At 43.4% G+C, this 63694-nt stretch overlaps 1 protein-coding gene across 5 annotated transcripts; it reads left to right on the plus strand.

Annotated features, from left to right (window-relative positions):
• Window positions 1-13975: 13975 nt before the first annotated feature.
• POU6F1 (POU class 6 homeobox 1) lies at window positions 13976-60512 on the plus strand. 5 transcript variants are annotated; one of them, XM_069972239.1, is made up of 13 exons: window positions 13976-14325; window positions 37809-37919; window positions 40161-40252; window positions 41133-41220; window positions 42808-42988; window positions 43598-43707; window positions 44295-44520; window positions 45249-45499; window positions 49275-49403; window positions 51257-51475; window positions 55330-55471; window positions 56759-56927; window positions 58215-60512. In XM_069972239.1, exons 4-13 carry the CDS (start codon window positions 41167-41169, stop codon window positions 58558-58560), a joined length of 1827 nt encoding a protein of 608 aa, XP_069828340.1. In that variant the 5' UTR covers window positions 13976-14325; window positions 37809-37919; window positions 40161-40252; window positions 41133-41166; the 3' UTR covers window positions 58561-60512. The 5 variants fall into 5 exon arrangements, with proteins under 5 accessions (XP_069828340.1, XP_069828345.1, XP_069828342.1 ...); XM_069972244.1 differs by having other exon boundaries at window positions 45252-45499; XM_069972243.1 differs by lacking the exon at window positions 13976-14325 and adding an exon at window positions 31125-31145.
• Window positions 60513-63694: the final 3182 nt, after the last annotated feature.

Consider the following 63694-nt stretch of genomic DNA (forward strand, 5'->3'; position numbering starts at 1 on the left):
AGGGGGCTGCGGATGAGCGGGGGGCCAGGCTGCGGATGAGCGGGGGGCCAGGCTGCGGATGAGCAGGGGGCAGGGCTGCGGGCGGCCGGACTTTCGAGCGGCAACTGTTTACACGGAACGATCAGCGAATTTTTTGATCATTTGCTGCGTTTACACGTACGATTATCGTTCGAATTCTATCGTTATCATGCAAATTTGCACGATAATCGTTCCGTGTAAACGTAGCATTAGTCAACATGCATGATGTCGGCTGATTGTTGTCTTTACCCCTTAAGGATCGGGCCAATTGTCACTTTTGTGTTTTCGTTTTTTCCTCCTCACCTTCTAAGACCCATAACTCTTTCAATTTTCCACCTACAGGGCCATGTGAAAGCTTGTTTTTTAGGAGCAGGTGTATTTTTTAATGCCATATTTCAATCTGCCATTAAATGAATGATGGAACCCCCAAAATATCATTAATGGGGTGAATTTGGGTCAAAAAATGTGATTCTGCAAATTTTGGGGGGCTTCCATGTTTACGTAATGCGCTTAAGGGTAGCTTCACACGGGCGGGCTCGCAGCGAGATTCTCGCTGCGAGCCCGGCAGGTCCTGTCAGTTCCCATAAACTACATACTTGCTGCGGACCGCAGCGAGTATGTAATTGTACCGCGCTTAACCCCTTCTACTCCCGCCGGCTCCCCCGCTGTAAGCAGCATACATTACCTGTCCTTGCTGCACGGGTCCGGCGTCCTGCTCTCCCGTCCGGCCAATTAGTGGCTGCGGCTGGGCAACACACTAATTGGCCGGACGGGAGAGCAGGACGCCGGACCCGTGCAGCAAGGACAGGTAATGTATGCTGCTTACAGCGGGGGAGCCGGCGGGAGTAGAAGGGGTTAAGCGCGGTACAATTACATACTCGCTGCGGTCCGCAGCAAGTATGTAGTTTATGGAAACTGACAGGACCTGCCGGGCTCGCAGCGAGAATCTCGCTGCGAGCCCGCCCGTGTGAAGCTACCCTAACAGTAAAACTGACATTTTTTCTTTATTCTATAGGTCAGTCTGAACACAGCGATATGCATGTTTAGGCTAGGTTCAGACGCTGTAACTGTGCGGCTGTATTTTTTATGCGGCTGTAAATGTGCGGGTGAAACTACGGCCGTGGGAAAAAATAGACATGCGGCTGAAAACATACAGTCATTTACTTGGAAATCTGGTTCAACTAAAAATAACAAATAAAATCTTAAGAAAGTGATGCAAACACCTCTGGATGCATCTAGGAAAGCAGGGAACACAGTTTACATGAATCGCTATTACCGGGGTTTGCGATCCTCTGCACTATAGCCGATGTCTCTCATGGTTAATATATTGAATTAATAAAACACATTTTCTTTGTAATAAAGTCCCTTTCATTGTTCAATAATTAAATGTAAACGATTCCATCATTTTGCAATTAAATATACTGTTAAAATAAATAGATATATAAATAAAGGTATATTTATATATATATTTATTTTTTGACAGTATATTTAATTGCACAATGATGGATTCGTTAGAATTAAATTATTGAACAAAGAAACTGTATTTATTTCAACGAAAATGTGTTTTATTAATTAAATATTAATTAGTACAGGAAGCTCCATAAGCCGTTAATTCATATTCCCGGCAATAGAGCATTCTGTACTAATCATCACTTAACTTTAATTAAAACATCAAATGTTTCTTCTAATTATGTTATGACAATAGCATTATTAGAAGAAACATTTAGAATTATATGTGCGCTCAGCTGATTGGCTGATCGGCTGAGCGCACATATAAAGAGCCGGTCCGCAGTACAGTGACTTCATTGTGCTGCGGACCAGCGAAGAGGACACATCGGGGTGAGTATAGAGCTCTCCCCACCCCCTCCCCTGCACTGCACCCCTCCCAGCAAGGAAGAGCTGGGATGGGTGCAGTCTGACATCAGTCTGGCCCCAGGGGGTTAAGGGGGATGCAATACATCCTCCCTTAACCCCTTGGGGGCCAGACTGTAAGCAGCGATCTGTAAAGATGCTGCATACTGTAAGGAGCACAACACCGCTCACAATGATGGGTGTTGTGCTCCTGTTTGTGTTTTTTTTGTGTGTTTCTCCCTTTTTGTTTTTCAGATATCGGTATCCTGGGGATTACGTCGGATTCCATGGACTACGTCGATGACCAGCAGTTGTTGTTTTAATTTTTTTAATAAAATGGTCAATGAGGGGTGTGGGGGTGTTTTTATTTGAATAAAAAAATTTTTAAACTTGTGTCTTGTCTTTATTTCTTTACTTTATAGACTTAGTAGTGGAAGCCGTCTAATAGACGGAATCCATTACTAAGTTGGGGCCTAGTGTTAGCCGGTATAAAATGGCTAACACTAACCCCCTATTATTACCCCAGTACCCAATGCCACCAGGGGTACTGGGAAGAGCCGGGTGCCAGTTGTCCCGGAGCGTCAAAATTGGCGCTCCTGGACCGGGCGGCAGCAGGCTGGTAAGATTTAGGCTGGGGAGGGCCTAAACCAATGGCTCTTCCCACCCTGGTGTTACCAGGCTGCTGTAGTTTGGTTTTTAACCCGGCTGGTTATAAAAATAGGGGGGACCCTATGCGTTTTTTATTTATTATTTATTTATTTAAAAAAAACGCATAGGGTCCCCCCTATTTTTATAACCAGCCGGGTTAAAAACCAAACGACAGCAGCCTGGTAACACCAGGGTGGGAAGAGCCATTGGTTTAGGCCCTCCCCAGCCTAAATCTTACCAGCCTGCTGCCGCCCGGTCCAGGAGCGCCAATTTTGACGCTCCGGGACCACTGGCACCCGGCTCTTCCCAGTACCCCTGGTGGCATTGGGTACTGGGGTAATAATAGGGGGTTAGTGTTAGCCATTTTATACCGGCTAACACTAGGCCCCAACTTAGTAATGGATTCCGTCTATTAGACGGCTTCCACTACTAAGTCTATAAAGTAAAGAAATAAAGACAACACAAAAGTTTAAAAATTTTTTTATTCAAATAAAAACACCCCCACACCCCTCATTGACCATTTTATTAAAAAAATTAAAACAACAACTGCTGGTCATCGACGTAGTCCACGGAATCCGACGTAATCCCCAGGATACCGATATCTGAAAAACAAAAAGGGAGAAACACACAAAAAAAACACAAACAGGAGCACAACACCCATCATTGTGAGCGGTGTTGTGCTCCTTACAGTATGCAGCATCTTTACAGATTGCTGCTTACAGTCTGACCCCCAAGGGGTTAAGGGAGGATGTATTGCATCCCCCTTAACCCCCTGGGGGCCAGACTGATGTCAGACTGCACCCATCCCAGCAAGGAAGGGGTTAAGTGACCCCCCTTCCTTGCTGGGAGGGGTGCAGTGCAGGGGAGGGGGTGGGGAGAGCTCTATACTCACCCCGATGTGTCCTCTTCGCTGGTCCGCAGCACAATGAAGTGACTGTACTGCGGACCGGCTCATTATATGTGCGCTCAGCCGATCAGCCAATCAGCTGAGCGCACATATAATTCTAAATGTTTCTTCTAATAATGCTATTGTCATAACATAATTAGAAGAAACATTTGATGTTTTAATTAAAGTAAAGTGATGATTAGTACAGAATGCTCTATTGCCGGGAATATGAATTAATGGCTTATGGAGCTTCCTGTACTAATTAATATTTAATTAATAAAACACATTTTCGTGGAAATAAATTCAGTTTCGGTGTTCAATAATTTAATTCTAACGAATCCATCATTGTGCAATTAAATATACTGTCAAAAAATAAATATATAGATAAATATACATTTATTTATATATCTATTTATTTTAACAGTATATTTAATTGCAAAATGATGGATTCGTTAGAAATAAATTATTGAACAACGAAAGTGTCTTTATTACAAAGAAAATGTGTTTTAGTAATTTAATATATTAACTATTAGAGGCATCGGCATTCGGCATCATTGCCGGCTATTTTTGAAGTACTCCGTACGGACCGCCTGTCAATCCACGGCCACATGTCCAGCCGCAAACAATGGTCTTGTTCATTTTTTACGGGTCCGTTTACGATAGGGCCGTAGATTCAGATATAGTGTGCACTGTGCAGCCGCATATCCTATACTTCCAAGCATACACACGAACCACCAAAAATACCGCCGCACAATTACAGCCGCAAATACAGCCGCACAGTTACAGCGTCTGAACCTAGCCTTACTACGTTTTCTAACATTTTACTATTTTTATTAGCAGTAAAACATTTTATTTGCAAATAGGTATATTTAAAATGGCCCTATTGTAACTCCTATAGCGCATTTATTTTTTCACCTACGGGGTTGTATGGGATGTCATTTTTTGCGTCATGATCTCTAGTTTTTACTAGTAACATTTTTTTCTAGATCAAATGTATTGATCGCTTTTTATTAATTTTTTATACATAAAATGTCATTACCGCTTTTTCTTCATATAGTAATAATGTCTCCTGCTGTGCTTCCATGTAATAATTATGCCCCCTGCTGTGCCCCCATATAGTAATAATGTCTCCTGCTGTGCCTCCATACAGTAATAATGTCTCCTGCTGTGCTTTCAAATAGTATTATTGCCCCCTGATGTGCCCCCATATAGTAATAATGCCCCCTGCTGTGCTACCCAACATTGTAAAATGCCCCTACTGTGCCCACATATAGTAATAATGCCCTTTGCTGTGTCCTCCATAGTAAGAATGCTCCCACTGCTGTGCCCCCCAACATAGTAATAATGTGCCTGCTGTGCCCACCATAGTAATAAAGTTCACCCCTCTGCCTGCAATAAACCTGCCACACACACACACTACCCCACATGACCCCCCTACAGACACTATCCCACTACAGACACTATCCCACCTGAACCCCCCTACAGACAGTATGCCACCTTACCCCTCTACACAGATTATCCCACCTGACCCCTACACACAAACACACACTACACCACCTGACCCCCCCTTCAGACAGTATGCCACCATACCCCCTACACACACTACCCCACCTGACTACCCCTTCAGACAGTATGCCACCTGACCCCCCCTACACACACTGCCCCACCTGACTACCCCTTCAGACAGTATGCCACCTGACCCCCCCTACACACACTATCCCACCTAACACCCCCCCAAGCACATACACTCTACCCCACCTGACACCCCCACACACACTATCCCACCTGACACCCCCACATACACTGCCCCCATCTGACCCCCCCCTACTCACACTACCCCACCTGACACACACGCACACTCTGCGCCCATCTGACTCCCCATACATACACTATCTCACCTTACTCCCCCCCCCCCCCCCCCCCCTCCTACACACATTACCCCACACACTACCCCACCAAAAGATTTGGGGCAGTGACCTTCCTGTCCGGGGCACTGGCCCCAAATCTTAATGCCTAGCGACGCCACTGCCTCACCGATTAGCTGATTAAAGGGGTTTTCCAGATAAAATGGACTAATGAGCTACCCACAGGATAGCTTATCAGTCAGTGATTGGCGGGGTTCTGACACTCGACACAAACGTCTTACCAGCTGTACCTTCAATGCACAGTGAACAGACTTTATGTCCGTTTACTACATAGCAAATGCAGGTCAGCTCCTATTCACTTGGAAAAGAGGAGCTGCAGTTGCAGACCGCCACTGCTACGTAGTGAACAGAGACAAACTGCCACCAGACCCACCCACTGTTGTGTCATGTGTATGTGTCATGAATACCCCACCGCTCAGTGAGTGATGGGCTATCTTGTAAATAGCTCATCAGCTTGTTTTGGTGGAAACCCCCTTTAGGATCTTCTGTACCTGGTACTTCAGCTCTCTTTCAATGGAACAGGGGTCAGCTGCAGTACCAGGCACAGACACTATAAAAGGTACATCTCTGCACATAGGCCAATTTGATTGCTGGAGCTCTACAGACTTTTTAATCAGTTGATCAAAGGGGGGGGTGTAAGAGGAGTCGACCTCCATCTGATATCAATGGCATATCATCAATATAACCAAGATACCTAAAAAAAACTATAATAAAATAAACTAAGCCTATGACAATTAGCTCATGATAATAATCACCTACCACTGAAGTACCTTTATTTTCAGTTCTGTTGATATTGATATATTAATCAGTATTGTTAGCATTAATACAATACAAATTTGTTGTCGTTTTTTTATCATTTCAGTAGAAAAAATACATATATATTAAACATACTCTAGATTGTCAGTTTTATGTTAATACAAATAATGGTATTCTAATAGAATTTCTATATAAATACAGGAAACAGCTGCATCACTAACTGTTTATGTGCGTTGCTCATGAATTATGGATAATAGACTGATGAATATGCACACTGGCTATTATGCCTGCAAGGGCCTCATGTATAATGTATGAGTTTGCAATGTTCTTTACCTACTGTGTGTACAGTGAACAGAAATATATAATAAACTATATTTTAGTTGAATATATTGAAAATGTTGGTTTATGAAAAAAATTACCTTACTGTGTTCAATGCAAATGTACAATGAGTAAATGTGTATTCTATATTATACATAAGTGACCTATTCACAACTAAAATCCACCAACCCAATCCTAAAAATTCTTTTTGAGGACAAAGACAAAACTGTCAAAACTGCATTAAGGAAACCCATTTATATGTATGAGCAGAGATTTAGCCTAGATCGGTTGTGCTCACTCTGTCTTTTTGAATTTAGATGCCAAACATCAACGGACTTTACCCTGCAATGTAAAGTGCCAGTATGCCACTATGCTAGCCACAACAATGAGCAATGCTGGTTGCCTATACCTGCAAATACACATACATGAGCACACCAACATGCCCATGCCTGTTTGCACATTTACATGGGAATGCATACACGTGCCAGTATGCACAGGCATATTAAGGCCATGTTTACATATGGCAAGAACATCGGCCATTGTTTGTCTGAGATGTTCACCCAGCCAATACTGTATTATCGGCCAGATGAACATCACTTTATTTGAATTGGAATGCGGGCACATTCGGGTGTCACATTTACCATAGCCCACAATGTAAAGTACTGTACAGTAGAAACCACTGCACTCGTATTTAATGCAAGGATAGGTGTAAGTTTTATTTAACAGTGAGATAGAAGGTTTGAACTCCGACCATAGACAGAAAATGCATGAGATGAGACCAATGTAATATGCAACGTTTCGGTCCAACCAAGACCTTCCTCAGGCCATAGGGTCTCTCGTATGCCTCGTATGGAGAAAAGGGTCGGTGGAGAGAGGTAATGTATACAGCGGAGTGGGAGAGGGAGCCGGACGGGAGCTGAAGGGGTTAAGCGGCTGGCAGAATTACATACACGCAGCGGTCGTTCAGACTGCTGCGTGTATGTAGTGAAAGTGATCTGCCAGGACCTAGCCGACTCGCAGCATTATAAACGCTGTGAGTCGGTACGTGTGAAGCTACCCTTAACCTGACTTGGCCATTGGTATATTTGATCATTTAAGTAGAAATAATTTTCCATGTTGTGCTACAACATAGGCATCCGTCACACCAAGTGGGAAACTTGTTTGTTGCGGCGATCTTTAGTTCTAGTAAATTCTTGTGTTTTTTAAACAACGCAATCTATGCCTAGAAGCTTCTGATCTGTAAATCTTACGCAGATTATAATACAACCCTAATGACATAAGGCATTGTATAAAGCCAAAGTTGGCATAAATGGTAGGCATACAAAGATGTTCTCGGTCAGCCGATTGTTCAGCTTTATACTTGGTAACAGGGTGCCTGGAGAACATTTATCACCTCAGCAGACACAGGTAAATACACATTGCCATTATGCATACATTCATTTACTTGGCCTTAAAATGTAGCCACAAAAAAACCTTTGAGGAATCACAGTTTAAATGTGAACTGAATTAATTATTTGCCCCGTTTCTCAGTTAAATTATGGTAATGCTATTTAAAAGATTGCTATTAATATCATGATTGTATTCAAATCAAGCACAATTGAGGTCTTTTACTGAATTAAAAAACTAAGCTCATTTTGCTGCAGTAGAAACCAGATCATTGTTTCATCTATTTTTACTGTATAGCAAAGCTTTTTGATCAACTGTTGTTGTCATTAGCAATATCATTGCACCTGAAAGACACAGAAGACTGTCAGATGCTTTTATTCATATGGAATAAACTGCTAACCAACAAACATGAGGAATAAATAACAGTCTTACAGTCTACGGCCATCATTCCTGTAATTTACAACAAAGCCCACAGCACAAGTAGACTTTACATTCCAAATTTAGGTTATTTACCATTGTATGTTCTGTACACCACTGGGGATTCTAAGTTGAACCTACGCTTATGTATTTGGGGATTACATATATAGATTTCTTGATCAGCAGGAGCTATCTAACAAAAGAACACAACAACGATCGGGCATTCAATTTCCCACCAAGCCTCCCTGTCAGTAGACTAATGGTGTGTTTACACAGAGAGATTTACCTGACAGATTTTTGAAGCCGAAGCCAGGAACAGACTATAAACAGAGAACAGGTCATAAAGGAAAAACGGAGATTTCTCCTCTTTTCAAATCCATTCCTGGCTTTAGCTTCATAAATCCAGTGACCAGTGACCTCCTTCTGCGCTCCCCCCTTGTTGTACCTCACACAACCGCCTCTAAGCATCCCCCATACTCTCCCCCAACACATCTGGCTCTCATCCACCATCAAGTCCTTCAAAAGTAACCTGAAAACTCATCTCTTTACATTAGGCTACAACCTATAATAATTCTGCATCACACGTTGACTGGCTGCACTTTACCTCCTGTTTCTCTCCCAGTACCTTATAGATTGTAAGCCCTCGCGGGCAGGGTCCTCTTCCCCATGTGCCACTCTGCCATTTGCCTTCATGTAATGTGTTTTGATCTAGTATTGTTCCTGCTTGTTACCCTGTATAGCGCTCTGGAATTAAGGGTGCTTTATATATAAATAATAATAAAAATAATAAACAAACCATTAGGCTGGCTTCACACCGCCTTAAAATCTTGAAAAAGCGTTATTAAAACGCCAGATGTTAGTTGGAGGTCACTGGAAGTTTATGATATGCCTTACACACTGTGTTTTTTTTTTGTTTTTTTTTTGGTGTGGCCTTTTTCTCTCCTCTCTGGTGTTTTTGAGGCTATTTGGCAGCTTTTCCAAAACACAGTGTGCTGAAGGTTTGGTGTCTTTTTTTTTTTTTTTTTTTTTAACCATAGACTTCAATGGGATTGTTCTGGTTGTCTCAAACCAGCATTTTTATCATCCTTTTGTAGTCCAGCCACTAGGTCATGTGATGGCAGAGGAAAAAAGGTTTAGCACACAAAAAAGCCTGGTTCACACATAACATGCTGCGAGTTTGCAGCTAAATCTGCTGTGATTCCCATACTGTCAGTCTGAATAGGATTATATACTCGCAGCGAGTATGTAAATGTTGCCCCCTTAATGCCTTATGTTATTAGCTTGCAAAAGTAAACAGAAGGTCGTCATTGCATGTGACCTGTCCTATGGATAGTAAGTATGTTACAATGTAGCTATTTGGCGCACCGTTACTAGTTCATGTTAATTGATGTGTTTGTGACGGTTCTGTACTTATGGCTTTCCACATAAAAGGACTGTGTTCATAAACAGTATTTTTGCTCAGTATTTTTTTTTAACCAAAACCAGGAATGGATTGAAAACACAGAAAGGCTATGTTCACACCCTGTGAACATAGCCTTTCTGTGTTTTCAATGCACTGCTGGTTTTGGTTAAAAAATACTGACCAAAAATACTATATGTAAACATAGCCTTATAATGGAAAGATTTGCAGTTTCTGTGTTTTCAACCCACTCTGGAGTTTGGATGAAAAAATACCTACCAAAAGACTGCGTAAACATAGCCTTGTTAGTAGTTTACAGTGATTCTGAATAATCCCATACAAAGTTCAGCAGCTTTTTGTAGGATTTAGAAATACAATTCCCATCATTCCTGGACATCCAAAGCTTTAGCAATTCAGACATTATGGTAATTGTAGTTTTGCAACAGCTGGAGGGCTGCACTTTGACATCCATGGTTTAGATATTCCACAGAACACAGTAAAGACTGTGGTACAGTGGTACCTTGGTTTAAAAGTAACTTGGTTTAAGAGCGTTTTGGTTTAAGAGCTCACAGTTTTTTCAAATTGTGACTTGGTTTAAGAGCATTGCTTTGATTTAAGAGTTCCCTGTACTGGGTGGGAGCGCGGGTTGGGGAGGGGCATGGTCTGCATAGCGGGGTCTACAGCAATGTACTCTGACCCAGGAGATCTCTCTCACCTTCCAGGAGATCTCCCTCACCTGTGCCCACATCTGCCCTGCTCATTCCTCCATGCTCCCTGCAGTCTCTGTCGGCCCTTGTGTTTCCCATCCTTTCCATTACTGTACAGTAACTTATAATATCACATATTCTGCTGTTTCTGAATGTTTGTTTAATCTGTTTTACATGTTATTCAGAATAATAAATCATTATTTTTGGGGTTTGAAACCAATTGTCTGCATTTCTATGATTTCTTATGGGAAAATTTGCTTCGGTTTAAGGGTGGATTTGGATTACAAGCACGGTCCCGGAACGAATTATGCTCGTAATCCAAGGCATTACTATATATATATAATCAGTGGTGCCTTGGATTATGAGAATAATTTGTTCCAGGATCGTGCTTGTAATCCAAATCCACTCTTAAACCAAAGCAAATTTTCCCATAAGAAATCATAGAAATGCAGACAATTGGTTCCAAATCCCAAAAATAATGATTTATTATTCTGAATAACATGTAAAACAGATGAAAGAAAACATTCAGAAACAGCAGAATATGTGATATTATAAGTTACTGTACAGTAATGGAGAATGGGAAACACAAGGACTGACAGAGACTGCAGGGAGCATGAAGGAATGAGCAGGGCAATGACAGTATAGCAGCACTCTCTGTCTGGGGAGAGAGGGGTTAGAGCTATGGAGAGATTACCTCCACAGTCCTGTCCCCTGATGCAAGCCCCAGCCTGAAGTGGATCTGCTATAATTTGGAAGGTGAGGGAGTTTTCCTGGGTCAGAGTAAAGGGCTGTAGACCCCGCTATGCAGATCATGCCCCTCCCCCACTCACCCTCCCACCCAGTACAGGGAGCTCTTAAACCAAAGCAATGCTCTTAAACCAAGTCACAATTTTGAAAAACTGTGAGCTCTTAAAACAAAATGCTCTTAAACCAAATTACTCTTAAACCAAGGTACCATTATATACATATATATATATATATATATATATATATATATATATATATATATATATATATAGTATTTGGCAATGTTTACATTACTAAGAACTGTAAGTCCCTGGGTGTGGAAGAACAAACAGTCTGGTCCTCCGGGGGTAACGGACTGAACTTCCTTTGAGCCAGACTGTGCTAAATGGGGAAGGAAGGGATGACAGTCTAGTCCCCAGGGGATTAAATTAGCCAATCAGCAGCTGCAGCAGTGTACCGCCTCAGCCGCTGATGGCAGATTTTTTTTATTTTATGTGCACTGAACCTGGAAGCACTGCAATACCCCGTTCTAAAAATCCATTTAATATATAGTCATCAGATAGGGGACGTATCAGATGTTAGGCCTTGTTCACACTATGTATAACACCGGCCGTTCTGTGTTCCGGTCACAGAATGGCAGGTGTTACTGAAGATCATACCGGCAGGTACTGCAGTACCGGCTGGATGATCTTCACTTCTGCTGAATTCGGATGCGATGCAATGAATAGTGGCAACAGAAAACTGCCATGTCAGTTTTTTTGCGCGGCCGCTAGCGATCCCATGATTCCATAGACGGCAGCACAAGTTTCATATTAATCACGGTCGTTGTTGCAAATCTATACACACCTGTCAATGCTACCCGAAGTTCTTATAGCTTCTACCCGCTCACCACCGCTTGAACATCTAAGCCGGTCACTGAAGTGAAAGGCTGCTCAGCCAATCACTGGCCAAGATATGACAGTGCCACGGGCAGTGATTGAAGTGATAGTCCGCTTAGCCAAAGACCAGCTGAGAAGTTCCAGCAGCAGAGCAGGCAGAGGTCTAAAGGCCCTATTCCACGGAACAATTATCGGCCGTATTCGGATGATAATCGTCCCGTGGAATTGAAGGTAACGATCAGCCAACATTGTTCATGTGGGCTGATCGTTGCAGTCGTTTGTGTTTCAAACATGTTGAAAAACAAATGACTGTGATAGCAGCAATCTGCTGCCGCTGCTCCGTGGAGCAGGAGCGGCGGCAGCAGTCCGCCACTATCCTCTATGGGCTGCCTGGACGATCTAGCGATCACCGAGCAGCCCCCCCGCACTCACCTGCTTGCTGCCGCTGCGTGGAATAGCGCCGGCAGCGGACGGGGAACGAGGAGCATTTGCTTCTCACAGTCGGCCCGTGGAATAGGGGCTTAAGGCTACAAGAAAACCAGGGAACTTGGACAGATACGTAAAAAGTTTATTGTTTTTTTTTTAATCACATTGATCAGCCAACCATCAATCACACATCGCTATTACAGGTTGCATTTCCCAGTCAGCAGCCAATGAGTTTACATGTTGAATGACACAATGGATCCTTGGCAGATTGTTGTCTTTATTACACGGAGCAATAATCTGCTGAATAGGCCTGATTGGGCAGATTATCACTCCGTGTAATAGAGTGTTAACACACTGTCCAAAATGGTGGGCAGCACCATTCCATCCAGCAATTAAACTTATTTCCGAAAGTTATATAGGTTTGTACTTTACTTCTATTTAAAAATATCAAGTCTTCCCATACTTATCAGCTGCTGCATGTGCTGCAGGAAATGTTTTCTTTTCAGTCTGACACAGTGCTCTCTGCTGACATCTCTGTCCCAGACAGGAACTGTCCAGAGCAGGAGCAAATCCCCATAGAAAACCTCTCCTGCTCTGGACAGTTCCTGGCTCAGACAGAGGTGGCAGAAGAGAGCACTGTGTCAGAATGAAAAGAATACGCCACTTCCTGCAGGACATGTAGCAGCTGATAAGTATTGGGAGACTGGAGATTTTTAAATAGAAGTGACTTATAAACAGTAGTGGATTATAATAGGCCCGTTTGGGGCGGTAGCCCGGGGCCCATAGCCACCCAAACAGACGTAATACTTTCAGTGGTGCATTGTCTTCTGGTTATACTTCTGCCATGATTTGCAAACAACCGCTGCTTTTTTACCACAATTTTGCAGAAATTGGGGCATCATGACATTATCCTGTACTATGAACACCACGCTAGTGCTGCCAAAGTTATAGTGGATTGGTGAACAGCCCGGGGCCTATGGTAAAGTTAAAGAGGTTATCCAGCGCTATGAAAACATGGCCACTTTCCCCCTACTGTTGTCTCCAGATTGGGTGGGGTTTTGAAACTCAGTTCCATTGAAGTAAATGGAGCTTAATTGCAAACTGCACCGGAACTGGAGACAAGAGAGAGGGAAAAGTGGCCATGTTTTTGTAACGCAAGATAACCCCTTTAATTCGCCCCTGCTTACAAATCTATATAACTTTCTGAAATCAGTTGATTTGAAAGAAAAATATTGGATAACCCTTTTGAACATGTACCCTGATGGAAAAAAAAATTGTAGCTGGATACAAAAACGTAACTTTTTTTTGCCTCTGTTAAGCGACTGGAGTGTATGGATATGTTTGATGTTCTTGCGGTGTAAAATACACACAAAAATCATCAACTCAAACGCAAACAACGTCTCGACAGTAGAATTGCACGCTGGCGCGGTATACGGGTAGCGGTTTGTCCACACTGCATAGCCTATACCCTCACCACAGTGTCCGGGCGGATGGCTGCACACAGCAGGTAGGGTCTGTCAGTAAGTTGGTGCCTCAGAAAAGGTGCTGTGGCTCTTTAAGAGAAGCAGCACTCCCCCTAGCTCCTCACTCCATATTCAGCCTCAGTATGCAGCGCTCGTCCTGCATATATTATGTTCATGACGCAGCTGCAAAAAAATGTTCATGTAAAAACTGCATTGAACTTTATAAGAGGAGACGGCGGATTAGTGCGTTTCCTTGTGTAACATTTCCCCGCATGAGCGGCCGCCCGAGCCGGGGCCCCCAGATGATTACATATTAATAAGGGGGGGCCCTGCTCGCCACCGAGCCTCGTTATTCATGCAAATGCCCCATTGTGCGGAGCCCCGGCTACAAGTGCTTTGTGACGGGAATATATAATGAGCCGTCCCGGGTCACCGGAGCCGTGAGACCGCCGCCGAGACAGACGAGTGCCGATCCCGCCGCCGCCGGAGCCGCCTCACGGGTGAGTAGCAGCGCTTTTCTTATAGTACCGGGCTGACGAATCGTTAGCATTGACTGGAAAACATTGAGCGCGGAAATTTAGCTTTTTGTAGTTGTTTTTTTTTTATTATTATTAATATGCAATGTTGTTAATTAGCATAATTTATATATTTATGATAAGGGAGGGGGCGGGGAGCACAGGCCGCCGTTTTGCATGGGTCGTGTTGTGACTGCAGGACACGGGGGAAAAGAGGGGAGGGGGCGGGGGATGGAGCGCGATACAAGTCAGAGGGAAAAAAGAGCGCCGGCCAGCTGAGGCGCGGAGGGATACCGCTATCATGTGGCGGCGCTATTTTGTCTCCTATCTGAGCGCTAATGATGGGATTATCAATTATAATTCCTGCAGAGCAGTTATTCAGGGTGGAGCGCTCATTACAATGTGTTTTTTAACTGCTACCTCTCCACAACACCCATTGCATCGGCATTTGTATCTGGTGCATTTTTAGGCAATGGTTTTATCATATTAGGTGACCTCTTCTCATGCCTGTGGCTGTCCAAGCATGAGGGAAATTGTACTTTGGCAATAACTGGAGGGGTGAAGGTTCCCCATCATTGCCTTAGTCCATCATGGTAGTAAAAACGCAAGGCATAGTTATGTGTGTGACCAGTGCATCAGAAAGTGGCGCTCAACTACCAACTTATACTCCAGAAGATCCCCACCAGTATTGGGAGAACGTATTGTATCCATGCTGACATTGCCCTTGCTGGGTCTGAACCAGTGGCACCATTCCGGTGGTATCTACTGACACACCATTGATGTCTATGGCTGGTTTCATACAGGCTTATAAAAGATGACTATTTGTATTATGGCTGTAAGCGGCAGTCCAGCCGCAAGTCTGGTGACCTGAATGGACTCCTGTATGGGATGGGGAACCTTTGACCTTCCAGCTGTTGCAAAACTACAATTCCCATCATGCCTGGACAGCCGAAGCTTTAGCTTCGGCTGTCCAGACATGATGGGAATTGTAGTTTTGCAACAGCTGAAGGGCCAAAGGTTTCCCATCCCTGGGTTAGGTCATCAGATCTGTGACCAGGCTGGGGTTTGCAGCCATACTACAGACACATACTGTGGTTCTCAGAAAATAAGACAGGGTCAGGGTTGTTATTATTTTTTTTTCTACGAAAAAGGGTTCAGGCTTATTTTTGGGGAAACATGGTATATGTTATATCAAAGGGAATCTGTCAGCACCTTGGCTGGACCCGAAGTGCTGACAGTGTAGTGTAGGCGTGTGTCCCCTTTGTGTATGTTACCTGTCTTGAAGCCACCTGTGCAGTATATTTGCCACATTCTACAAACACACTGGAACCAAGTGTCAAAGAGGAGTAGTGGCTTAGCGTTTGTGCCTCATTTAGCACGCCTCACCACTACTTCCTCCTGCCTGTTTTTCCTACATATTTTCGGCGGCCCGGCCTCTTCCTCCCTGCTATCGTCATCTTGTTGCACGCATGCACCGTTGCTGGCAAGGGCTGTGTGCTGACTTGCCAGTTTGCGCCTGCGCTGCTGATCTGTGGGGCGTGCGCTCCTGGGGACCCAAATTGCACATGCGCCATAGGGCCCACAGCGAGATTCCCGCTACCATTTTTTTCCATGCATCACTAGGTCCAACAGCGACAGCCCTGGGATCTGTACTATGTGAGGTTTCACCACAGTGACTACTGTATCTTCTGCTACTGGAGGGGTCGGGGGTGTTGGGACTTCACGATAGGACACTGTGGATAATGCATCTTTCACCTCCATGGCCATATGACCTGATATATAGATAGTACAGTGCTCTTGAACCACATATGCGCTACGTTATATGTGAGCTGCCAATTGTTAAGGATGTCATATTTTTGCAAATTCCTTAGTCATTCTAAATAGGGTTGTCCCCCTTAACCCTCAGCGGCCCATGCATTCATTACCTGGTCCGCACCCTGGCTTGTTTCTGTGGCTCCCAGCATCCTGATGTCCTGCTCAGCCAACCAGTGCGCTGTCCCGCTGCAGCCACTGATTGGCTGAGCAGGACTTTAGAATTCCAGCAGCCACAGGAGGAGGCCAGAGCATGGACCAGATACTGTATGCATCGGCTGCCGTGGGTTAAGGGGGACAGCGTTTACATACTCGCCACGGAGTGAAAATTCCGCTACGAGTATGTAACCCAATTCAGAATGATAGTAAGGGATTCACATAGTTAAATCTGCTGCGTATTAGTTACATGTAAATCTAGCCCAAAGTTTCAGTAAGTAAAACTAGTGCTATTCAAGTAACTCTTTTTGTATCTCAGCCAATAAAACAATGACACAAGCTTTAGTAGAAGAATACACACCCCCAGGATATATACTGACTGCCAACTATGAACAGGATTTACATTGGCCCTTACAAGGTGTAAGTGTAATTCTTCTTGCACGTTAGATAATACTTTAGTTTGTAATTCGGAACAGACAGTCAATATGACCCAACTCTTGAGGTGCACTCCTATCACAGTGATGTCCCTGCAGCCAAGCGGGAGAGCGCTGGTACATCTCACTGGCTAGGGCACTGTACAGCCCTGGCTGTCATTTGTTTTAGATCAGCGCTGAATGTCCTGCAACTAGGGCTTCTTTTTGGAGTAGAGCTTATATTTCAAGCATACTCCAAAACCTTTGAAATATGAGGGTAAGAATTATTTTCGGAAAAACACGGTACATGCATCCATAGTATGCCCCGTATGAAACTGGCTTATTGCCAGAAGTAGACTTCGATGACTATTTTATACAGGGCTCTGGGCTAGTCCTTTTAGCCGTAGCTATGTGCACATATAGTTTTTGGGCAGTGATTTGTACCCAAACCAGGCGTGGAAGCAACACAGAGAAAAATGATATTAGAAATGTTCGCACCTTTTTTTATGTTTTAGACCCACTACTGGTTTGGATAAAAATACTGACCAAAATGAGGCCCAAAGTGCTGTGTGTGCGGATATATTATGTGTAATAAGACAGGTCTGCTTTTGGTAATTTCTTTTTTTGTCCCCTCAAATCCTGCAAAATAAACTGAACTTGCGATGGAGCTTCTCAAATGGAGTGTAAACCCAGATCTAGATAGCCAGAACATGGATTGGCACCATTTTATGCAAATTAAAATCTGCATTAAAATTAAGGGTATGCCTCACATTTTGGCTGTGGATTCTGTGGCAGATTTTTCTAATAGAAAAAAATCCCCTGGGCACTGGCTTTTTTAAAAAAAAATTCTTAATTTTATTAAATTTTCAAATTTTTAATTTTCAAATGGTCATACTGGCATTCTGTGGGAGGCTCGCACACCTCCTCTCTCCGCTCAGAAGAATTGACATGTCAATTCTTCTGCGCGGGGAGAGGAGGCACGCGAGCCTCCCATAGACTGCCAGTATAACACGGAGGCTGACCAGTTTACGCCAGTTTTACTACAGGTGAACTGGCCCTAATATGGAAAAAAAATCCTCCCAGAATTCTAAAGTGCTTCGGAATCTGTTGGCGCTATATAGATAAAAAAATATTATTATATTATTGTTAGTAAAAAATGTATAGTGTTTCTATACTTTTTTGTAGAATGGGTTAGATAGCTTACATATGCCTACACAGTGACGTATATCATAGGCTTTATGTATGGAATACAACTGTTGTATACCACCAATATAGCCAAAGCGAGTGTTCAGGACCGAGCCGAAGTGTGTGAGGGTGAGCACTGGTATTTGCCCTCTTACATGGATTTATATGCAGGGAAGCAGGAGTTAACACTGAGGGGGAGTGGTGGTGGAGGATGCGGGGAGCGGTCTACAAAGTGAGCTATAAATTATGTGCTCCTGGGCGGTTGGGAGGGTGAGAGGAGTCCACACTGCCATGTCTGAGGTCTGATTATGTATTCCTGAAGGGCTGAGCTATCATTAGCATGCTGCTTACAAGGCTCACACTGTAACCATGCTTGACAGACACCTCAGTCTGCTTCATAAAATGCTGATGTGCACTGGCTCTGTGCATGCCTATGCCCCGCACTTACCACTTGTTTGCACTGAAATCACAGCACATTTTTAATGTATGCTCTTGTCTACACAGATGATGGGTTTGTCTGAAGCGTTATTAAAAAGATGTTTACAAGCCTCATTTCAGTGAGTTAGTCCAGGCGTTTTGTATTCACTCAGAGCTGTGTATGTGCTGTGGACTATTTGCTGATTTTATAGAATGTAATAAAGAAATTTGGACTCTCTCCTATAATAATTAAAACCCTGAAGGTTCTTGGTTTGAAGTGAACAGCAAACCCCTTCTCTGTGTCAATGGGAGTACTAGACTATTATTGCACTGCAGTTAAATACACTAAAAAGTAACATGCTGTACCTGCGTGGTTGGTGACATGTAGCATCTGTATGACATGACATGTAGTACCTTTGTGATGGGTCACATGTAGTACCTTTGTGATGGGTGACATGTAGCACCTGCGTGCTTGATGACATGTAGTAACTGTTTGGTTGGTGGCATTTATTACCTGTGTGATTTCTCAATACCCGAGAGATCCCATTGACATCAGTGGGGTGCTTCAGGTTTCAGTCTAGTGTCTTCTTGCTGTATTTTTTTGTCCTCCAAATTCTGCAAAATAAACCCAGCTCTAGATAGCCAGAACATGGATTGGCACCATTTTATGTAAATTAAAATATGCATTAGGGTGGGTTCACACATAGCGGAAACTAAGTGGATTTCACGCTACGAGTTTGCTGTGAAATCTGCTGTGATTCTGAACACTTTCATTTTTAATAGCTTTACATACTCACAGAGGAATTTTCATCCCTCTGCGAATATGTAAACGCCGCCCCCTTAACCTGTCATGGCCTGGTGAGTACTTAACCAGTCCACGGTCTGGCCTGCTTCTGTGGCTCCCGGCTCCCTGACGTCCCGCTCAGCCAGTACACTGTCCTGCCACAGCCACTGATTAGCTGAGCGGTACATCAGGATGCTGGGACCCACAGAAGCAAGCTGGAACATGGACGGGTAAAGCATTCACCGGGCGGCAGCAGGTTAAGGGGGATGACATCTACATACACACAGCAAGAGGAAAATTTAGCTGCGAGTATGTAAACCTATTCAAACTGACAGTACGGGAATCTCAGCAGATTTCGCTGCAAAATTTGTGAACCCACCCTTGGAAATTAAGGGTATGCCTCACATTTCAGCTGTAGATTTTGTAGAATCATTATTTTTTGGCCATGTTGCATGTGCAGGGACTTTGCATGTACTTAGTCCTTTGTTTTGCACTTGCCACTTCATTTTTTCCATGTGTTAAATGTAAAATGCGAAGGCCAATACCCTTGGACCTTGGGTACATCCTGGCACTAGGGAGTCACATATTGTTTAGACTCCCTACTCTAATCATTTTTATACAGCTGTGTTTTTAAATTTGTGAGTTCAATAAAGATTTTTGTTACATTTCTTTACAATTGTGGATGTGCGTTTTTGTTTGCAGGTCTCAGGCTTTTACTTGTTCTGGATCTACACCCTTAGGCCTTATTTATAGTCTCCTGGATAATCTATTTCATACCTTGCAAATTATGTAAAGATATATTGAGCTGAGCCAGAGAGACAGCATTGGAAGCCGTCTTTATCCTGCAAGATAATAGACTTGTAATGCTGCCGTGGAATGAAATGAAATAGACTATAAATACACATATTTATTATGCAAAAAACAGCACATCCCTGTAGGTTGCAGAAAAAACGCTATGGAGACCATAACCGTAACACAGAGCCCTGTGTGATGCAAAGAGACCAATTAGAGGAAAAGTCTGTCTGACAAGCATTTCCGATTGCCATGCAATAAAATAATATATTGCTCCAAGGTTTGGCTTGGGAGTCAACTTTGCAGACTTCATTTGATCTCACATTTGTTTCCAAATCTGCATTTAACATTGCTTGCACTATTCATTTAATATCAATGTTCTGCTTCTAGGAAAAGCTGAATACAGACTAGTGGGTGCATCTACTAAATCCATGTTTGAGTGAAAAGAAAGGATGTCAATTGTTAGACGTGTAAAAACAAGTAAACTCTATATAACGGTTTTGTGCATTGTCACTTCTCAGTCCCCTGAGCTTGGAGGATTCTGGTACTCTGTCTTTACTTGTATCCTTGAGTGACAGTAAGTGGTTAGGGTCTCAGGACTACGCTCTAGATCAGGGGTGTCAAACTCAAATACACAGTGGGCCAAAATTAAAAAATTGAACAAAGTCGCGGGCCAACCTTGATAATTATTGAAGCGCAAATTCGGCGGTCCTGGCACTGTCATTGGTGTGAGTCTCACAGCGCTGTGCACTATGATAAATTGCTATCATATGATTAAACCCCAACCCATGTAATAGCCAACCCCCCAATATTGCCCCATGTAGTAGCCAACCCAACCAAAATTGCCCCACATATTAGCCAGCCCTCCCAATAGATGCCTTAATAGTAGCCAGCCCCCCAAGTGTCTCATATAGTAGCCAGGCCTCCCCTGTAGTCTCATATAGTAGCCAGCCCTCCCCTGTAGTCTCATATAGTAGCCAGCCTTCCCAATAGTCTCATATAGTAGCCAGCCCTCCCTTGTAGTCTCATATAGTAGTCAGCCTTCCCAATAGTGCCCAAATAGTAGCCAGCCCCCAAGTGTCCCATATAGTAGCCAGCCCTCCCTTGTAGTCTCATATAGTAGCCAGCCTTCTCAATAGTGCCCAAATAGTAGCCAGCCCTCCCCTGTAGTCTCACATATTAGCCAGCCCTCCCAGTAGTGCCCAAATAGTAGTGTTCCATATAGTAGCCAGCCCTCCCCAATAGTTTCTTTTATAGAAGCCAGTCCTCCTCTGTAGTCTCATATAGTAGCCAGACCTCCCCCCATAGTTTCTTTTTTTTTTTTTTTTAATTGTAATTTTTATTGAAAGTTTTTTGTATTATACAGTACAGAAACCAATATGCAAATGGGATACGACAGTCGTATAAAGGTCTTGTACATAAAGACTTTGTATAAACATCAAAGAGAGTACCTTACTAAGTCTAAGGGAGGTATAACTCAAGAAATAATAGAGGAACTTAGTACAAATACACCTCTAACCTAGTAGTGAGGAAAAAACAAATTCTTTGGGAAAACAAGACAAGACAAGAAACACAAGGGAAGGAATTATGGTGAGTGTTTACAAACTATGTAGACTGTCCCGTACTAGAGGGCCTGGGACGATCTGACTCTTTTTCTGCCCAGTATATGTCCCAAGGCCTCCAGACCTTATTTAAATACTCAAGCTTATTATTTATCATTGCCGTCAACTGCTCCATATTTCTGACATCTAATATCCGTGCATATAAGTCGTTTCTGGTAGGTACGACCGTTTTTCTCCAGAACCTAGCCACCAGACATCTAGCTGCCGTAAGAATGTGTAGCAATAATTTCATAGTTTTGGGCCCCAGCTTCTCGGACGGTACATTAAATAGATAGGAAACAGGGTCTAGGGGGATCTTAAGACCACTAAGGTCTGTAATCAGGTCTTGTACCATTTCCCAATAGGGGATAATTAAAGGGCATGTCCAGTAGATATGCTGTAGGGTACCCACTCCCCTCCCACATCTCCAGCATAATTTGGACAGCGATGGATTTATTGCATGTTAGAATTCGGGTGTGTGGTACTAGAAAAGCATCAGCTTGTATTGGTTCTCCTTGTACGTCGTGCAAATAGATGTCTTGGCAGCTCTGTCCCATATTACACGCCATATGGTTTGTGGCAATTGTCTTCCAAAGAGCGATTCCCAGCGTAACATATAGGAATATCTAACATCGACATCTGGAGAAGGGTTCTTCAATATACGATAAATGTCTGAGATAAGTCCTTTAGTGGAGACCCCTGCCTTACACAGCCTCTCAAAGTCTGTGGGGAGGGAAACTTTGGCTGTGGTGAACAACGTAGTCATGAAATGCTTGATCTGAAGGTACTGATACTGGGCCGCAGGAGGTAGCCCATGGTCAGAGGTTAAGGTGGGGAACGGTAGGAGGGTCCTGTCTTTAGGATCGACAATGTCAGCAAATCTGAATAGGTTACTGGCCTGCCATACTTTAGTCATGGCTCCGGTTAAACTATCCGGCAGGTCTGGGTGGAACAAGAAGGAGGTCATAGGAGAACATTTAGAGGCTAGGGGAAACTTTTTAATACACACGTTCCATATTCGCCTAGTGTGAGTTATAGGACCTAGAACCGGCCCTTGGAGGGGTGTGTTTGGGGTGGCCCATAGGAGAGAATTAGGATGTATTGGGGCTATCCATAGCTTTTCAATCATCATCCACTTTGTGTAGGCCAAAGGCGTCGCCCAGGCTGGAATATGACGCAGATGAGCTGCCCAATAATAGCAGGCTAAATCTGGTAATGCCAGACCTCCCAGATGTTTAGGGGCCTGGAGAATAATCTTTGCAACTCTATGTCGCCTGTGCGCCCACACAAAGCGAAGGACGGATGCTTGAACAGTTTTCAATACGCTCATAGGGACGGGGACTGGAAGGGTCTCGAAGTAATAGAGGATCTTAGGTAAAATAGTCATTTTGACTGCTGCTATCCGACCTAATAGTGAAATGGGTAAAGCATTCCACTTTTCCAAAAGGGATCGGATGTCAGCAAACAATTTAGGAAAGTTATGCGCATACAAAGATGAGTATGAATTTGTAATTTGGACCCCTAGGTATTTGAGGGAGGTGTCCTTCCAATTGTACCTAAAGTTCATTCTGAGCGTGGACAGGAGCGGGTCGGGGATATTAATCGGGAGGGCTTCCGTCTTGGAAGCGTTTACCTTATACCCGGACAGACGGCCGAAGGTAGCCAGCAGTGTGTGTAGGTTAGGGAGGGAGATATGTGGACGAGTTAGCGTAAGTAGGATGTCATCCGCAAAAAGGGATAGTTTGTATTCTTTCCCCCGTATTTGGACCCCGTGAATGTCCGGGTGGCGGCGTATGGCAGACGCCAGGGGCTCAATGCACATCACAAAAATCAGCGGAGACAGAGGGCACCCTTGGCGTGTGCCATTATGGATATCGATCACTCCAGACATAGCATGTGGAAACTTGATAGAGGCCGTTGGTGAAGAATAGAGACCTCCGACCGCCCTAAGAAAGGCCCCTTGTAAGCCGTATGTTTCCAGTACTCTCATCATGAATGGCCAACCCAGGCGGTCGAAGGCCTTCTCTGCGTCAAGTCCCAGCAGCAATGCAGAACCCCGCTCTTTATTGACAGCGTCTATCAAGTCTATCACTCTTCTAGTGTTGTCTCCCCCCTGTCGACACGCCACAAAACCAACTTGATCCTTGTCTATTAGCTGAGGTAGCCATCTCGACAGGCGGGAGGCAAGGATTTTAGTATATAGCTTAAGATCCGTATTCAAGAGAGCAATGGGGCGATAGCTCCCACAATCAGCTGGATCCTTGCCAGACTTGGGGATTAAAGATATATAGGCATGCGTTAATGAGGTAGGGAGTGGGGTACCCACCAAAAATGCATTAAACATGGACAGTAAGTGGGGATTTAGTATAGGGGCAAAGGTGCGATAATACAGGTAGGAAAACCCATCCGGACCCGGGGATTTGCCTGCCGGTAGGGCTTTCAGTACGTCTCCTAGCTCCTCAAGCGATATCTCAGCATTTAGTTCCTCAAGGGCCTCTGAGGGTAGTTTTGGTAGTTGGCATTCAGTAAGGAAAGAGTCGAAGAGATTTGTACGTTCAGTGGGGTCCCCGGGCAACGGTGAGGGCAAATGGTATAAATTTGCAAAATATTTCCGGAATTTTTCGGCTATGGCTGAGGGGTCATGGAGTAAAGTGCCATCATTATCTCTTAACATATGTGGAGTTTGCTGTTCAGTGCGGTCACGCAGTTGCTTGGCTAAGAGTGTGTGCGCTTTATTCCCTCTCTCATAATACTTTTGACGCGTATACAGGAGGAGTTTCTCAACTTTGTGCAGGGCCAGGCTTTTGACCTTTGCCCGAAGGGTAATCACCTTCCGAAGTAAAGGTATAGAGGGATTAGCCAGCAATTTTTCTTCTCGTTCCCGCAACTGGACAGATAACTGTTCCATCATATGATTTCTATCTTTTTTCAGTTTGGTGCTTAGGGCGATACAGTGACCCCTCATTACCGCCTTATGTGCTTCCCATAATACCACTGGGGAGTCTACAGAACCCACATTCTCTGAAAAAAAAAGTGACAAGGAAGAGGATAATGATTCTTTTAAGTGCGAGGTTTTTAGAAGTGATTCATTAAGCCTCCAATGGCAGGATCTCACAGGGGTTATAGTGTCTTTCAGATCTAAAAGGATAGGGGCGTGGTCGGACCACGTAATAAGGTCCATGGATGCATCCACCATGCTCCGTAATCCCAATATATTTCCGAAGAAATAATCTATTCTAGTGTCATGTGGTGACGAGTAGAAGGAGTATGATTTATCTCTAGGGTGGTTAATCCTCCACATGTCGTATAGGGAATGTTTACGGATTAGTTTGCGGAATTCCCTAGCTAATGTGACTGAGGAGGTTGGGACTCGAGTCTGGGTTGGGGAGAACCGGTCAAGTTGTTCTGAATAGATCATATTAAAATCACCACCCAGGATGAGTGTAGAGGGGGGCAGCCCCGAGAGTCTAAGAAGTAGCCTATTTAAAAAACTAATTTGGTGGGAGTTAGGCACGTATACGTTACATAAAGTTATAGGGGAGCCTCTGTATGTGCCCTGTAAGATAATGTAGCGGCCTCCAGGGTCTAGGGTTGAGGTGGTAACCTGGATAGGACAGTGTTTAGAGAATAAGATCACAACCCCCGCGTGTTTACCGTTACCATATGCTGAGTAGGAGGTAGGGAATTTATGTTTAGCAAAATTGAAATTGCCCGATGAGTCGTAATGTGTTTCCTGTAGAAAAACTATGTCGGCTTTGGCTTTGGTAAATTCAGTGAGGGCCAGTCTACGTTTAGCATTGGAATTAAGGCCATGGACATTTAGAGAGAGGAGTCGGACCATCGCCTACAGCACCAGTATCACTTATCTCCGACCACAGCAAACAGAGTAAAGCTACTTACCAATTCCCTTGGGGTATGACCAAATACAGAGGGGAGGGGAGACCACACTGGGGAAGGGACAGACGAAGAGGTACGTGAACAGACAAACTAAACTGAGAAGAGAAAAAAAAAAAAAAGAAAGAGGAAGGGATCCGACAAAGCCAATACAACTTAAGTTACACTTTACGGTAGAGTAAGGTTTTGAAGGAAAATGAAATTACTAAACCAATAATCAACTATACCAGGGAGTCCCTCGGTATTTCCGTGGGGGTTACCCTGGTGAGCCCCTGTAGGGTTCACAGTTAAGAGAGGTAAGCGTGTAATCTACTAGGGTCAATCCGACTCCCCCAGCCCTGTAGGTAAGGAGGGGCCGGAAGAACCCAGTATTATTCCCTTAGGGGGGCAGGGGGGAGAAAGACTGGACCAACCAGGCAGGTATCACTACCAATAGAATACACAGGAATGTAATGGGAAGGCACTTGCTCAACCGCCTGAACCTGAGAAAATAAATGAAAAACAAGAATAAAAAAAAAACAAAAAAAAAAAACATGGCACTCTAAAAGCACCAGGCACGTTACTTTAACCCGTTATTTGGCACAAATAGGTACTAAATGCGATAATCGCTACAGTGGGAGATACTTCAGCTAACTACGGAACCAGAACTCAAATAGGTCTTGAGCAAAGACACAAGATCAAGGAAGATAATATCCACATAGTTTGCGGCTCCCGACACGGGCGCAGACAGAGAGACTCAGCGAGGAGAAAGTGTAGAGGTGGGCTTAGAAGGTGTAGACTTTCGCTTCTGATGCTCCACTCGCTGCCATTCTGGCGGGGGGGGTCTGGGAAGCATCGGAATCTCCCAGTCCAGTATGTCAGGGCATGGGATATCAAAAGCTCCGCAAAATTCTTCCAGGTCGGCATGGGAGATCAGTGTAGCCGTCTGGCCATTTCTCCTGGCAATAAGGGCAAACAGGAACCCCCACCTGTAGGGGACGCCATGTTCGCGTAGCAGGGAAAGTAGCGGTTTCAGATGTCGTCTCTTTTGTAGGGTCAGCCAGGATAAATCCGGAAAAAGTTGTAGGTTATGTCCTTGATAGGTGATAACATCTAGCTGCCGTGCTCTGGTCATTACAGCTTCTTTAGTCGCGTAATCCGTGACACAACAGATAATATCCCTGGGTTGTGTAGAGGCGCTTTTAGGTCTGAGCGCTCTGTGGGCCCTATCCAGCTGTATGGTAGCTTCGGATGGTTGTTTAAGCACATCGTTGAAGATAGTCTGCAGTATAGCAAATAGATCTTCTGAGGCCATTTCAGGCAGTCCTCTGACTCTAATATTGTGTCTCCTGCCCCTGTTATCCAGATCCTCTAGGTGGCGGGTTGTTTCTTGTAGGTGATTCGTGGTCAAAGCTACATGCTTCTGAAGAGTTGAGATATATTTCCTGGTGTTATCATGCTGTTCCTCAAGGCCATCCACCCTTGCCGCAACATGTTTCAAGTCTTTGCGTATGTTTGCTATCTCCGCTCTGCAGGTCTCCTTTACCTCCGTGACTAAGGTTTGGAAGTCATTCTTGGTTGGCAGGGCTTGCAGCAGTGCCTTCCATTCAGGCGGGGCCGAAGAAGACTGTGGATCCAGTGCCTCCTCCTGGATAGATTCAGAGGAAGAACGCCACCCCTTGGCAGATGTTAGGATGGAAGGGGTCATCCCGTAATCGTCTTCATGTTGTGAGCGTTGCGAATGACCCCCTTCATTGTGGCGTGTGTGGGCCGCCGGCCCTTTCTTTACTGAGTTGGCAGTCTTAGGATTTTTGTAAGGCATGATTGTATCGGTACCACACTCAGAGTCAGTTCCACCTACACCCAGATGAAGTGGGGAGGGTGCAGGGGTGTGCAATTCTGTGTTGGTCAGTTCAGGAGGCACACGTTTAGGGGCAAAGAACCGCAGTAGTGACTGTTGCGATAAGGAGGGTAGAGGAGCAGTAGCAGTATTAGAAGTTGGAGAGCCTGACTCCCTCAGGAGAGGGGGGATCTGCGATCTTGAATTATCCAGCACGCTGAGATATATGAGGGTGGCAGAATCCCACCTGCGGGTAGTGGGGTAGGGCACCGTTATAAGCTAGTCCGGAGCCACAAGAATGAAATTGAGAATTGCACTAGAGACACAGGTGCAGAGGCTTACTCGCCGTGGCCAGCGGCACAGGGTCTTTGTGTAGTCACAACAATGCTAGTTCACTTTCTGCAGTGAGTGTCTAAAATAGTGTGCAGCAGGCAGCCAGTGTGCAGGTGAGGGTATAAGACCTGGGGATAATGAATGTCACAGATTTGGGCAAGCACCAGTGGGTCCCTAGATGTTAGACCCCCTTGATCCCCCTTTAGGTCTCTGTCGTGCGGTGCAGCGCTCTGCTGTGGCAGCTTCTCCCGGCAGTGAAGAGCTCCAAGATGGCGCCGGACAGCCCACGTGACCAGGCGCTGAAAGCTAGCTACAAGCTTGTCCGGTTCCGGACGGAGCTGTAAGACAGCTCTGCCTCCCAGTACTCACGCGGAGTGACTGTGGTGGGATCCGGTGTCGGCGGCGTATAGCTGTGCGGGCAGGAACCGCAGGTGTCTTGTGCCTTGTTAAGATGGCGGGCGCTGCTGTGAGAGCGGAGTACGGGGATCCGTTCCGCGGCTCCAAGATGTCTGTAAGCACCGGGTAAGTGGAGCGATGGAGTCCTGAGTGTTTCCCACGGCGATTTTCGGGGGAGGAGGATGAAAACGGGTGCTGTGAAGTGGGTAAAGCTGATGTAGCTGGCGGTGTGGAGCGGAGCTCTTCTATTACGCGGCCATCTTGCCTAGCGTCCAGACACGCCCCCCCCCCCCATAGTTTCTTATATAGTAGTCAGCCCTCCCCTGTAGTCTCATATAGTAGCCAGCCCTCCCCCCATAGTTTCTTATATAGTATCCAGCCCTCCCCTGTAGTCTCATATAGTAGCCAGCCCTCCTCTGTAGTTTCATATAGAAGCCAGCCTACCCCCATAGTTTCTTATATAGTAGTCAGCCCTCCCCTGTAGTCTCATATAGTAGCCATCCCTCCCCCCTTAGTCTCTTATATAGTAGGCAGCCCTCCCCAATTGTCTCATATAGTAGCCAGCCCTCCCCCATAGTCTCTTATATAGTAGCCATGGTGGGCCATGTGTCCCATATAGTAGCCAGCCCTCCCCTGTAGTCTCACATATTAGCCAGCCCTCCCCGTAGTGCCCAAATAGTAGTGTTCCATATAGTAGCCAGCCCTCCCCAAAAGTCTCTTTTATAGTAGCCAGCCCTCGCCTGTAGTCTAATATAGTAGCCAGTTCTCCCCCCATAGTTTCTTATATAGTAGTCAGCTCTCCCCTGTAGTCTCATATAGTAGCCAGCCCTCCCCCATTAGTCTCTTATATAGTAGTCAGCCCTCCCCCCTTAGTCTCTTATATAGTAGGCAGCCGTCCCCAATAGTCTCATATAGTAGCCATCCCTCCCTAGCAGTCTCATAAAGTAGCCAGCCCTCCCCCACAGTCTCTTATATAGTAGCCAGCCCTCCCCAGTAAGTTCATATAGTAGCTAGGCCTCCCCCATAGTCTCATACAGTAGCCAGCCCTCCCCCATAGTCTCTTGTATAGTAGCTATGGTGGGCCAAATTCAAACTCTGAATTGCCTGGCGTGCCAAAAACAATGGCACCATGGGCCAGATTTGGTCCAGGGGCCAGAGTTTGACATGACTGCCCTAGAAGCAAGGCCACCCCACACCAGTCCTATCAGCTCTCCCTGATTGCCCTCCTTTAAGGATAATACTATACAGTCTGTGCACTGCCTCAGGACTACCTACTTAGGTACTTTTTCAGGAGAAAATAGAAGAGGGGATCCACAGCTTTCATAAAATGAAGTTAATTAATCTTTATTTGGGTATATAAAAGTGGTACAAAATTAAAATTCCTGGCCTTTGCGTTTCGGGTCTTAACCTGAACCAATGATTTCGTATTGGTATGTATATAAACCTGCATTGTGTGTCAGTCACTTGTGCTTGGTAAAGGCAGTAATACCCGCTGAAATGTTGTATCTGAGGATGGTGGAGTATAGATTGCCTTTTATCTTTGACTTACTGGCTATGCTGTTACTGCATAAGGGTACTATTACACCAAGCAATTTTCCGACGACTAACGATAAACGATCTTAAACGACCGCTAAGGCAAACGACCCGAAATCGTTTGCCCAAGTACACGAAACGATGATCGTTATTTGCGGTCGTTTAGTCGTCGCTATTGCGTACGTTTCAGCTGTGAATTCTTATTCCACCGAACGATGTGCGAACGATCAAACGATAAAAATAGGTCCGGATCCTATTAAACGATCAACGATTTCTCGTTGGTCGTTTAATCGTTGCCTGCTATTACACGAAATGATTATCGTTCAAATCCGAGCGATTTAACGATTTTTCGAACGATAATCGTTCCGTGTAATACCACCCTTAAATTTGGCTGTGGGAAGGAGATTACCACTTTTTGTCCACGAGGGGAACAGTAGTGCCCGGTGCTGACTCCCTTCTACTATTATTGCTAGCTATAGCTACACGACTTTTAGAGGTGAACATCCCTGCCACCATTTTGCTTAACCATAGCACAACTGCAGCAATGTCAATGAAGTATATAGACAGTATATAAATATCTGTAATGTTTCCTTCAAAAAAGGCATATATTAACATAGCATAACATGGAGTTGACCTGTCTGCCCTAAAGGGGGTCTTGGATAGTTCATTCTGGACCACCCCCCCCCCCCCCCCCCCCCCCCCAAAAAAAAAAAAAAAATAATGCACCTGTATTATAGTCATGTGAAACTGGCTTTGCAAGATAGAGCCTTGTCATAGACCAGTTTTTTTGTTTATTTTTTAACCTGCACCATAAACATTCAGTCTGTTTGAGATACTGCAATGACTGACAAAAGACCAAATAAATAAATCCAATACCTTTTAAAACTTATCTTTTCTCAATGTGAACTAGCAAATCCAATAAGATTAAAAAGATTAAAATAGACTATAGGATCTCAGCCAACCACCATAGCTATAGACTAGTGTTGAGCAGAGAGGCTTAACTGTTTGGGTTCGGCAAAGTTCAGACTCCCTTGGTGCAGCATCCAACCTTTGCAATCGTGGGGAGTCAAATGCTGAGCGTTTGGGTTTGGAGAATGTTCCCAAACCCAAACAGTTCAGCTTTTCCGCTTAACGCTACTAGAGACTTGATGAGTAGATACACCAAATCAATTCAAAACAGGAAAAAATATGCATTAAGGGATAGCAACTAGAGAAGATAGAGGCTACATTCACACATCCGTAGTGCAGCCCCTGACTGCGGCCCGCACTACGGATGTGCATCTGTAGTGCTCCGTGCTTCACGGAGCACTACATTACCACTTCATTAGCGTAGCAATCCGTGTGGCCCATGCACACGTATGGACGTGTGAATCGGGCCATTGAATACCATTGGTTCTATGTTCTGTCTGCAATTGTGTGCCCGCAATTGCAGACAGGACAATAGGTGTGTGAATGTAGCCAGAAAGGTGACCCCTAAAAGATAACTTTCCCTGCCTCTTGGAGTACCTACCCTAATGAGAGAGTCTCCAATCACAGTGATGTTCCCTCCTTCAATATAGGTGAAAGAAACAATAAATGGAGTAAGTGAAATGCAGAAATAAATCAAACATCACCCTTAAAGAGGTTGTCCGGCCAGGAGGACTCATTTATGCTCTATGCCCGGGGAGAAGGTGAGTGAAAAAAAAAATACTCCTACCTCCTTTGCTCCCTTGCTGCAACCTAAATTTCCAAATCATATAAAGCAAATTGTAGCTAGAAAATCTTAACAATATATATACTACTAGATATGTGTATCAGAAAATCTCATATAAATAACAGTACCAGGCAATGGGTTTGCAACAGCATATTGTTATGCGAGACAGTCACACAAAAGGCAGCTTATTTCAGGTTTTACACTCACTGGATGTCTGTTATGCTCAAGGTGCCCTCACACAACGTTCTATAAAATAACTAATACATATGCATACTATCCCGTTCATGTGGATAAAAAGATGGCAGTAGAATGTATGCAGTGTGGTTGGTGTAAATACACACATTCCATTATGATATAAGTGAATATTATCAGGTAAACATTATGATAACATGCAAATCAAGCAGCGGTACACTAACTTGAGTAGTAAAACAAAACCATATAGCTTATACACTCACTGGAGGGTAGCCTAAGGATCCTATTACACGGAGCGATTTTTAACGATTAACAACTAAGGGCCCTATTCCACAGTAGCGATAATCGGACGAATCGGACCCATTCGGCCGATTATCGCTCTGTGAAATAGAGAGAACGATCAGCCGATGATCGTTCATTTAGGGCCAGACCTAAAATCATCGTTCCCCCACCGCACATCGCTACGGTTGAATAGCGGTGCACGGCAGGTGACCGACGCTTTGAGAAGCAGCAGCAGCATACATTACCTGTCAGGTCTTCTTCTCCGCTCCGTCTTCCTCCCCGGATCCCGCGCTCTGGCTTCAAAATGGCCTGTCAGCTGACGGAGCGCGCAGCCAATCACAGGCCGGGACCTCCGCGGCCTGTGATTGGCTGAGTGGCCTGTCAGCTGACAGACCATTCTGAAGCTAGAGCGCGCCGGACCCGGGGAGGAGGACGGAGCGGAGCAGAAGACCTGACAGGTAATGTATGCTGCAAGGACATCGGTAACTATGTCCCTGCAGCCCTCGCTCAGCGATCATCGGGCCGTGGAATAGGCCCAGTAAACGAGCGGCGATCTAGCAGATCTGCGCTCGTTTACATCATTGATCGGGACCTCCTCGGCCCGTGGAATAGGACCCTAATGATAAACGATCGCAATTGAGATTGTTTATTGTTAACCTGAAATCGTTCACCATATTACACAGAACAATAGTTGTTAGTTACAATCGTTACTACATTCATTATTGCAATCATTTACTCCATCTGATCCCAGCAAAACAATGAACAGTGTGCAATTACACGTAACGATTAGTTAAAAAATGCAGTTGACAACTGTCTTGTTATGGTTTTATATTTTTTTCTGTTACTCAAGTCCAACAGCTCAGTAAGAGCTCTTTGCACGGCCCAATGTAAGGAAGAACATGAGCGCAGATCACACTTTGCAGGCTAAATGAATGGTGTGGCCGTTCAGATGCATTGTTATCGGCCGCACATCCACTGTAAACAGCCGAGCCTAGAAGAAGCGTTTTACATGTGAAACGGCCGTCTCTCCTTAATTTTTGTGGAAAGCACCTTATGCTGTTGCCTTTACTGTCGTAATAAAGCATCTTTTAACCATTTCCGGTGAGTGCCGCCTTCACTATATTCTCTTTTGCCAAGATACAAATATGACAGATATGGCTTTATGAAACGTACCTTAAAGAACTTAAAGAGGACCTGTCACCCCAGGGGCCCGGGTGACAGGCTCCTGACACCCCCCCCCCCCCCCATACATTTTATACTGTTTATTCTGAAATTCGCTAGGTGCACTGAGGGTGGGGTTATTTTTAGGGTACAGCTTATTTTTAGAGAAACATTGACGTGGCTAGCAAACAATCCAGATCTCTTAAGGATTATATCTTCTCCCTACACCTAACAGGACCTTGGAGCCAGGCATGAGTTCCTAAGGGCCCTATTACACTGGACGATTATCGTGTGAAAAATCGTTATAGCGTTCAAATTTAAACAAAAATAATTTGGTGTAATAGCAGGCAACGATCAAAAAATCGTTTGTGTCGTTGATTTAGATCTGAACCTAAAATCATCGCTAATCGTTCACTGTAATTCCACATTCGTTCGCTCAAGTTCAGCATTTTTTAACTAATCTTTCAGTGTAATTGCACATTGTTCATTGTTTTGCTGGGATTAGAAGGAGTAAACAATTGCAATGTATTCTCTATTGCCAAGATACTGCTGGACTTGTTTAAGCAGAGCACCACGAATGGTCGAGTGTTACCACATATGGGAGTGTCACGCTGAGGTCTTCGGGTGGGTTCCTGTACTGAGACGGTGACAACAGTTTGCATTTTGTAACTATATCTGTCATATTTGTGTTGTGTATTTGCTCGTAGAAAAGCTAGTAAACTATGATAAATGATAAGATAAATTGCTATGACATGGTTAAACCTCAACCCCAATGGTTACCCATTATTTTCCCCCAAGCAGTAAGTAATCCCAGAACTGTACCCTATGCAGTAGCCAACCACTCCAATAGTGTCCCACATAGAAACCAGCCCTCCCAATATTGCCCCACATAGTAGCTAGCCCTACTATTGGTGCCCCTTATTGTAGCCATATAGTAGCCAGTCCTCCCAATGGTGACCCATATAATAGTCACCACCCTCCCAAATGTCCCATATACTAACCAGCCCTCCCAGTAGTGCCCCATATAGTAGGCAGCCCCCAATAGTCTCTTATATAGAAGCCAGCCCTCCCCAATAGTGTCTTTTATAGAGGCCAGCTCTCCCGAATAGTCTTATATAGAAGCCAGTCCTCTCCAATACCCTGTTATATAGTAGACAGCCCTCCCCATAGCCTCTTATGTAGTAGCCAGCCTTCCACAAGTCTCATATATAGTAGCCAGCCCTCTCCCATAGTCTTATGTAATAGCAAGCCCTCCCCCATAGTCTCTTATGAAGTAGCAAGCCCTCCGCCATAGCCTCTTATGGAGTATCCAGCCTTTCCCCATAGCCTCTTATGTAGTAGCCAGCCCTCCTCCATAGCCTCTTATGCAGTATCCAGCCTTTCCCCATAGCCTCTTATGTAGTAGCCAGCCATCCCCCATAGCCTCTTATGGAGTAGCCAGCCTTTCCCCATAGATTCACCCTTCCTGCAGGCTAAAAACTGCCTGTGGCCTACATGATTATAATATGGGAGGTCTGAGCGGCCGTTCGGACCTCCTATATTATAATCTGTGATGTCGGCGGGCCAAAATTAATTAAAGAGTAGAATAGTGTGGCGGGCCAAAAATAATGGCACCACGGGCCAGAGTTCTATAATGTTCTATAATGTTTGCAGGTCATGCAACCTGTATCATTCTCATTCACTGATCATGAGAACTGAGAAAAACTGAACCCAGGATTGAACATAGTGCACGGGCAGCATTCTATTCACCTGTAGGGAATTACCATTATAGCAGGGTATTTTGGAGGGTAACTATTAGGAAATACTGTATATACATATGCTGTATTCATGCCTGTCGTGGAGGCTCTGTTCATAGCCAGTGCCACACATTGTGTCATATCTGATGGGGGGGGGGGGGCGCAGAGCATGCAGCGCTATTCTTCCCATCATATTGTCAGACCCCATTATGAGTCAGTTTACCTTTCTGTGACAGATATGGCACGCCATCATTTTGTTTTCCTGTTTATATTCTATGATGGAACAGAACCAGAATTGACAATGCAGGTGAAAACAGAGCCTAAGGCAATCTTACATTTGCAGCTAGAACATATACATTAGAAGTGATCAGTATCCTTTAATGAAATGTTTTTGGGCAGCCATTAACAGATGGCATGTTCCTGTTTTGTGCACTGCCAGCAGGATAGAAGATAAACACCCATTTCTCTAATATATACTGGGGAAATGTAACTTCCCTTAGAGCAGTTCCCTAGGTAACGTGGTACATGTGCTGCTAAAATATACAATAGGTGAAATGTATGCATGCAATAATTAGGATCTGAATGTCATCCAAGCTGGTGATTCAGGATGCCAATGAAGTAAAAATAACACAAGGGCAGCACTAATGGAATTAACAGCTTCAGCAACTTAACAAATAGAAGCTGAGCAAATCTCCAACAATAAAGTTGGCATCTCAGATTGGTGTCTCAGCATGCAAGAGGTACTCTATATTGTGGCAGAGCCGCCATTTACACATGTATACAACCTGTTATATATTTCTGCAGTTTGTATCATAATCGTATAAAATAAACATTGAAATAAAAAAAATTAACGTGAATATCAATGCAGTGATGACAAGCTTGTTATAGCTGTTAAAGTAATATAGCTGCTTCTTAAGGTAATATAAATGCGGATGCAAATATAAAAGAGAAACCTATAGTTAAATGTTGATCTCTTCTGAATTTTTTCCCCTTTAGGCTATGTTCCCACATTTGCATTTGTGTTGCATCTTTGTTTACATTAGAACCTAGTTTGTCTGTCTGGGCTTTGTACTGTGATAGGCAATTTGTCAGATTGTTAAGAATAAAGGAAGACTGTTCTATGAGTCCATTTACACAGAAAGATTATCTGATAGATTATCTGCCAAAGATTTGAAGCCAAAGCAAAAACAGACTATAAACAGAGATCAGGTAATAAAGGAAAGCCTGAGATTTCTCCTCTTTTCAAAACCATTCCTGGCCTTGGCTTTAAATCTTTGGCAGATAATCTGTCATATAATCTTTCTGTGTAAATGGGCCCTAAGAGTTTTCACTTCAACTCTAAAATACAGTTGTGGGGAGACCATCTTAAATTTGGATCTGTCAACAGGCTTTTTGTGTATAAACTAAGGCTAAAATAGGGCTTCCTGTCCTGAATCTGTACATACCTTTGTTTTTAAGATTGACCTTTCCAGGTCAATATCATGCTTTGAATTGATATGCAAATTAGTCTAAAAATCCCAGGGGATGGTACCCTGGGCTGCAAAAGCTCAGCAAATTCATCTCATTTACTTATTATCAATGTTTCTCAAATGAGGTTGCAAGCAGATGTGTTGCTAAAAAGTGGATGGAATGAACGTTGCTGGGCTTTTGTAGCCCAGGGAAACAACCCATGGCTTCTAGGGCATATCAATTTTCATATCCATTAAAAAGCATAATAACTTTTATCTGGAGAAGTAAATCATTTTTTTTTAAAGGTATGCACAGATTAAGGATCAGAGGTCCCATACAGTCTTGGCCTTAGGTGACACAGAGATTTATCTGACAAATTTTTAAGCCAAAGCCAGAAACAGACTGTAAACAGAGAACAGGTCATAAAGGAAAGACCTGGCTTTGGCTTCAAAAATCTCTCAGATAAATCTCTGTATGAAACACGTCAGTAGTCTCTAAACAACACACCTGCGGGCAAGTCTGCTTTAAAGTGCATCTGTCACCACTCCTTGCCTGTTTGTTTTAGCATTGCCCATGAAATAACAATTCTGGAATATAATTTCTTATACCATAGCTCTGTGATGTGCTGTTCCTCTATTATTATTACTAGAAATGTATGACTCCATAACCAGCTGGGTATTACCATTTGGGGATGTATCCCTACACAGTCTGACACTGTCAGCTGTAATTGGATAGTATAAAACAGTGTAGGGACAGCACAACACAGAGCTATGAGAGATGTTTCAGAATTATTTCCTGGGCATTGTATGTATTGCTAAAACAGACAAGCCAGGAGTGGTGGCAGGTCCTCTATCAGCAGGTTAGACAAATCTCCCTATTGCGCACGAGGCACTGAGCATGAAGTTTCTTACCTTCATCCTCAGCACTGTTGCCATGTTGTTTGTATCCCGTGTCTGGTAGGGCCATTTGGAGCACTGGGGGCGGGGCTACCACACCTGGTTTGGTGCTCTGGTTGTGGTAGCCCCACCCCCAGTGCTCCAGACAGGCTTACCGGGCACAGGATTACACTACAAACTGCACAGGAAAGGCACTGAGGATGAAAGTAGGAGACTTGCCTTTGTCATCCAGCCCCATGCACAATAGGGAGATATTCGCAGATTAGATTTGTCTAACCTGCTTATAGTTTCCCTTTTAAAGCGACTCTGTACCCACAATCTGACACCCTACCCCCCCCCCCCAAACCACTTGTACCTTCAGATAGCTGCTTTTAATCCAAGATCTGTCCTGCAGTCCGCTTGGCAGGTGATGCAGTTATAGTCCTAAAAATTATTTTTAAAATTGCAGCCCCATGCCCTACGGGTGTATCTGTGCCCTAACTTTGCACCACCCCTCTGTCCCTCCTCCCCACCCTCTTAATCATTAAGAATACCACTGGAACATTTCCTCCTGTTTGAACATTGCACAGGTGTCTTAATGATCCAGCCCATGTGCTGTGGTAACACAGGTGGTGAACAATAGGCAATCTGCCTGGAGCATTCCTAATGATGAAGAGGGTGGGGAGGAGGGATGAAGGGGTGGTGCAAAGTTAGGGCACAGATACGCCCATAGGGCACAGAGCTGCAATTTTAAAAGTAATTTTTTATGACAATAACTGCATCACCTGTCAAACGGACCAGAGGACAGATCTTGGATTAAAAGCAGCTATCCGAAGGTACAAGCGGTTTGGGGGGGACAGATTGTGGGTACAGAGTCGCTTTAAGTATAAATTCTCAGCTGGATCAACTGTGTAAACTAGATTTCTTCTTTTCATTATCACACAGTTTTCTTGGTTGTACCTCATACACCAGGCATACAAGGTTGAACCTGACACTTGAAAAGACTCCGCTACAGTACTGAACACCGTTGCATGCATATGGACGTTGCAATGTCAGGTACTGCAGTGAAGGGAGTGCCTCACTTCATAATGATTATAATGGAAATTTTCATAAAAAGTTTTTTTTTTTTAATTATTTAACTTTTATTTTATTAGTTACATTTAAAGTGCTTTAACCCCTTCTTGTCAGCCATACCTGGACAATGTATAAATATTCCTGACATATTGGAATTTTAGAGAGCGTTCACACGTACAGGATATGCAGCAGATTTGTAGTTGCAGATTAAAAGCAAATCTGCAGCTTCAAATCTGCTGCAGATCCTGTACATGTAAACGCACCCTATGTGTGTCCTGGGCTGCTTCACTGTGATTTGCCTCACATACATTAGTGTCCCAGGAGCCAAGCATAATGACAGACAGCCTTGATCACTCAGCTGCCTGCCATGAACCCCTTATGGTGGTTTTACATGGAACGATGTATCGTTCGAATTTGCACGATAACGGTCGAATTGGAACGATAATCGTCCGTGTAAACGCAGCGAACGATCAAGCGACGAGCGAAAAATCGTTCAATTTGGTCTTTCAACAAGTTCTCAAATCGTTCGCAAAAAATTTGCAGATCTTTCAGTGTAAACAGTCTTTCAACGATTTCCCCTATGTGTGAGATAGGCTTAAGCGATCGCAAAACGATTGCAAAATGAATATTCCGTACGATGTATCATTCCGTCTAAACGCCGATTGTTCTAAAAAAAAAATTGTTCATTCAAAATCGTTAATCGTGCGATTGGGCGAATTATCGCTCCGTGTAAAACCACCATTAAATATAACGGTCTATAGCAATTATGGCGTTTAAGGGTGTCAGTGACAAGAGAAGTACTGCAGGGGTCCCAATCACTTACACTGGAAGACAGAGGTTTAATACTTACCTCTGTCCTGTCAGATCGGCAACAATGGCATAGTATTAATCAGTACTGTATATGCAATTTAATAAATTAACATATAAGTTTCCTTATTAACCCCTTCACGTCAACAATACGTATTTATACGTATGACATTAGGTTCCTAAATGCATTACAGTGTGTGAACATAACCTAATGATGTATCCAATTAAAAGGAAACAATTTATTTTTGTGTTGCAATTCGGTTTACCACTGTATGCAAGGTGACATACTGGATGTTTCCTGCTGTGGCCAAAGTCACAACACAAATGTGCTCAAGGAAAGCTCGGTATAAAATCAGGGATGACAATAGATATGTGTATGGATGCAAAAACGTTCTAAAAGCATGCCCTAAAGTGAAGGTGCCTATTTATCATAAATGTTTGTGAATTTATACACAGATAAATATATAAGTATAAAGTTAGCAAGGAACACCTTGACAAAATAGGTTAGTGCTACAAAGCTAGTAAAATGCAATCTGCATATCCACAAAACATAGGTAAACAAGCCAATATTTATGTAAAGCACCTCCACATTACTAACAGCTTGGCTTTTTTTCTGAATTCGGTCAACTGATACCTCCTGTGTATGGGCAGTTTTATCCGTGATACACATATGCAGAAAGTATTATATAAGTTGCAGCCAGTGTTCACTTGGCTGTTCAGTGTGGGGGTTGTTGAGGTTTTCACCCAAAAAGTTTTTGTAATTTTTTGTGATTATAATTAGCTTTTTATAAATTATTAGTGCTTCTGAATACTTGAAATATTTTAATACACATTATAATAGGCAGTAACTTTCTAAAGTTCCAACAGCCTGTTCCCCATCCGTGTATCAACACTGGTTTGTCACAAGATGGCAGAACTGAATTCCATCTATAGCAGTCGTCTCTCTAGTGATTGATGTTGATCATGATAATGGCAGTCAGAACTTGAAGCAGAAGAGGATAAACAGGAACCACTAGCTATCCCTAATCTTTCCCAAGGTCTATCCTTGAACTCTAAACCTAACACCAAATACCTATAAGCTTTACTGCCCATACATATCTATGATAATTCTACAATTCAATGCTACCAGAGTAGTGTTATTTGTCAGCGAATTCCCACCGACCGCCCATAGAATTGACATGTCAATTCTTTGGGCAGAGGGAGCAATTCGCCGGCTAATATCATTGAAACTATGGGACAGGCAGAACCCTTTCTAAAGCCACTTTGCTGGGTTTGTGCACCAGTTTTTCAGCACACATTCCAATAGTAAATCTGCGTCACTGAACCAGTTTTGCCTGAAGTGTTTCCGCAACATCTGGGAATAAACAATTTAGATCCAACTAATATAATTATTTTTCTTTTATTTGTTTATACAAGTGAAATTCAATTATTTGAAGTGAAATGGATATTACAGAAACAGAGTGTCTACAAAAAATACAGAAGTTCTTTCAAGCACTGAGAATCACTAGGTAAGCTGCTGTGTTCTTTTTTTTATTATAAATATAGAAATCCATGAGAAATTAGTAGAGCTTGCTGTATTCCTATATATCAAATTTAGACAAATGCTGCAATCGTTTTGTGAGTTCGATCTTAGGCTTTGTTCATGCTCACATGGGTGATAGGTTCCCGTACTGGGCACATCAGCACATCAGTTACTAGGAGACATTTCTGGCAAAATTTGTTGCGGGTTTATTCCTAATAATTTTAAATTATATTCAGTCAGCCATTGGATTGATTTACTGTTGTGCTCTACCTCTTTTTATCATCTCATCTGGGTGGAATTGCCCGTAGAGATGAGCGAACCTCGAGCATGCTCTGAACCCAACTTTCGGCATTTGATTAGCGGTGGCTGCTGAACTTGGATAAAGCCCTAAGGCTATGTGGAAATCATGAATATAGTCATTGGCTGTATCCATGTTTTCCAGACAACCTTAGAGCTTTATCCAAGTTCAGCAGCCACAGCTAATCAAATACCGAACGTTCGGGTTCGGATCGACCCGAACCCGGTTCGCTCATCTCTAATTGCCGGACATTCCATAGACTTGCGTTGCCAGTGTATTGCAATGCAAGTCCATGGGACTTCCAGCAATTTTGTTTACTGCTTACTGTAGAGGGTGAAGAACCCGCCACCTGGAGATATTATAGTTACCCTTTAAATAAAAAAGCATATCAGAAAAGTAAAGGGTTCCAGAATTCATCAGCCAACCTATGCAGTTTAAAATATTAAACACAAGAACATGCACCCTACAAATGACTAATAATTGGGGAACAAATGGCGTATATACAATACTTTCTGTATTTAAAAAATTATAATAATAACCCTGAAATGTACATTATCTTGTTTCACAGCATGCAGGAGGCGTGAGGCATACGATTAAACACAATGGATACTGGTACTGTCAAAAAACATGATTCGCCACTTACCGTCAATGAACAGGTATCATAGCAAGTAGTAATAATTTTACTTGCACCCCAGTGATTATTAGTGTTTATTCAATTTATTTATTTTTATTGAATTAAAGTGTTTAGTGATTATTAGTGTGTGTGAGTATAAGTGTGTGTTTAATGTTTTTTCTAGACTTTATTGATGGCTTATGCTCACAGTAGGTCACTAGTATCACACTGGCAGGGGGGGGGCAACACCTGCAACCTTCAGCCTGCTGTTTGGTGCAGCACTCAGAATATACAGTGAGTAAAATGTCCCAGAAGACCCCTGTAATACTGGGGTATATGTCTGCATTCTGCCTCCAGGTTGTTGATTGTATTACTATAGTTATTAAATACAGAAAGATTTATTAAATACATGTATTTCTAAAGGTATTAAAGATTTTTTGGTGATACTGTACTTAGCACTTAAACTACAGTAGTACTCAATTCTGCAAGATTAGGTGAATGTTTTTTCGGTTCCCCTTAATTATTTTCCTAGGGATCCAATTCTTAATAGCTTATAAGAAAATAGATGCAATTCTGCATGCAGCAATGCCAATTATTTAGTTTTTTCATTACACTTTTTTTTTTAAGGAGGAGTTTTATTTAATGATTTTTTTAAAAAAAATTTATCTTCTCTCTAGGGGACTTGTATGAGCAATTGCTTGATTTGTTTTTGTATTTGGTTCTCTACTCTTAATTTTTACTTAGTTTTGATGATAGACCCAAAGAATATTCTGTTATTTTTACAGTGGGCAGCAATTTGCTCACTTATTCAAGGCTACACTCCTTACTTCTTATTATATCTTTTGTGGCATTAGCTGTAAATAATGGTCTGAACTAGAAATTTAGATGCATAGACAGTGTCGGCAGAAGAAGATCACCTGGTTCATCTAGTCAGTCTTTATCTCCTCAAGAACAAAATGGCGGGTACGGCCAACAAAAGTATAAAGTGTATGGGGGCCTTAAGTGTAATTTGTGGTTTTTTTTTTATATATATTTCTATTTACTTCTTTGTATCTTGTAGCTCCCGTGTTGCTTTGTATTTAGCATTATCATTTAAAGAGGCACTGTCACAAAATGTATTACTTAAAGGGTCCCCAAAAAAAAAGTTTTACATATCAGGGAGGCAGTGGTCAGTGTTCAGACCACGACCACTGGGGAGAATGAGCCAGGAGATGTCCACGGTCAGTGATGTCCTCTTCTGGCTCTGAGTCACATGAGGTGATGGCCGCATAATGCAAGTCTTGGGGCACCTCTCTTCACACTGACACACAGCGATGTAGCAATGGCATCAGTTTATTTTCCTGACATTTGGGTCAGAAAGTGGAGTCTTTGCTGTGTTTATGGAGGGCTGTTACATGGGCTTCTAGTGGTTATGGTTTTCTTGATTGCCCACCATATTAAAAAAAGGATTAGATAGGATGGGTATGCTATGCAAGCAGATTTTAATGGTCAGACAGTGTCCCTGATACTGGGAGAACATCTCCTAGCTCTTGCTTATGAATGTACAAGATGTGAAATTTCAGGAAAGCTGTCTTTATGTTGTATAGGGATATATATTTATTATTTTATAATATATATTATTGCCTCGCAGGTAATTGTGATGTCTGGCCATGAGACTATTCGGGTTTTGGAGGTAGGTGTGGATGCACCAACTCAACCTGAAGAGCCTGGAAAAGCCGTGGAGCCTTCAGTATCTGAATCTTCAGTAACTAATAACTTAGCAAGGGAGACTGTGCTGTGCCAGACGGAGAATTCAAGTACAGAGTCTGTAGGTATGGATCCACTGAGGTATGATGAAAATAGATGTTAAAGGGGTTGTCTTGGTAGCAGAGTTTTTATGTATGTGCTTGGAAAGAGAGAAAAAAATTACATGTACTCACCTTCCTGACTTTTGTGCTGCTGCTGGTATTGTGCTGCTTTGTCTCCGCTGTGTGGCTGCTTCTGGGTTTGGCGTCATGACTAACTGGACAGGCCTGTGACATCACAATCCCCGAACTGGAAAGTGGATGCACAGCGGGGGTATAGCAGCATAATGCCATTGGAGGTGTGGAAGCCAGAAAAGTGAGTGCATGTAATTATTATTTTTTTTTTTTACATACATTAAAACCTCCTGCCCAAACAAACCCTTTAAGGACATGAATTTTACACTAACATATAATAGTTACATAATATACAGTATAAAAGTAACTTCTTCCACTTGATCGGCCCCATGTTTATGACTGCTGGGAATCCCAGAAGTCAGACATGGCATATCAAGTAATGCTATTTATCAGAGCGTTGTTATTATGGTTTTTATTTTTTACTCTACGTGCAACTTTGACTCTTGCAAATTATGTGTTGTTTTTTTTTTCTTTTCATGTTTTTGCGCTTTGCTTCTGTAGTGAAATCTTCAGCTGGACTAGTCTCTCCTTCTCTGCCATCCCTTTTCACTCATGCCTCAAACCATCCTCAGGCAACCCTTACATCTTTTGCTGTACAGACAGCCCCCCAGGTGAGTCTTTGACTTTTTCCCCTATATAATTCGTAAAAGGACATATTTATTTGTTATATATGCTAATGAGCTTTACATGTATCCGTACATTTTGAAATATATTGTCATATTGCCATAATTTCTCTGATGTGAATAACCCTGTAACAAAAAAGGAAATATAAGTCAGGTATACTGTAAAAAAGGGGAGGGGAATTTGTGCATTCCTGATCTCCACCCGCACCACTTATCCTTACCTGCTTGGCCCATTCGCTCTAGAAAGCGGGCCCATACCCTAACTAGGTGCACAGGACCTAGCCTAAAGGTAGAGAGGTATGCAGAACACAAGCCGGGGTCAGAACCAGAGGGTAACCTCAGAACAAAGACAGTTATAATAGAAGGGAGAAGACTGGGACTGCTGTTGGACCATATCTGTTTATAGAGGCACCGTGATCACAGTGCTAGTCTCTTAATAATGGTGTGTTAAGACATGGCAGACTTGCTGTGGATTTGCAATGTGGATTTTGCATTGCAAATCTGCAGCATATGACATATGTCTAGACTGATAGAGTTAACAAAAGTTTCTTAATAAAATTATTTTTGCTTTTCAGGTCTTGACTCAGGAAAATTTGGCAACACTTGTCACAGGGGTAATGGCTCCCACAGGGGCAGTTAGTCAACCTGTTCTAATCCCCATCACTATTCCTGGTCAAATGGCAGGACAACAGGGTCTGGCTGTTTGGAATTTCCCCACTGCAACTCTAGCCACTATTCCTGGATTAGCTGCTACTCCACCTGCTGGCGGAATGTTCAAACTGCCTCTAGCAAACCTGCAAGGTAAGAAGACTCCAAAACCTATTCACCCAGATTTTCTAATACTGTCTAATTCTTAGACAATCCAAACCTAAACTGCACAGATGGGTTTTTTTTAATATAGTGGCTCATGCTGTATGATAAAGCAGACACATTTTGACTTTGACTGTACTATTGATAAATCTCCCCACTCAGGCAAAGTGGTATCCCTTCAAGTGTTTCTGCAAAATAGCTCTCACACTAATCTGGGCTGACCTACTTGCCCCCTGGTGATCTCTTGATCTGTGCCTCAGCTCCTTTGTTATGAATGCAGGTCAGCGTGTAACCCACTGCTTTATTCATTCTCTATAGAGCCACCGGAAAACATATTCATTTGGTATCCTCACATGCAAAATTGTGTTAACTATTAAAGGACAATTATGAAATAACCAGAATATATGCCATAAGTGTTCCCTATATGCTGGTCCCAGATTCTGCAGTTTTCGGCTTTTTTTTCTTTTAGTCAATTTCAACTCACTTATAGGGTGGTAATGCTCCCGCAAAAAAACAGCCATCACATGGCTCTGTAAATGAAGAAATTATGGCTTTTAGAAGGCGAGGAGGAAACAAGATGATTGAGTGAAATGTTTCATTTTGTGACACAAAGGATAAGCTACATGTAGTTGAATTTTTTATATTCATGTGGGGTTTGTAAATTTTCAGTTATGGTAACAGGTATAATTATTTATTAATTTTTTTTTATGTTTTTACAGCAGCATCAGTTTTGAATACTGCCCTACAAACTCCAGTTCAGGCAGCTCCAGCCATCCAGACTGTTTTCCAGGCACAGCCCGCAGTTCAGGCTCAGGCTGCACTACAGGCCGCTGTACAGCCCCAGGCTGCTCTGCAGGTCCCAACAGCTCTGCCAGCCCAAGCAGCCATGGTGGGCAGTAATGTAGCCAAAGCAGAACCTCAGACACACATTACTGTCCAGCCAGCAAGCTTCACTTTTAATCCAGCTATTGTAAGTATGCGCACATATCATGAAATTTTACCTAAGCATCCCACATTTAAAAGACTTTTCAGAAAACTAAGGATTATCATGGTTTAGGCCTGAACAGTAATTCAGTTCAGTTGACATATGAAATAATTCAAAAGATGTAAAAAAAATCATATATAGTGCTTGCAAATGATAACGAGGAATTTATCTCATTACCGGTGTGAGCATTTAAAGTGACTCTGTACCCACAATCTGACCCCTCCAAACCACTTGTACCTTCGGATAGCTGCTTGTAATCCAAGATCTGTCCTGCAGTCCAGTTGGCAGGTGATGCAGTTATTGTCATAAAAAAATATCACTTTTAAAATTGCAGCTCCGTGCCCTACGGGCGTATCTGTGCCCTAACTTTGCACCACCCCTCTGTCCCTCCTCCCTGCCCTCCTCATCATTAGGAATGCTCCAGGCAGATTGCCTATTATTCACCACCTGTGTTACCACGGCACATGGGCTGGATCATTAAGAAACCTGTGCAACGTTCAAACAGAAGTAAATGTTCCAGTGGCATTCCTAATGGTGAAGAGGGTGGGGAGGAGGGACGGAGCGGTGGTGCAAAGTTAGGGCACAGATATACGCCGTAGGGCATAGGGCTATAATTTTAAAAGTAATTCTTTATGACAATAACTGCATCCATCTAAGCAGCTATCCGAAGGTACAAGTGGTTTGGGGGGGTTAGATTGTGGGTGCAGAGTCGCTTTAAATAATACTTATGCAGACCTGCCAAACACTTCAGAAGACTCTGGTTGTATTTTGAAAGACTACTCTGATTCTACTGACCGCTTACAATGTTTAGTAAATGGAAACCTAAAGTCTGTAGACAGATTTAACCCCTTAACGAACAAGCGTGTAAATGTACACCCATGCGTCATTAAGGGCTTTCAGAGGGGGGCCACGCAGCGACCCTGCTATGACCTGCCGTGATCCCAGGTGCTATCTGAAAAAAAAAGGCGCATATGTGCAGAAAAAGACACCTCGCATAGCCCCATAGACAAAGAATAAAAGCGCTATAAGCATGGTAAGAGTGATTTTAAGGAACATTTATTTTTTAATGGTGCGTTCACACCTACAGGATCTGCAGCTGATTTTCTGCAGCAGATTTCATTTAAATAACTGAACACAGCATCAAATCTGCTGCAGATCCTGTAGGTGTGAACGCACCCTAAAAAAGGTTTTAAAGGACAAGTGCCATGAAAAACTTTTTCCCAGTAATTGAAGCACATTACAAAGTTATATAACTGTGTAATATGCTTCAATCACCTATCTGCCTCCCTTCCCTGTCTTTTCCCCCCTCCACCCCCCACCACTGTTGTCACTGTCACCAGGCAGCTCCTTCTTGTGAGGATGAGTCATCAGCAGGAGGGCTGCTCTAGGTCCTGTTACACCAGCCTCCCCCTCCTTGTCAGGTGACTCTGCTTGCTCAGCTTATCTTCTCTAGTGACATGACTCCTTCACTGAGTCCAGGGCAGCAGGAGAGAGGGTATGAGGGGAGGGGGGAGCTGCCTATGTGCCTGAGTCAGTCTGAGGGAAGATATGCAAGTGAGATGTGACAAGTGATGGCTTGCAGCTGTTCAGCCAATGGGAACTGAGCAAGCCTGTCACCTGACAAGGCAGGGGAGGGGGGAGGCTAGTGTAACAGGAGAAGGAGCTGAGAGAAGAGCTTGGTGACGGTGACGACAGTAATCAGGTCTGTGTGAGTCAGGACACTTCCTGGTCGGGGGTGGAGGGGGGAAAAGACAGGGAAGGGAGGCAGATAGGTGATTGAAGCATATTACAGAGTTATATAACTTTGTAATGTGCTTCAATTACTGGGAAAAAGTTTTTCATGGCACTTGTCCTTTAATTTTTTAAAAGCCATTAAATAAAATAAAAGTTACACAAGTTACATATGGTTGTACACGTAACAACTTGAGGAACATGCATAACAAGTCAGTTTTACCCTAGGGCAAACGGCGTAAACACAAAACCTCCACAAATTAAAAAAATAGTTGTTGTTTTTTTTTTTCTTTTATTTCATCACACACAAAAATTTAAGCCTGCCATTGCAAAGTACAATTAGTGGCGCAAAAAATAAGGGCTCATGTGGGTCTCTAGGTAAAAAATGCAAGTGCCTTTTAAGCACAAGGAGGAAAAAACAAAAGCGCAAATATGGAAATTGGCTCTGTCCTTAAGGGGTTAAAGAACAAGGCTCCTACTGCGGACTGAAGCATCTTGCCATTATTATATTATCTTGCCATTTATGCTGTCCAAACCACACATGGCATGAAACAGGAACAGGCTTCCTCATAACCAGCAATGAATTATTCGGAATTGCTGCAGTGTATGTAAGTAACATCAGATTTCAGCTCTCCATCAACTTCTCCTTGCCCTGATGGGTTTGAATGACAGGTCACACCAAATAAACAAGTATAGTGAGACCTGTCAGTAAATCAGGATGTGGAGAGGCCAGTAGGGACCAGTTAGATTACTTTTTACCTTGTCTTCATTTTGTTTTTTAGACTGTGATGTCTCTGGAAAGTGTCATTGCTTCAGAAAAAATCATAGCTTTGTGTATTGAGGGATGCTGTCCCTGGTTTGGGAAGCATGATATTCCTGATAGGCTCCTTTAAATTCCTGTTTCTGAATTTGAACTTGTGTTTTGAAGTAGATCACAGAAACAATTACAATGTATAAAAAAACTTGTATTTTTCAACCTCTACTGTTTTGTTAAAAAAGGGTAAGTCAGTCTAGTTCAACCTATAAGCCTACAAAGTTGATTCAGAGAAAAGCAAAAAAAACTATTTAGCAAAAGGAAAACTGCATTTTGACTCCAAAAATCTAAATTGTAATAAGTTATTGTATAACTTCCAATATAATGCTGTTGATGTCTGGTATAGAATTGATAGACCCCAGCAATAAAGTATAGTTGGATACGGGCACAGAGCCCTATACATTAAGGTGTGACACCACCTCTCTGACTGTTGAGTTGTTATACAAAAGAACTTTATTATAAAGATATAACTTGCTGTCACAGACAGCATACTTATAATTAGCCTATTTCTGAGTCTAAGAAGGTATTGAGTTGACATATTCCCTTTAAACTCCTCATGAGTTCATTATGACAACTTTTCCTAGTGAAGAGTTCCATGGTCTTAGTGCTCTTATAGTAAAGAATCCCTTTATGTAGAACAGTTCTTTCCTCTAGACATAGAGGATGCTCTCTTGCTATACAGTAGTAGTAGTGGTAGTAGTAGTGGTAGTGGTAGTGGTAGTGGTAGTGGTAGTGGTGGTAGTAGTAGTAGTAGTAGTAGTAGTAGTAGTAGTAGTCCTTCACTGAGTCCAGGGCAGCAGGAGAGAGGGTATGAGGGGAGGGGGGAGCTGCCTATGTGCCTGAGTCAGTCTGAGGGAAGATATGCAAGTGAGATGTGACAAGTGATGGCTTGCAGCTGTTCAGCCAATGGGAACTGAGCAAGCCTGTAGTAGTAGTAGTTCAGCAGTTTTAAAGTGGTGTTTGTAGTGTACAATTCCTAATCCTAATTTTCTACTTTATAGCAAGCCCCATGGACATAGATGACAATAGAGAGGACCTGTCCCCTTGTTAAAAACATTACTGAGCATACTTTGTGACCTTTGAAAAGGTGGTGAGAATAAAATATGCAAGTATTCAGGATTGTTTTATAGTATAAAAAGTAAAAATTATTTCTTCTGTTATTTGTGGTGTTGTTGTTATTAATAATAATGTTATTTTTGTGTGTTCCTTTTTCAGATCAGTGCAGCATCAATAGGAGGTCAAACCCAGTTGCTAAACTCACTGGCTGCTGCCCCTATTATTGCTAATGCTATTCCTGGGGTACAGGGCATCACTAGCCAGATTATAACCAATGCTCAGGGCCAGGCAAGTACTCCTGTTTTGCTTCACTGAGAAATGACTTTAATTTGTTCGCTTTCACTTCATACCAGTTTTCACAGATTTTTTAAAGTCAACTTATCACATAAGATCATTATTTAAAGGGAACCTGTCAGCCAGGATGACATAGTGGAGCCCGCCCAACCCCCCGGTGGGGCCCAGCATTCTTAGACCTCCCTAGAAGTCCCACTCCTGGACCCCGTCCCTAGGCGGAGAAATCACGGCCCGAGGCTGAGCACGCGTGTTATGCAAAGCAGTAGAGATGAGTCCGATGTTCATAGAAAATGCTTTGCAAAACGGGCGCGCTCAGCTTTGGGTCATGATTTCTCCGCCCAGGGACCTGGTGAGGAGCAGGACTTCTAGGGAGGGTTAAGTGTGCCGGGCTCCACCAGGGGGTCGGGCTGGCTCTGCCATGGCATCCCGGCTGACAGGTCCTCTTTAAAGAAAATTTTATTAAAACATTTGCCCCTTCTTAGTTAATAATTCAAACACCAGAACACTAGAATGTTTCATTCATTATTCAACATTTCTTTATAAAGCATAAAAAGATCATCATGTGGCACACATGTATTACATGGGTTAGTGTAGAACACATACACAGGCTTGCATATAATGGCTCATTTATTCAGACCATAACAGTTAGGTTAGTACATAGTTCATACCTTCCATTATTCTGTTGTGTTACTGAATTAAATGCTTGTTGACACTTCATGCTCTGTAATCCATGCATTTATCCACACTCTTTACTTCTTAGTGTGCAACAGTTACAATATTTAAAGACCAAGCATTCCCTGTAAGCAGCAATCATCTTTGGTAGTCAGCATTACACAGGAGCTCTGGGGTCGTCAAATCCATATGGCACTGATCTGTTTTCTGTACATGATTTAAATGATTGAGGGCAGCCATCCCACTGGGGCTTCTTTATTAGCGTTCAGAGATATGTTTTACAGCAGTCACATGGACCATAAGAACTTATACTCTGAAGCTGATTCTTTAAAGAAAATCTGTGTTGCCCTCCCCAACCCACCCTAAACCATTGGTACTTTTGTGTAGCTGCTAATGGAAGTTGGTCACTGCTGTGGTCCAAATCCTTGCTGGTGCCCTTATTTATGTAAAAATTACATTTATCGCCGGGCAGCAGGGTTAAAGTGGGGCCTAGGGCTGCAGTGCCCTAGAATTGCAACGCCTCTCTGTTGCTCCTCCCCACCTCTCTTCTTTTGAGCTATGCTACATAAAAACTTAACCTAAAAAATAGGTCATTTTCTAATGATACACCAGTGGTATGAGTGGATTTTATCTTGTGCAAAGGTAAGGGAAGTGTGCTCCATCTCTGCATCAAAATCAGTGTGTAGGAAATAGAGATTTCAGTGAGTAAATCTCCACTTATAGTAGTTTGACTGCAAAGCCCCTTTCACACATATTATTTCTGTCCACTTTTGCAGATCCGCAGTTATGCACAGAAAACTGCCCTATTCATTCCTGTGGGCCCTTATACACATTAGTAATTTTACGGATCCATGTTCTACGGATATTTTATGAACCTGTATTTGTGGCACAAATCACCTATAGTAAATGAAGGAGTCTGTAAAACCACATACAGGTTGTGGATGCAGATCTGTAGGTCCTGCCTATAGCTGTGGGTCAGTGGCTACAGATGTGTGAATGTAGCCTAATTCCTTATATTTCATTGCATTTAGGTGCACTTTAAGTTGCTGTCTTGGATTTTGCTATATTCTACTACTGTAGCTTTACAACTATACTTATATACGAATGATTGATTTACTGTCATGTCTATGCAACATTACATGTCACTTATGATTTTATGTTCATCTGTCTCTTAGGTTATTGGCGCTCTCCCATGGTTGTTGAATTCACCAGGAATTACCGCAGGTGCCGCAGCAGCTGCCCTATCTGCTCAAAATGTTGTGCAGGCCGTAACGCCCCAGCTTCTATTAAATGCCCAAGGACAGATAATAGCAACACTGGCAAGCAATGCTATCCAGCCAGCAGCTATACGGAAACAAGCCTCTCAAGATGTACCAGCTAAGACAGAGCATCAGGTGATATTTTATGTAAAGATACAAGGCAACTGAGTCTAGTAGTATTAGTAAAGGTATACTTGTTTAGGCTGGGTTCACACTATGTATATTTCAGTCAGTATTGTGGTCCTCATATTGCAACCAAAACCAGGAGTGGATTAAAAACACAGAAAAGATCTGTTCACACAATGTTGAAATTGAGGCTTGGTTCACACACAGTATATTTAAGGCAGTATTTGGTCCTCATGTTAGGTCCTCATGGCAACAAAAACCCGAAGTGGATTGAAAACACAGAAAAGCTCTGTTCACATAATTTTGTAATTAAGTGGATGGCCGTCATTTAATGGCAAATATTTGCTGTTATTTTAAAACAACGGCTGTTGTATTGAAATAATGGCCGTTATTTACGGTTATATGGCGGCCATCCACTCAATTTCAACATTGTGTGAACATAGCTTTTCTGTGTTTTTAATCCACTCCTGGTTTTGGTTGCTATGAGGACCTGATATGAGGACCAAATACTGCCTGAAATATACTGTGTGTGAACCCAGCCTTAAAGGACAACTCTGGCGGGACCCCCCCCAAAAAAAAAAACACAGACACACACAGACACCATACTCACCATCCCTCCGGTGACGATCGCCACTCCATTCGGCCGCCGTCCGCCTCACCGTCACCTGCGTCCGCCGTCCAGCGATGTCTCCTTCTTCCGGGTCCATGAGAGAGAAAAGGCTGCCAGCGCGCTTGCGCACCGGCAGCCTTTTCATTGGCTGGAGCGCATCACATGGCTTCCAGCAAGCTCAGCCAACCAGGGCTGAGCAAGCTGGAAGCCATGTGATGCGCTCCAGCCAATGAAAAGGCTGCTGGTGCGCATGTGCACCAGCAGCCTTTTCTCTCCCATTCACTCTCAATGAAGACGCCGAGGAGGAAGAAGACCCGGACCGCCCCCAGCTCTGACATCACCCGACACCAGAGAAGAGGACAGTGACGACCGTAATAGGTAATGTATATATTCTTTAACTTCCGGGGTGGGAGGTCGGGGGTCGGAAAGTGGGGGAAGGGGGCCAGACCGGGTATTTAACCACATTACAAAGTTATATAACTTTGTAATGTGTGTTAAATAAGCCAAAAAAAATTTTCGCCGGAGTTGTCCTTTAAGTTGCTGAAAATAGGTCATTTTAACCAATCAGCCAACAGTGGTTATAGCCTACCAGTGACAGACTGTGCCCATGTTTAAAAATTTAGTCATACATGTGTGGTCATACATCAAGCAGCATTTATACTGGTTGTCATCCCTTAATGAGGTTGATTACCTATGAGGACCTCTATGCGCTTGGAAAGCATATGGAAATGACAATAGAGCTGGTCCATAGGACTCTGTGTAATCATGCTTAACCCTTTAAGGACGGGGCCAATTTTCGTTTTTGCGTTTTCAGTTTTTCCTCCTTGTGTTTAAAAGGCCATAGCACTTGCATTTTTCCACCTAGAAACCCACATGAGCCTTATTTTTTGCGTCACTAATTGTACTTTGCAATGACAGGCTGAATTTTTGCATAAAGTACACTGCAAAACCAGGAAAAAATTCAATGTGTGGGGGGATGGTGTATTTACGCCATTCGCCCTGGGGTAAAACTGACTTGTTGTGCATGTTCCTGAAGTCGTTACGATTAAAACGATATGTAACATGTATAACTTATATTGTATCGGATGGCCTGTAAAAAATTCAAACCATTGTTAACAAATATATGTCCCTTAAAATCGCTCCATTCCCAGGCTTATATCGCTTTTATCCTTTGGTCTATGGGGCCGTGTCAGGTGTCATTTTTTGCGCCATGATGTGTTCTTTCTATCGGAACCTTGATTGCGCATATACGACTTTTTGATCGCGTTTTATTACCTTTTTTCAGGATTTGATGCGACCAAAAATGCACAATTTTGCACTTTGGGATTTTTTTGCGCTGACGCCGTTTACCGTACGAGATCAGTCATGTGTTTAATAGTTCGGGCAATTACGCACGCAGCGATAGCAAACATGTTTATTTATTTATTTACTTTTATTTAAAACCTGGAAAAAGGGGGGTGATTCAGACTTTTATTAGGGGAGGGGGCTTTTTACTAATAACAATACTTTTTTACTAATAACAATGCTGCAGCCGAAAACAAACGAGTGCCGAGCCGAGGACGGCGCCATCTTGGAGCGGTCCCCGGCCGGCAGCAGTAACGGAGATCGCTCCTCCACTAGACACCAGGGAAGTGCTGCATCCAGTAATCGGATGCAGCTGTCATGTTTGACAGCTGCATCTGATTACTGTATTAGCGGGCACGGCGATCGGACCGTGCCCTCTAATACCCGCGGTCCCGGACTACAAGCGGCACCCAGGACCGCGGCGTTTCAGAGCCGGGTCGCCGCGCGGCCCCGCTCTGAACACCTCTTACGGGCGCATGATGTACCAAAGTCCAACCAAATTAAAAAAAAGTTAGACAGGCAGGGGGGTGCGGGGAAATAATAAACAAAGTAAACCTACCTATCTTCATGCCCTGTAGCACCCCTCCGGGGTCCCAATGACAGCCACTGGTTTCCTGCAACTCTTCTAACTGCAATGTCACATACCAGGCTGAGTGGTACATCGCCCCAGTCACTGACTGAGTAAGTCGCTCTGCGGGGCCATGGCTTTACAGCTAGAAGACCGGGGTATGTGACAGTTTCCAGCAGAAGATGACATCTGGGGGCCATCAATGGGACCTGGGAGCAGCGCAATGGAGGCACGATGATAGGTGAGTTTACTTGTTTATTATTTTCTTGCACCCCTACCTGACTGACAGAAGAGAATTTCTGCTCTGGACAACTAATGCTAAAGATCTGCTAATAAATTCTAGAGAATTGGGTTGTTCTGGGTGGACAATTTTGACCATTTTCTATTAAAACTGTTAAAAATTCATTGCATTGTATAGTGGTGCCTTGGATTACGAGCATAATTCGTTCTGGGACCGTGCTTGTAATCCAAATCCACTCTTAAACCAAAGCAAATTTTCCCATAAAAAATTATTCAAATGCAAACAATTGGTTCCACACCCCAAAAATAATGATTTATTATTCTGAATAACATGTAAAACAAATGAAACAAACATTCAGAAACCGCAGAATGTGATATTATAAATTATTGTACAGTAATGGAGAGGATGGGGCACACAAGGACTGACAGAGACTGCAGGGAGCATGACGGAATGAGCAGGGCAGATGTGGGCACAGTATAGCAGCACTCTCTGTCCGGGGAGAGAGGGGTTACAGCTATGAAGAGATTACCTCCACAGTCCTGTCCCCTGATGTAAGCCCCAGCCTGAAATTGATCTGCTATGATTTGGAAGGTGAGAGAGACTTCCTGGGTCAGAGTACAGGGCTGTAGACCCCGCTATGCAGACCATGTCCCTCCCCCACTTGCGCTCCCACCCAGTACAGGGAGCTCTTAAACCAAAGCAATGCTCTTAAACCAAGTCACAATTTTGAAAAACTGTGAGCTCTTAAACCAAAACGCTCTTAAACCAAGTTACTCTTAAACCAAGGTACCACTGTATTTGTATCAGTTTATGCAACAGCAGTCTATCTGGAGTTCAGAACTGGTTTGTACTGTTGCTCACAAAGGATAGCATTGCCTATACCATAAGCAGGACTAGGAAAGATTATGCTCAGAATGTTCCCACTTACTCTGAACCAGTGATCCTGAAAATGGTGGTTACAGAAAAACAGAGTTTATTAGAAAACTGTACAAATAATGTTAATGCAGAGATAAAGTGCTATTGATGAAAATGTTTTACAAAAGAGTCCATTAGTCCAGTGATCAGGAACACGTTTCTTGGTATTTTGTCTCATAATTTAGCCGGTTCAGCAAATCCAGCCTGCTCCTACTATAACACAGCCATCAGTGGTCGCCACAAATCCAGCTCCAGCCAACACAACTGCTTCTAGCCAAGTCCATGTCGGTTGTCCAGAGCCCCCAACTGTGGGCCAGCTTGTATCTAGTAAGTACTCCAAGTTACCCACCAAAGTGCATTCGCAATTAAACTGCATTAAAGATGTCATTGATCATGTATTGCCTATATGAATGCCTGTAACAGCCAATATGGACTTAATATTTATGGCTAATGGCCCTTTTACACAGAAAGATTATCTGACAGATTATCTGCCAAAGATTTGAAGCCAAAACCAGGAACAGACTATAAACAGAGACCAGGTCATAAAGGAAAGCCTGAGATTTTTCCTCTTTTCAAATCCAGTCCTGGCTTTGGCTTCAAATTTTTGGCAGATAATCTGTCAGATAATCTTTCTGTGTAAAAGGGCCCTTAGTATTTGTGAAACAATTGCTCATCAGATGATCCTTCATTTAAAGGTTGTTGAACTATCTAAATGGCCAGGCTGATGGGGGAGGATAACAAGCAATGATCTCTGTGATTGACACTCGTTCATTGTGTTGTTACACAGCCGGATTAATTGTGTGGCCACGATCTTTGTTCAGCTCTTTAAAAATTCATTATTGTCGGCCATTTATTCCCTGTTTTATACAGGACGATCCAATCAACTGATGAATGAGCATTTTGCTTGTTGGTCTACTGACTCTGAACCTTTTACAGGAGCCCACTAACAAGCGCTCCTAGCAGTTCCGCTACATAAGGGAGCACCTATCGACCACATAATTGCTGGGTCCAATAGAGACAGCAGCATTGCCTCTGCTTCTACTCACAACATAGCTCTTGCTGAGTGCTATATAGACTGCAAAACAGACTTAAAAAGCATTTAGAAACTGCTTCTTTCTTCTCATAAGAGTCTCAGGTTGATGATCGGGCGTCCAACCTACTCGATTACAGGAGTTTTAAACCAATGATGCAAATTTACAACTGTGTGGAATTAAAACCCACGTCCTAGTACTGTACATGTACATGTATACTGCTTGGTGGCTATTACTCTCATGCCCAGTAAATTCTGGGTGCTGTCGGTACAGTGAAAACAGTTCTGCCCTGTGTTTGGCAGCCATTCCCCCAAAACTTGGATCAGTGAAAACTCAAATACCAGCTGTTTAACCCCTAAAATACTGTGGCAGATGAGGCATCAACAAAATAACTTACTTGATATACATACAGATATATCATTGGCTTTTTTTTTAATACTGTTTTGACAAAATTAACATGCAGATTACACAAACTTCACAAAGTATTTGTGCATAATACCACTGTTTACTATTTACTATGAACAATGTTTATTTTTACATTATTTTATTTTTTTACAACTAAATCATTATTTTCTCTATTTAGAGCCACACACTGGAAGCTATGATGAGGATGGAATAAACCTGGAAGAAATCCGTGAATTTGCTAAGGATTTTAAGATCAGACGTTTATCCCTTGGTCTGACGCAGACACAGGTGGGTCAAGCACTGACTGCCACCGAAGGACCAGCATACAGTCAATCAGCCATCTGTCGGTAAGAATTAGTGCTTTGTTATATGGAGAACATGTATAACATTGCTTATTTTAATAATAATGCTTTTTTTATTTGTATAGTGCACACAGATTCCAAAGCATTTTGTATAGTTTTTGCCAATTATTGCTCCCTGTCCTCAATAGAGCTTACAATCTAAATTCACCTGTATGTTTTGGGTGTGGGAGAAAACCGGAGTACCCGGAGGAAACCCACGCAAACACAAAGAGAACATACAAACTCAGATGTTGCAGATGTTGTCCTTGGTGGGATTTGAACCAATGACCCCAGCGCTGCCAGGCTACAGTGCTAGCCTTGAAGCCACCGTGCTGATATATATTTACAGTGCAGAATATGTTAGTAAAGCAATATAAAATAACAAGTTGGTATAACAGATAGCACCCACAGCGTGCTGCTGAATGTTCTTCATTTATACAGGGAAAAATTGCCCTGAGCTTTATTGGTGATCAGATGAGAGGGAAGCCTGATTTACCTTTTTAGGTACAGTGTGGTTCTTCAGCAGGTGCACTGGCTCATCTTCCCAGTACATAGTCCAGGCTTTCTTAGGCATTTTTCTTCTCTCTTTTCCTGTGTTTTGTCTTGTTGTGTCTGTTACTAGAGACAAATTACCCCTAACAGGCACTGAACAGTCAGCAGTAAAGAGACAGTGGGCCCAAAACAATGTGGTGTAAACCATGGATGTTCACTTTAAAACCAAATTGGCTGTATATTTAATAGATAAATAATTATTAAACAATAGTTTTCCAACACTCAGTACCCCATAAGAAAAACAGAATGACCAAATGAAAACAGAATGTTAGAAATCTTTGCTAATTTATTAGAAAGGGAAAAAATAAAATCTTTCAGTGACATTGGTATTCAGACCCTTTTATGGTCCATGCACAGAAGATGTGCTACTAACCAGAATCACGGAACTCCTGGCATCATGATTCATTATTATGCCAGGAGCTCCGAATTAGTCTAAATCTTCGTGCTGCAGTAGTGACACAGCCGCACGGCATCACAATGAAACATGATGCCAGAAGCTCTGTATTCCATTGCGCAGCACATCATCTGTATATTAGGGTCATACACAGAACACATGAATGCCACTTTAGTCTTCTTGGGTATAAAAACTTGATTTTTTTATTTTAGCAAGGGCTCAAAATATTGTGAACAAAGTGAAAGGTTCTGAAGACTTTCCTAATGCATTGTAGTTTCCTAGTTGTGTACTTAGTATAGAACTTTTAAACACCTACTGTACTATTTATTTATTCACTCTTTCTGCAGGTTTGAGAAGCTAGACATAACACCAAAGAGTGCCCAGAAGCTTAAACCGGTCCTGGAGAAATGGTTAAATGAGGCCGAAATGAGGAACCAGGAGGGACAACAAAATTTGATGGAATTTGTAGGTGGAGAGCCATCAAAGAAGCGAAAAAGACGCACTTCTTTCACTCCTCAAGCTGTTGAGGCCCTAAACACTTACTTTGAGAAGAATGCTCTGCCCACTGGCCAGGAGATCACAGATATCGCAAAGGAACTGAACTATGACCGTGAAGTGGTGAGGGTGTGGTTTTGTAACAGACGTCAGACTCTGAAAAACACCAGCAAGCTTAACGTCTTTCAGATCCCCTAGGGTTCTTAAACCCCCTGCCACCACCTTGTTGCCAGCACTCCATCCTCACCTCATATGGTAGTGGTAGAGCCCTCGGACATTTATTCTGTAAAGCACTTTTGTGGCTGTATATACGCTTTATCCATACTATGGCCTGCTGCTCCCTCCACTTCCCCTGCCTCATGTTTTTATATGACAGAAGCCTAGTGTGGTAAAGTCCATCACAGCTCAATCTGCTAGCTTTGTTACACAGATTTGATATACTTTGTGTAACCATAGAGCCAGATTGATTCCCTCTATGGTGGGACTAAATTATAGACTTCTTTCACAGACCTAACCCATAATTATTGCTGAAGTTCCTTCCTGATCATACTATACATATATATATTTCCTGATCCCCAACTTGGACGCCAACGAACTCTGTCTTTACTTATTCATACCATCTTTCAATCATTTAGTTTTATGTCTTCTGTTATGTATTTATTTTACTTAAAAAAAACTTTGATATACTCCACTTAAAGGGGTTGGCCAGGGTTTATATTAATCTATTTATTATTGTCCATGGGTCAGTATAATACCCCTGGCTCAGTATAATCAACTGCAAGTGCTGTTACCCATCCACACTAAATTTGTCATATACTTTAGTTAAGGTGCCATGCTCATATACCTTCAATAGCTGTCAACTAAACAATCATTCAGCTGATAGCTAGCTCTCGGCTACATGTTTATGTTTTCTGAATTGAGGGAGGGGAGGTTAGCAGCTGCCGTACAGCTCTGGCGGTTGCTTATCTCCCCAAAAACAAAAAGGTCAAGCAGTTGAAATTCAACATACCTTATCCTTCTGTCTTCTGACATTTGTTGGGGGATAGTAAGGATGCCTCCATACACATTACAAAGTCATCTGACTTTTCACTAATAGGGGCCATTAGTTTTTGGCCAAATGCTCATTCGGCAAAACAGATATTCCTCTTGATTTCCCTCCCCCATCCACTTTTGGCTTTACTGAGTGTGCATGTGTTCTAAGTGCTGTAAGGTGCTATCAGACAACTTTGACAGTGACCTATCACAGTTGAAAACAAAAGATTCTGACATCCAACGGTTTGACCCTTCTTTCCCTTGCCATCTGCTGTCGTATAAAAAGCCACGACACTCCTACATGCAACAGGTGATTATGCTGGCCAATACTCACTAAAATGTGTAAGTTTGGCTGACAAAAAAATCTAATGTGCTTTGACACCTTAATGAAAAATAGAGATGAGCGCAACTTGAGCATGCTGTAGTCAGGCCTGTATTTAGAGTTCATGCTGCCCTAGGCACTTTGCATGCTGAGGCGCCCCCCAGGCCCCCCCCCCACCCCCGGCGCCCTAGCGTCCCAGCACCCCGCCCCCCACTCAGCACTGGCAGGTTACATGCATGGTGTATACCCTTGCAGAGCTGGCAGGCCGGCACCCCAGCACCCAGTACCTGGTACTACTGAGCGACACCCCCCGGCTTTCAGTAGTACTGGGTGCTGGGGTGCCGCTCTGGTTGATGCCCGCTCTGCCGGGGACGTCTTAGTTTAGGGACCGCTTCTGTCCAGCGTCGGACTGGGGTCCCTGGGGCCCACCAGAGGAAATGATCCTTGGGGCCCACCAATATAGAACCAGTGAGACACGACATGCTGACCCGCTCCTTTCCTGGAATCATCTGTATCTGTGACAAATCTCTACATTTATACAGCTCTCATGGGTATGCTGGGAGTTGTAGTCTCTGAGAGGACAACCCTGTAATAAATCACTGTGTGTAGAGTCTCCTGGTGGCTGCAATCTGTGGGTGACAACCATCAGCCCTGAAGGTCCAGCAATACATCTGTCTACACTGTACTACAACTCCAAGCATATTCTGAGGGCTGTCAGTAAATGCTGGGAGTTGTAGTGCCTGTAGCTGTTGTAGTTGGGTCCTAGGTGCATTATACACTGGATGATTTGTGGCATATAAGAATACATAGATCTGTGGGGGCTCAGTGCAGTGAAGTGACCCCAGAACATCACTAATAGGGGATAGGGGAAGATGTTTTTGTTCTATCCCCTATTAGTGATGTTCTGGGGTCACTTCCCTACACTGAGCCCCCACAGATCTATGTTTTCTTATATGCCACAAAGCATCCAGTGTTTAGAGCCCAACTACAACAGCTGCAGGCACTACAACTCCCAGCATGTACTGACAGTCTGCCGCCCTCAGGATATGCTGGGAGTTGTAGTGACTGCAGCTGTTGTAGTTGGGTCCTGTACACTGGATGCTTTGTGGCATATAAGAATACATAGATCTGTGGGGGCTCAGTGCAGGGAAGTGACCCAGGACATCACTAATGTGGTAGGGGTAGATGTTTTTGTTCTATCCCCTATTAGTGCTGTTCAGGGGTCACTTCCCTACACTGAGCCCCCACAGGACTATGTATTCTTATATGCCACAAAGCATCCAGTGTATAATGCACCTAGGACCCAACTACAACAGGTGCAGGCACTACAACTCCCAGCATGTACTGACAGTCTGCAGCCCTCAGGATATGCTAGGAGTTGTAGTGCCTGCAGCTCTTGTAGTTGGGTTCTAGTTTAAAAGTTTGCACTAGTGTACTGTAGTGACCCTGGGGCTGTGTCAGTACACCACCGCAAACCATACGCTGACCCATTTAGACCCCAATGGTACACAGGCTCTGCACACTATAAAAGTGATTACAGTGCAGTTACTAATGACTCACAGGTGACGTCTTCTCCGATTGTCGTCGCTCACTTTTTGCTTTCTTCTTCATCTGGCGCAGCATCATGAAGACTTCTCCAACCACAACTAGTCTGCAGGTGGGCAGCTGGGGGTGACTGGGGAAGGGAGGCAGCTGGGGGTGACTGAGGAAGGGAGGCAGCTGGGGGTGGCAGGGGGGACAGCTGGGGTGACAGGGGGAGGGGAGAAGCTTGGGGGCAGGGGGAACTGCTGGGGGTGACTGGGGAAGGGAGGCAGCTGGGGGTGGCAGGGGGAGCAGGAACAGCTGGGGTGACGGGGAGCAGCTGGGGCGACAGGGGGAGGGGGAGAAGCTGGGGGATGGTGAGAAGCTGGGGCGACGGGGAGGGGAGAAGCAGGGGGAGCAGCTGGGGCGACGGGAAGGGGGAGAAGCTGGGGGATGGTGAGAAGCTGGGGCGACAGGGGGAGCAGGAGGAGAAGATGGGGCAGCTGAGGTGACAGGCAGGAAGAGCAGATGGGGGGACAGATGGGGAGCAGGTGGGGTAGCAGATGGGGGACAGATGGGGGGGCAGATTGGAGAGCAGATGGGGGTTCGGGGGGGCAGCATATGGGAGCAGATAGAGAAGTAGGAGCAGCTGGTGGGGGGGTAGTGAGGGAGCGGTCAGGGGACAGGGGGAGCATCCGGTGGGCAGGGGGTGCAGCCAGGGAGCAGGGGAAACACAAGAGCGGCAGGGACAGAGGCAGGCTGAGCAGGTCCCCCCAATGCAGGGCCGGCGGGAGCTTCCGGCCTGAGTGACGGCTATCAGTGCCGGAAGCTCACAGCCGCAGCCCCACAGTGCCGAACTCCTCCTCTGCTTGTGACATCATTGCGCTGGCGCCGATGAGAAGAGGAGTTCGGGCACTGCGTGGCTGCAGCTTCCGGCCTGCGTGACTGTTATCTGTGCCGGAAGTCTACACCAGCACCCGAAGCTGCACCCCGGCACCCAATCCCCCTCCCCGACCCCCCCGGGCGTGGACATCAGTGGCGGAGGGGTTAAGAATTTTTTTTTTTTAGTTTAAAAAAATGTGTCCTGCGGGTGCCGCCCCCCGCAGGGCGCCGCCCTAGGCACCGGACCACAGGTGCCAAGTGGCAAATACGGCCATGGCTGGAGTCCAGTCTTTTGGCATTTGAATAACGGTGGCTAAAGAAGTTGGATTCAGCCCTAGGCAGTCCTGGAAAACATGTTTTTCAGCTACTGTTATTCAAATGCCGAATGAATGATCGAACTTGAGCATGCTTGCATTGCGTTCATCTCTAATGGAATAAAGCACCTGCATGGTAATTTTACATTAACACCTGAAAGCTGGGTGCATGGACTAAATTGATGTATACAAAAAATGTAATATTTGCTTGCTGTAAAACTGCCTTAATTGTATTAATTGAGAATTTTTTACATACAACCAGCCAACCCCTTTAGGAGGTAAAACTTTCTACCATTAATACATGTATGGTTCTTTTTGAGCTTTATTTAAATGCATTATCCAAACCAATCCCCTTCGAATTAGTCTTGCTTTTATAGAAGATAAATTTGTTTGTTGTGCTAAATCATGTATTTATTCCAAAAATCCTAAAACGTATTCCAGTACATTATTGGTGTAGAGTTCCTCTGAATTCTAGTAGAATAACTCAGTTATGTTTACAGTGTGTGGTGTCTAAGTAACAATAGTAGACAATAAGCGTCATCCTCTAGCATGTACCAGGGCTCTGCAATTATTCTCCTATTTTTTAAATATTTATTAACATTGACAATATGGGACAGATCCTCACCTAAAGGGTACCAGCCATCAATACACATTTACACAAATATCTGAATACAGAGCATGTGACTAAACAATGTTTACATTTCCTGTGTGTTATGGTTGTATAGTTTCTTTCATATTCCAGATTATTACATGACATTATGATGTTAGCCATTTATATGGGCTGCTTTATTGACAGTGAAGAGCCCATTTACTGGCAGGAGCACAATTGCTGTGCACATAGCAGATGTTTAACATTATCAGGTGGCTTTTTTTGCAATGTCACAAGATCTCTTGTGTTTACCAACATGTAATTGATATAATGTTTTATATATAAAAAAAAGATGTTGCAACTTTATAGTTGGTTTTTATTTTTTTAAGTTATGGTTACACTTTAAAGTGTCACTGTCACTTCTGAAAACTGTTGACTTGTCAGAGACATGTCAAAACCTTTGATCTGTCCGGGAGAAGAAACGCTGCAGCGCGTCCTCTTCCAGTCACGTGATCAGTTGGCCTCTATGACATGTCAAAAGGTTTCTGAAGTGACAGTGACACTTTAACTTTACTTATTTTTTATTCTTTATTCTATCACTTATGGCATTAGTATGCTATAACACAATATATTTCACTTCAATCAATTTAGTATTTATACTATTTGGTATTT

The sequence above is a fragment of the Dendropsophus ebraccatus genome, chromosome 5 (genome assembly GCF_027789765.1).
Source record: "Dendropsophus ebraccatus isolate aDenEbr1 chromosome 5, aDenEbr1.pat, whole genome shotgun sequence".
Taxonomy (NCBI): Eukaryota; Metazoa; Chordata; class Amphibia; order Anura; family Hylidae; genus Dendropsophus; species Dendropsophus ebraccatus.

What these genes read in the sequence shown, in the direction of transcription:
- POU6F1 (XM_069972239.1), top strand. Translation starts at nt 41,167, where the DNA reads ATGGATACTGGTACTGTCAAAAAACATGATTCGCCACTTACCGTCAAT. An exon ending in GCCTCTAGCAAACCTGCAAG is followed by an intron (nt 44,521 to 45,248) that starts GTAAGAAGACTC and finishes ATGTTTTTACAG; the next exon opens with CAGCATCAGTTTTGAATACT. An exon ending in TAACCAATGCTCAGGGCCAG is followed by an intron (nt 49,404 to 51,256) that starts GCAAGTACTCCT and finishes TCTGTCTCTTAG; the next exon opens with GTTATTGGCGCTCTCCCATG.